Source organism: Scyliorhinus torazame, chromosome 9, assembly GCF_047496885.1.
Source record: "Scyliorhinus torazame isolate Kashiwa2021f chromosome 9, sScyTor2.1, whole genome shotgun sequence".
Taxonomy (NCBI): domain Eukaryota; kingdom Metazoa; phylum Chordata; class Chondrichthyes; order Carcharhiniformes; family Scyliorhinidae; genus Scyliorhinus; species Scyliorhinus torazame.
This window is the reverse complement of record NC_092715.1, coordinates 8,976,681-9,047,639: the sequence shown is the minus strand read 5'-3', so window position 1 is coordinate 9,047,639 and position 70,959 is coordinate 8,976,681.

The window sequence follows — 70,959 nt, the reverse complement described above, 5'->3', positions numbered from 1 at the left end:
ACACCACCCTCACCGTACACCACCCGCACCCCTCCCCTCACCCCCGTACCACTCAGCCTGTGCTCCTGTTACCCCCCCCTACCCCACACCTGGCAGGGCCCTTCCCCTCCGCCCCAGCCAGCCTGGCCAGTGTTGGGCCCAGCAGCCTACGGCCACGCCTCTCCGTGTCCCACCCACCCCTCCCTCTCTCAGCAGCCACGGCGTGTGTCCCCCGATGTTTGAAAGCACAAGTGAACCTTGCCGTCGGGAACGCGGCCCATTGGAGGCGGAGACTCGCGGAGGCCCTGGAGAATACCGGGTCAGGCCCGCTAACTGCACGTGCGTTCCGGAACGCATTGACGCTGCTGTCGAGGTGACAGAGAATCGCGAGTTGGCGTCAAATGGGCGCCCCGCGCGATTTTGCCGTTGGAACCCACTCTCTGCCCAATCGCGTTCCGCGATTTCGGCGCGGGGGGGCCTGCGGAGAATCCCAGCCCTTGTTTTTCCGTCTTTCCCAATGAATCAGCTGCAGTCTGAGCAGGCGAGTGTTCGTCAGACTGGAGAGCAAGCAGGGGGAGCCAGCGTGGGCTTGACATCATTTTAGAGTTTCTGAATCCTGGTCATTGGCCTAGTTTGGGAATAATAGGCGCCCCACGTGTGACGTGCGGCAGTCCCCGGTGGCTCTTACCTCGAGGCAATGATCATGTCCCAGCTCAATTGTTGATGCCTCGTCCTCAGTTTCATTTCTATTTCCAACTTTTGAAACAGGAAGCCTCAAAAAACAGTCAACGCCGGAAGCGGCTGGCCCGTCTGCGGCGGACTGCTGCTGTCGAAGCTGCCAGGCGGAACTCGTGCAACGAGAATTAACCGAGATATTTAAAGTGTGTCGATTTTCGAAAGGGTACGAGAGCAGGGGAGTGGGGTTTTCCCGGGGTGGGCTTTTCAAGGGGTGGGGGATGGGATTTGAGAACGGGGTATTAAAAAGGGGGGGAGGGTCCCAAAAACGGAAAATACTGTTGCGGTGTCGCAAATACACCAGCAGCCGGAAGTGTGAGTCGAGGCCCTGGCTGGGATCGGCTGGGCCCTCTGCAAGAACACTCACGTCAACACATGAACTCATTTACTGCTACACGGACGTGGTGATTACCACTCCCGTTTACACTAAAGAACAAGACCACGCTGTGAATATGTAACAAACTCCCAGACACAGGACGAAGGACAGACAAAAGAGGCAATCAGACTGCAGAATGAGCTGACGGCTGGCCAGACAAAGGGAATATCAGAGCACAATGGGCCTTGATTGAACCACCCTGGATAAACAGGGGTATACTGCCTTTCCCATTAACCAGTTGGGATCTGGCTGGGACAATGGCCAGTGGTGGGCGTATACCCATGTCTCAATGCTAGCACAGTAAGAGGTCTTACAACACCAGGTTAAAGTCCAACAGGTTTGTTTCGATGTCACTAGCTTTTGGAGCGCTGCTCCTTCCTCAGGTGAATGAAGAGGTAGGTTCCAGAAACATATATATAGACAGATTCAAAGATGCAATACGATACTTTGAATGTGAGCATTTGCAGATAATTAAGTCTACAGGTCCAGACAGAGCAACTGAAGAGATGGGGTAACCCCAGGTTAAAGAGGTGTGAATTGTCTCAAGCCAGGACAGTTGATAGGATTTCGCAGGCCAGATGGTGGGGGATGAATGTAATGCGACATGAATCCCAGGTCCCGGTTGAGGCCGCACTCATGTGTGCGGAACTTGGCTATAAGTATCGTCTTGCATCTTTGAATTTGTCTATATATGTGTTTCTGGAACATACCTCTTCATTCACCTGAGGAAGGAGCAGCGCTCCGAAAGCTAGCGATTCGAAACAGACCTGTTGAACTTTAACCTGGTGTTGTCAGACTTCTTACGGTATTTCTAAGCTTATTGCATATTTAACTAATTTACATATTTAACTAAGAGGGTGGTTGAAATCCAACACTCACTGCCTGAAAGGGTGGTTAAGGCAGGAACCCCCCCACAACCTTTCACAAGTATGTAAATCAACACTTGAAATGCCATTGCATGCAGGTGTCCGGGCCAGTGCTGGAAAATGGGATTAGAATAGGAAGGTGGGGCTCCACAGGTGGTCAAAAGTATCACTATCTGTCGCGCATCTCTGAATGTCACATTACATTCATCCCCCACCATCTGGCCTGCGAAATCCAACTGGCCTGGCTTGATACTATTCACACCTCTTTAACCTGGGGTTACCCCATCTCTGGATCTGTAAAGACTTAATTACCTGCAAATGCTCGCATTCTAAGCATTGTCTGGCATCTTTGACTTTGTCTATATATGTGTTTCTGGAACATACGTCTTCATTCACCCGAGGAAGGAGCAGCGCTCCGAAAGCTAGTGATTTGAATCAAACCTGTTGGACTTTAACCTGGTGTTGTCAGACTTCTTACTGTGCTCACCCCAGTCCAATGCCGGCATCTCCACATCACTGCTAGCAGAGCAGGGTAAAGAAAGGAACATCGGAACAGCTCCTTGGCGCTACCTGGGAGTCCCTCAGCCACAACCATCGCAGGAAGAAAGGAGCCTGGGTTTGGAACCCAGAGGAGACATCCCAGAGCGATCGCAGCCCGGCCAGCCTCCGTCACTGAGCGCGGTAATGCCCAGAGCCCAGCTGTGAGTCTGAGTCAAACCTTGTGGAGTGAGAGAATTGTGAATAAAATTGTATAAAACCGCGAACCTGTTTTGTCCTTTGTTCATCTCACCAATAAGGGCATCTGGGTAAAAGTGTGATTAATAGACTGGTCGAAGTATCTGAGAGTTTACAGATACAACATCGCTCAGACCAATATTCTTGGGCGAAATTCTCACCCAACGCCGCGGTTTCCGCCGACTGGCGCCAAAAACGGCGCCAATCAGACGGGCATCGCGCCGGCCCAAAGGTGCGGAATGCTCCGCATCTTTGGGGGCCGAGCCCCAACATTGAGGGGCTAGGCCGACGCTGGAGGGATTTCCGCCCCGCCAGCTGGCGGAAATGGCGTTTGTTGCCCCGCCAGCTGGCGTGGAAATGCGGCGCATGCGCGGGAGCGTCAGCGGCCGCCGACAGTTTCCCGCGCATGCGCAGTGGGGAGAGTCTCTTCCACCTCCGCTATGGTGGAGGCCGTGGCGGAGGCGGAAGGGAAAGAGTGCCCCCACGGCACAGGCCCGCCCGCGGATCGGTGGGCCCCGATCGCGGGCCAGGCCACCGTGGGGGCACCCCCCGGGGCCAGATCGCCCCGCGCCCCCCCACCCGGAGCCCGCCCGCGCCGCCTTGTCCCGCCGGTAAGAGTGGTGCTTTGCTTCGCGCTGGGGGGACAGACATTCCAGCAGCGGGACTTTGGCCCATCGCGGCCGGAGAATCGCCGGGGGGGGGGGGGCCCGCCAACCGGTGCGGCGCGATTCCCACCCCTGCCGAATATCCGGTGCCGGAGAATTCGCCAGCCCCGGCGGGGGGGGGGGGGTCGGAGAATCCCGCCCATGATCTCCATTGTCCCAGAATGCCTAGATCCACTGCAATTCACCTACCACCACAACCGGTCCAGAGCAGACACCATCTCCCTGGCCCTACATTCATCCCTGGAGCATCTCCACAACAAGGACACGTACATCAGACTCCTATTTATTGACTACAGCTCCGCCTTCAACACCACAATCCCAGTCAAGCAAATATCAAAATTCCAAAACCTAGGACTTGGCTCCTCCCTCTGCAACTCGATCCTCGACATCCTGACCCATGAACCACAATCAGTAAACAACAACCTCCTCCGCGATAGTTCTCAATACTGGGGCCCCGCAAGGCTGCGTACTTAGCCCCCTACTCTACTCCCTGTACACACACGACTGTGTGGCAAAACTTGGCTCCAGCTCCATCTACAAGTTTGCTGATGACCCGACCATAGTGGGTCGGATCTCAAACAGCGATGAGTCCGAATACAGGAGGGAGATAGAGAACCTAGTGGAGTGGTGTAGCGACAACAATCTCTCGCTCAATGCCAGCAAAACTAAGGTGCTGGTCATTGACTTAAGCGGTTCATTGGCACAGTGGTTAGCACTGCTGCCTCAGCTCCAGGTTAAATTCTGGCCTCAGGTAACTGTCTGTGTAGAGTTTGCTCGTTCTCCCCGTGTCTGCGTGGGTTTCCTCCGGGTGCTCCGGTTTCCTCCCACAATCCAAAAATGTGCAGGTAGGTGGATTGGCCGTGATAAATTACCCTCAGTTTCCAAAGGTTAGGTGGGGTTACTGGGTTATGGGGATAGGGTGGGGATGTGGGTTTAAGTAGGGTGCTCTTTCGAGGACTGGTGCAGACTTGATGGGCCGAATGGCCTCCTTCTGCACTGTAAATTCTATGATTCTACGATTCATTGACTTCATCCTCCCTGCATCTACCCTGTCCAGTCCTGTTAGAATTTTATAATCTCTATGAGATCCCCCCTCATTCTTCTGAACTCCAGCGAGAACAATCCCAACCGAGTCACTCTCTCCTCATATGACAGTCCCGCCATCCCTGGAATCAGTCTGGTAAACCTTCACTGCTCTCCCTCGAGAGCAAGAACATCCTTCCTCAGAGAAGGAGACCAAAACTGCCCACAATACTCCAGGTTGGCCTCACCAAGACCCTGTATAATTGCAGCAACACATCCCTGCTCCTGTTCTTGAAACCTCTCGCAATGAAGGCCAACATACCATTAGCCTTCTTTACCGCCTGCTGCACCTGCGTGCTTACCTTCAGCGAATGGTGCACAAGGACACCCAGGTCCCGCTGCACACTCCCCTCTCACAATTTACAACCATTCAGGTAGTAATCTGTCTCTCTGTTTTTGCTTCCAAAGTGAATAACCTCACACTTATCCAAATTATACTGCATCTGCCATTGGTTTGCCCACTCGCCCAACCTGTCCAGATCTTGCTGTAGGATCCCTGCATCCTCCTCACAATTCACCCTCCTACCTAACTTGGTATCATCTGCAAACTTTGAGATGGTAAATTTTGTTCCCTCATCCAAATCATTAATATATATTGTGAATAGCTGGGGTCCCAGCACCGATCCCTGCGGTACCCCACTGGTTACTGCCTGCCAATTTGAAAAGGACCCATTAATCCCTACTCTTTGTTTCCTCTCTGCCAACCAGTTTTCTATCCACTTCAACACAATTCCCCCAATCCCATACGCTTTAACTTTGCACAATAATCTCTTATGCGGGACTTTGTCAAACGCCTTCTGAAAGTCCAAATATACCACAAAAGAACAAAGAACAAAGAAAAGTACAGCACAGGAACAGGCCCTTCGACCCTCCAAGCCTGCGCCGACCATGCTGCCCGACTAAACTAAAATCTTCCACACTACCGGGATCCGTATCCTGAGACACGACCTCCCCTTCACAAAACCATGCTGCCTCTCGCTAATAAGTCCACTTGCTTCCAAATGGGAGTAGATCCTGTCTCGAAGAATTCTCTCCAGTAATTTCCCTACCACTGAAGTAAGGCTCACCGGCCTGTAGTTCCCTGGATTATCCTTGCTACCCTTCTTAAACAGAGGAACAACATTGGCTATTCTCCAGTCCTCCGGGACATCCCCTGAAGACAGTGAGGATCCAAAGATTTCTGTCAAGGCCTCAGCAATTTCCTCTCCAGCCGCCTTCAGTATTCTGGGGTAGATCCCATCAGGCCCTGGGGACTTATCTACCTTAATATTTTTCAAGACGCCCAACACCTCGTCTTTTTGGATCTCAATGTGACCCAGACTATCTACACACCCTTCTCCAGACTCAACATCCACCAATTCTTTCTCTTTGGTGAATACTGATGCAAAGTATTCATTTAGTACCTTGCCCATTTCCTCTGACTCCACACATAGATTCCCTTGCCTATCCATCAGTGGGCCAACCCTTTCCCTGGCTACCCTCTTGCTTTTTATGTACGTGTAAAAAGCCTTGGGATTTTCCTTAACCCTATTTGCCAATGACTTTTCGTGACCCCTTCTAGCCCTCCTGACTCCTTGCTTCAGTTCCTTCCAACTTTCCTTATATTCCACACAGGCTTTGTCTGTTCCCAGCCTTCTAGCCCTGACAAATGCCTCCTTTTTCTTTTTGACGAGGTGTACAATATCTCTCGTTATCCAAGGTTCCCGAAAATTGCCGTATTTATCCTTCTTCCTCACAGGAACATGCCGGTCCTGAATTCCTTTCAACTGACACTTGAAAGCCTCCCACATGTCAGATGTTGATTTGCCCTCAAACATCTGCCCTCAATCTAGGTTCTTCAGTTCCCATCTAATATTGTTATAATTAGCCTTCCCCCAATTTAGCACATTCACCCTAGGACCACTCTTATCCTTATCCACCAGCACTTTAAAACTTACTGAATTGTGGTCACTGTTCCTGAAATGCTCCCCTACTGAAACTTCTACCACCTGGCCGGGCTCATTCCCCAATACCAGGTCCAGTACCGCCCCTTCCCTAGTTGGACTGTCTACATATTGTTTTAAGAAGCCCTCCTGGATGCTCCTTCCAAACTCTGCCCCGTCCAAGCCCCAAGCACTAAGTGAGTCCCAGTCAATATTGGGGAAGTTAAAGTCTCCCATCACAACAACCCTATTGCTATTACTCCTTTCCAAAATCTGTCTACCTACCTGTTCCTCTATCTCCTGCTGGCTGTTGTGAGGCCTGTAGTAAACCCCCAACATTGTGACTGCACCCTTCTTATTCCTGATCTCTACCCATATATCCTCGCTGCCCTCTGAGGTGTCCTCTCGCAGTACAGCTGTGATATTCTCCCTAACCAGTAGCGCAACTCCACCACCCCTTTTACATCCCCCTCTATCCCGCCTGAAACATCTAAATCCTGGAACGTTTAGCTGCCAATCCTGCCCTTCCCTCAACCAGGTCTCTGTAATGGCAACAACATCATAGTTCCAAGTGCTAATCTAAGCTCTTAAATTCATCTACCTTACCCGTAATACTTCTTGCATTAAAACATATGCACTTCAGGCCACCAGTCTTCCTATTTTCAGCAACTTCTCCCTGTCTACTCTTCCTCAGAGCCATACTGGCCCTATTCCCTAATTCTCCCTCAATTTTTTCACCTTCTGACCTATTGCTCCCATGCCCACCCCCCTGCCATACTAGTTTAAACCCTCCCGTGTGACACTAGCAAACCTCGCGGCCAGGATATTTATGCCTCTCCAGTTTAGATGCAACCCGTCCTTCTTATATAGGTCACACCTGTCCCGGAAGAGCTCCCAGTGGTCCAGATAACTGAAACCCTCCCTCCTACACCAGCTGTTTAGCCACATGTTTAGCTGCTCTATCTTCCTATTTCTAGCCTCACTGGCACGTGGCACAGGGAGTAATCCCGAGATTACAACCCTTGAGGTCCTGTCTTTTAACTTCCTGCCTAGCTCCCTGAACTCCTGCTGCAGGACCTCATGCCCCTTCCTGCCTATGTCGTTAGTACCAATATGTACAATGACCTCTGCCTGTTTGCCCTTCCCCTTCAGGATGCCCGATACCCGTTCTGAGACATCCTGGACCCTGGCACCAGGAAGGCAACATACCATCCTGGAGTCTCTTTCACGTCCACAGAAGTGCCTATCTGTGCCCCTGACTATAGAGTCCCCTATTACTATTACTCTTCTGCGCTTTGACCCTCCCTTCTGAACATCAGAGCCAGCCGTGGTGCCACTGCTCTGGCTGCTGCTGTTTTCTCCTGATAGGCTATCCCCCCGACAGTATCCAAAGGGGTATATCTGTTCGAGAGGGGGACAACCACAGGGGATTCCTGCACTGACTGCCTGCCCTTTCTGGTGGTCACCCATTTCTCTGCCTGCACCTTGGGTGTGACCACATTTACATAACTGCGATCTATGATGCTTTCCGCCACCTGCATGCTCCTAAGTGCATCCAATTGCTGCTCCAACCGAACCATGCGGTCTGTGAGGAGCTGCAGTTGGGTGCACTTTCTGCAGATGAAGCCATCCGGGATGCTGGAAGCTTCCCAGACCTGCCACATCTCACAGTCAGAGCACTGCACCAACTGACATTGCGTTAACTAATTAGTAAATTAAATTTTTAAATAATTTTTTAAAAAGTTGCAGCTAACTATGGGCGAGATTCTCCGCTAACCGGCGGGGCGGGCGGTCCCGGCGCGAAGGAGCGGCGTGAATCACTCCGGCATCGGGCCGCACGGAAGGTGCGGAATCCTCCGCACTTCCGGGGGCTAGACCGGCGCTGGAGTGTTTGGTGTCGCGCCAACTGGTGCCAAAGGGTCTCCGCCGGCCGGCGCGAGTTGACGCATGCGCGGGAGCGCCAGCGTGTGGTGGCGTGATCCCTGCGCATGCGCGGGAGTGCCAGCGTGTGGTGGCGTGATCCCTGCGCATGCGCGGGAGGTTTCTGCTCCGCGCCGGCCATCGCAGAGTTTCACAGCGGCCGGGGCGGAGGGAAAGAGTGCCCCCCACGACACAGGCCCGCCCTCAGATCGGTAGGTCCCGATCGCGGGCCAGGCCACCGTGGGAGCCCCCCCCCCCGCCGGGGCCAGATCCCCCCGCGCGCCCCCGAGGACTCCACAGGCCGCCCGCAGAGCCAAATCCCGCCGGTAAGAACATTGCGTAATTTACGCCGGCGGGACTGGCCGAAAACGGGCGGCCACTCCATCTATCGCGGGGCGGAGAATCGCCGGGGGGTGGGGGGGGGCCGCTGCCAATGGCCCCCGACCGTCGCGATTCCCACCCCCGCCAAAAACCCAGCCCCGGAAAATTCGGCAGCCGGCGGCGGGGCGGCGGGACGGGATTCCCACTGCCCCCCGGCGATTCTCCGACCCGGCGGGGCGTCGGAGAATCACACCCATATTTTCCTAGCACTAGATTTCTACTATAAATGTAAATGCTAAATATAGTACTCTCCGGTCTCTGGCTTAGATACCCTTCTAAATTATGATTAAGTAATTAATTAATTATGTTTAATTAGTTGAACAATGTTTAGTTTTGAAATTTAGTGCAGATTCGCTACCTGCCAATCAGGTCACAGCTTCAGCTTTCCTGTGGCGTAACTTTTCAGTTTTTCCAACCACCCCCTGGTTTTCTCCCTGCTTCCCGGAATGCACTCTGGATCTCTCCCTGCTGATTACCAATTACCAAGTTCCAATTCCCACTCTGGCTGTGTCTCACTCAGGATGTGTCTCCTTCACGTGCGCAAGCTGACCACATCGACTGGCTCGCCCTTGTCGACTGTGCTGGGTACATCTTCAAAGAAGTCCAACAGATTTGTCTGATTTTAACAGCATGATTTTCCCTTCTCAAACCCACGCTGACTCTGACTGATCCTGCCACTGCTTTCGAAATGTTCCGCTACAAAGTCCTTGATAATGGATTCAAGCATTTTCCCACTGCCGATGTTCGGCTGACTGGCCTATAATTCCCTGCTTTCTCTCTACCTCCCCTTTTGAATATCGGAGTGACGTGAGCTCCCCTCCAATCTGCAGGGACAGTTCCAGAGTCTATAGGATGGGCCGAGCGGCCGCTACGACACGCCGGTGCCATCCACCCCTGGTCGCTGCCGGCGGGAACTCTGCGGGAGCGCTGAGGGGGCAGCCTGTGGGGGAGGAAGGGGGCTCCTTCACCGGGGTGGCCTCCGATGGGGTCTGGCCCGCGATCGGGGCCCACCGATCGGCGGGTCGGCCTCTCCCCCCCCCCCCCCGGGCCTACCTCCTTCTGCGCGTGGCCCCAGAACACCGCCGCCATGTTGGTGAGCGGCCGGCGTGCGTAAGACGTTCCCCGCGCAGGCGCAGGATGGCGCGGCCCAACTGCGCATGCACAGGAATGAGCTGCCCCAACTGCGCATGCGCGGGTTGGCACGGCGCCCATTTGGCGCTGCGTAAGGACGCTGGAGGGGCGTGAACCACTCCAGCACCGTGCTGGCCCCCTGTAGGGGACAGAATAGGTCGTGTCCGGGCCCTGTTCGCGCCGATGTGAAACGCGACGGTGTTCACGACGGCACGAACACTTGGCCTGAATATCGGAGAATCGCCCCCTTAGTAATGTCAGTCTTTATGTTCCCTGCAACTTCCTTTCGTACTGTACTTTCCCCTTAATCAATCCCGTCGTCCTTCTTTGCTGAATTCTAAACTGCTCCCAATCCTCAGACCTACTATTTTTCTTGGCCAATCTGTATGCTTCTTCCTTGGATCGAATACGGTTTCTAATTTCCTGTGTAATCCATGGATTGGCCGTCTTACCCCCTTTGCTTCTGTGCCAGACAATAATGAACAGTTGCTGTAGTTCCTCCATGCGTTCCTTGAATGTTTGCCATTGTCTACAGTATGAGAGGTTGAGTAGACTGGGACTGTACTCGTTGGAATTTAGAAGGATGAGGGGGGATCTTATAGAAACATATAAGATTATGAAGGGAATAGATAGGATAGATGCGGGCAGGTTGTTTCCACTGGCGGGTGAAAGCAGAACTAGGGGGCATAGCCTCACAATAAGGGGAAGTAGATTTAGGACTGAGTTTAGGAGGAACTTCTTCACCCAAAGGGTTGTGAGTCTATGGAATTCCTTGCCCAGTGTAGCAGTAGAGGCTCCTTCATTAAATGTCTTCAAGATAAAGATAGATAGTTCTTTGACGAATAAAGGGATTAAGGGTTATAGTGTTCGGGCCGGAAAGTGGAGCTGAGTCCACAAAAGATCAGCCATGATCTCATTGAATGGCGGAGCAGGCTCGAGGGGCCAGATGGCCTACTCCTGCTCCTAGTTCTTATGTTCTTATGCTCTTATGTCTATCCACTGTCATCCCTTTAAGTAACTCTCCCCAATCTATCAAGGCCAACTCACAGCTCATATCTTCATAGTTCCCTTTATTAAGATTCAGCATCCTAGTCTCCGAATCAACTACTTCACTCTCCACCTTGATAAAAAATTCCAACATGTTATGGTCGCTCATCCCCAAGGGGTCTCGTACAGCCAGATTGGCAATACTTCCCTTCTCGTTACACGGTACCCAGTCTAAGGTGGCCTGCTCTCTAGTTGGTTCCTCCACATATTGGTCAAGAAAACCATCCGGTATACACTCCAGGAATTCCTCCTCTACGGCATTGTGGCTAATTTGATTTGCCCAATCTATGTGAAGATTAAAATCACCCATGATCACCGATATTCCCTTATTACATGCATCACTAATTTTGTGTTTAATAATATTTGCAAACTTACCACTGTAGTTTGGGGGTCTATATATGACACATAATGTTTTTTGCCCCTTGGTATTTCTTAACTCTACCCATACAGGTTCCACATTGTCAGAGCTAATATCCTCCCTCACTATTTTGTTAATTTCCTCTAACCAGCAGTGCCACACCACCACCTTTTCTGTTATGCCTGTCCTTCCTAAATACTGAAAACCCTGGGACATTCAGTTCCCATCCCTGTTCACCCTGCAGCCATGTCTCCGTAATCCCAATTATATCAGACCCATATATATCTATCTGCGCGATTAGTTCATCCACTTTATTACAGATTCTCCGTGCATTAAGGCACAGAGCCTTCAAGGACCACTAAAGCGAGGTTGTAGTCCAACTGAAGGCTTTAATAAGCTCGATGTTTCCCCCAGCAGCTCAGGCACAGAAAGAAGGCTGCTGGGGCGGCACGGGCTCTTATACCCCGCCTTGTAGGGCGGAGCTACCATACAGCTTGACCAATAGGAAACATACAATATCTACCAATGGTGTTCCAGCATTACCAGGTACCATAATACCTCCACACAAACTACCACAACATTGTTTGTCTTGCTCCCAATATTTTTCTCCACTGCCCTGTTTGAATTATGCCCTTGGTTTCTCCACCTGTCACTTTTCTTATTCACTTTTCTACCTTTTGCTTTTGTCCTTGCTCCCTCTCTCTCTGACTCCTTGCGTAGGTTCCCACCCCCCTGGCATATTAGTTTAAACCCTCCCCAACTGCTCTAGCAAATAGTTCCCCGAGGACATTGGTTCCAGTCCTGCCCAGGTGTAACCTGTCCGATTTGTACAGGTCCCACCTCCCCCCGAACCGGTCCCAATGCCCCAGGAATCTGAAACCCTCCCCGACACCATCTCTTCAGCCACGTATTCATCCGATATATCCTGTCATTTCTACTCTGACTGGCACGTGGCACCGGTAGTAATCCTGAGATCACTACCTTCGAGGTCCGATTTTTTAACTTCCTTCCGAGCTCCCTGTATTCTGCTTTTAGGACCTCATCCCTTTTTTTAACCTGTGTCGTTTGTACCGATGTCGTTTGTACCGATGTGCACCACGACCACTGGCTGTTCATCATCCCCCTCCAGAATGCCCTGTGCCCGCTCCGAGACACCAGCACTGCATTGTCCTGTTGTAGACTCTCCTGGGCAGCTCTCACCAACACTGCTTTGTCCTGTTGTGGACTCTCCTGGGCAGCTCTCACCAGCACTGCTTTGTCCTGCTGTAGACTCTCCAGGGCAGCTCTCGCCATCAGATTCAGTTGTCAGATCTTGGCCCTCTTCCTCATGACAAAATGACTCATCTTCAGTTCTACAAAGCGTGCAATGAGGCAGTGGGGAAGGGAACACTGACAAAGGAGAGTACTTGCAGGCACGGAGATGGGTTGCAGTGTGTATACTTCAACGCAAGAAGCATCAGGAATAAGGTGGGTGAACTTAAGGCATAGATCGGTACTTGGGACTACAATGTGGTGGCCATCACGGAAACTTCAATAGAAGAGGGGCAGAAATGGTTGTTGGAGGTCCCTGGTTATAGATGTTTCAATAAGATTAGGGAGGGTGGTAAAAGAGATGGGGGGGAGGGGTGGCATTGTTAATTAGAGATAGTATAACAGCTGCAGACAGGCAGATTGAGGAGGATCTGCCTACTGAGGTAGTATGGGTTGAAGTCAGAAATAGGAAAGGAGCAGTCACCTTGTTAGGAGTTTTCTACAGGCCCCCCAATAGTAGCAGAGATGTGGAGGAACAGATTGGGAAACAGATTTTGGAAAGGTGCAGAAGTCACAGGGGAGTAGTCATGGGTGACTTCAACTTCCCAAATATTGAGTGAAAACTCTTTAGATCAAATAGTTTGGATGGGGTGGTGTTTGTGCAATGTGTCCAGGAAGCTTTTCTAACACAGTATGTAGATTGTCCGACCAGAGGAGGGGCAATATTGGATTTAGTACTTGGTAATGAACCAGGGCAAGTGATAGATTTGTTAGTGGGGGAGCATTTTGGAGAAAGTGACCACAATTCTGTGACTTTCACTTTAGTAATGGAGAGGGATAGGTGTGTGCAACAGGGCAAGGTTTACAATTGGGGGAAGGGTAAATACGATGTTGTCAGACAAGAATTGAAGTGCATAAGTTGGGAACATAGGCTGTCAGGGAAGGACACAAGTGAAATGTGGAACTTGTTCAAGGAACAGGTACTACGTGTCCTTGATATGTATGTCCCTGTCAGGCAGGGAAGAGATGGTCGAGTGAGGGAACCATGGTTGACAAGAGAGGTTGAATGCCTTGTCAAGAGGAAGAAGGAGACTTATGTAAGGCTGAGGAAACAAGGTTCAGACAGGGTGCTGGAGGGATACAAGATAGCCAGGAGGGAACTGAAGAAAGGGATTAGGAGAGCTAAGAGAGGGCATGAACAATCTTTGGCGGGTAGGATCAAGGAAAACCCCAAGGCCTTTTACACATATGTGAGAAATATGAGAATGACTAGAGCGAGGGTAGGTCCGATCAAAGACAGTAGCGGGAGATTGTGTATTGAGTCTGAAGAGATAGGACAGGTCTTGAACGAGTCCTTCTCTTCTGTATTTACAAATGAGAGGGGCGATATTGTTGGAGAGGACAGTGTGAAACAGATTGGTAAGCTCGATGAAATACTTGTTAGGAAGGAAGAAGTGTTGGGCATTTTGAAAAACTTGAGGATAGACAAGCCCCCCGGGCCTGACGGGATATATCCAAGGATTCTATGGGAAGCAAGAGATGAAATTGCAGAGCCGTTGGCAATGATCTTTTCGTCCTCACTGTCAACAGGGGTGGTACCAGGGGATTGGAGAGTGGCGAATGTCGTGCCCCTGTTCAAAAAAGGGACTAGGGATAACCCTGGGAATTACAGGCCAGATAGTCTTACTTCGGTGGTAGGCAAAGTAATGGAAAGGGTACTGAAGGATAGGATTTCTGAGCATCTGGAAAGACACTGCTTGATTAGGGGTAGTCAGCACGGATTTGTGAGGGGTAGGTCTTGCCTTACAAGTCTTATTGAATTCTTTGAGGAGGTGACCAAGCATGTGGATGAAGGTAAAGCAGTGGATGTAGTGTACATGGATTTTAGTAAGGCATTTGATAAGGTTCCCCATGGTAGGCTTCTGCAGAAAGTAAGGAGGCATGGGATAGTGGGAAATTTGGCCAGTTGGATAACGAACTGGCTAACCGATAGAAGTCAGAGAGTGGTGGTGGATGGCAAAAATTCAGCCTGGATCCCAGTTACCAGTGGCGTACCGCAGGGATCAGTTCTGGGTCCTCTGCTGTTTGTGATTTTCATTCATGACTTGGATGAGGGAGTTGAAGGGTGGGTCAGTAAATTTGCAGACGATATGAAGATTGGTGGAGTTGTGGATAGTAAGGAGGGCTGTTGTCGGCTGCAAAGAGACATAGATAGGATGCAGAGCTGGGCTGAGAAGTGGCAGATGGCGCTTAACCCTGAAAAGTGTGAGGTTGTCCACTTTGGAAGGACAAATATGAATGCGGAATACAGGGTTAACGGTAGAGTTCTTGGCAATGTGGAGGAGCAGAGAGATCTTGGGGTCTATGTTCATACATCTTTGAAAGTTGCCACTCAAGTGGATAGAGCTGTGAAGAAGGCCTATGGTGTGCTCGCGTTCATTAACAGAGGGATTGAATTTAAGAGCCATGAGGTGATGATGCAGCTGTACAAAACTTTGGTAAGGCCACATTTGGAGTACTGTGTACAGTTCTGGTCGCCTCATTTTAGGAAGGATGTGGAAGCTTTGGAAAAGGTGCAAAGAAGATTTACCAGGATGTTGCCTGGAATGGAGAGTAGGTCTTACGAGGAAAGGTTGAGGGTGCTAGGCCTTTTCTCATTAGAACGGAGAAGGATGAGGGGCGACTTGATAGAGGTTTATAAGATGATCAGGGGAATAGATAGAGTAGACAGTCAGAGACTTTTTCCCCGGGTGGAACAAACCATTACAAGGGGACATAAATTTAAGGTGAAAGGTGGAAGATATAGGAGGGATATCAGAGGTAGGTTCTTTACCCAGAGAGTAGTGGGGGCATGGAATGCACTGCCTGTGGAAGTAGTTGAGTCGGAAACATTAGGGACCTTCAAGCAGCTATTGGATAGGTACATGGATTACGGTAAAATGATATAGTGTAGATTTATTTGTTCTCAAGGGCGGCGGTAGCAGAGTGGTTAGCATTGTTGCTTCACAGCTCCAGGGTCCCAGGTTCGATTTCGGCTTGGGTCATTGTCTGTGCGGAGTCTGCACATCCTCCCCGTGTCTGCGTGGGTTTCCTCCGGGTGCTCCGGTTTCCTCCCACAGTCCAAAGATGTGCAGGTTAGGTGAATTGGCCAATGATAAATTGCCCTTAATGTCCAAATTGCCCTTGGTGTTGGTGGAGGTGTTGAGTTTGGGTAGGGTGCTCTTTCCAGGAGCCGGTGCAGACTCAAAGGGCCGAATGGCCTCCTTCTGCACTGTAAATTCAATGATAATCTATGATTAATCTAGGACAAAGGTTCGGCACAACATCGTGGGCCGAAGGGCCTGTTCTGTGCTGTATTTTCGATGTTCTATGTTATGTTCACACAGTCCTGTTGCTTGCTGGCAGCTGCAAAATGGAGGAATCACTCCTCCGCGCCCAAAGCATGAACGTACAGGGCGTGTGACGTCAGTGTGCTTGCCGGGCGCGTAACCTGCTCTCTGCTGCCGCAGCTTGCAGGAAGACTCCATCATTATTTTTTTTGATAAATTTAGAGGACCCAATTCATTTTTTTCCAATTAAGAGGCAATTTAGCGTGTGGCCAATCCACCCACCCCGCACATCTTTGGGTAGTCTGCCCCGCTCGGCTCTGGACCTGCACCGAGGGGGACGCATGCGCAGGGCGGCTGGCATTTTTGGAAGCTAGTCACGGCTCTGGGGCGTAGCTCCCACGATGGGGAATGCCGAGACCGATCATTCCGTGACACTCCCCACACACGGCTGTGACCAAGCCGCGGGACGCTTCTGTGAATCCCGCCCCCACCGGTTGCCGAATTTTCCGGCACCGGATATTCGGCGGGGGCGGGAATCGCGCCGCTCCGGTTGGCGGGCTCCCCACCCCCCCCGGCGATTCTCCGGCCCGCGATGGGCCGAAGTCCCGCCGCTGTCAACCCTCGCCAGCCGGCGTGGATTGAACCACCTTTGGGACGGCGGGACACAGCGGCGCGGGCGGGCTCCGGGGTCCTGGGGGGGGGGGCGCGGGGCGGTCTGGCCCCGGGGGGTGGCCCCACGGTGGCCTGGTCCGCGATCCTGGCCCACCGATCCGCGGGCGGGCCTGTGCCGTGGGGGCACTCTTTTCCTTCCGCCTTCGCCACGGTCTCCACCATGGCGGAGGCGGAAGAGACCCCCTCCACTGCGCATGCGCGAAGTCAGTTTCGCGCCAGCCGGCGGGGAGGAAATCAGTCCGGCGCGGGCCTAGCCCCTCAAGGTTAGGGCTCGGCCGCTCAAGATGCGGAAACTTCCGCACCTTTGGGGCGGCGCGATGCCGGACTGATTCGCGCCGTTTTTGGCGCCGGTCGGAGGACATCGCGCCGATTGTGGAGAATCCCGCGCCTCGTATTAAAGGGTGCGTGGATTGTATGTTACTGGGGGGTACTGAATGGGGGGTGAGAGTGGGATTTACTTGGGGGGGGGGTATTGAAGGGTGGATGAGAGTCAGATTCACTCGGGGGGGGTATTGAAGGGTGCAGGGGGTGGGATCTGACTAGGTGGGAATTAAAGATGTGGGACAATCGGCGGCCCAGCATCGGAACGCCATGGCGGGATCCCCCCCTCCCCCACAGAGTCTCCGACCCGGCGCGGGCTCGGAGAATCCCAGCTGGGGTTTTTACACTGAGACCTTCCCCCTTGTTAAAGGGAAACGCTGACCCGAGTACCAGAGAATTCAAACTCTGAGCTGAAAGGGGCAATCGTACAGAGCACAGGCCGTTGTCCCAGGGAACTATTTACATGGGATTGGATTGGGATATTAAAGGATGCTGGGAGTGAGGGCAGAGTGGGGTTAGACTGGGTGGGATATTAAAGGGTGCGGGGTGTGAGGGGGGAGTGGGATTAGACTGGGTGGGATATTAAAGCGTGTGGGGACTGCGGGGAGAGTGGGATTAGACTGGGTGGGATATGAAAGGGTGTGGGGAGTGCGGGGAGAGTGGGATTAGACTGGGTGGGATATAAAAGGGTGCGGGGAGTGAAGGAAGAGTGGGTTTAGACTGGTGGGATATTAAAGGGTGTGGGAGTGAGGGAGAGAGTGGGATTAGACTGGGTGGGATATTAAAGGGTGCGGGGAGTGAGGGAAGAGTGGGTTTAGACTGGTGGGATATTAAAGGGTGCGGGGAGTGAGGGGGAGAGTGGGATTAGACTGGTGGGATATTAAAGAGTGTGGGGAGTGAGGGGAGAGAGGGATTAGACTGGGTGGGATATTAAAGGGTGCGGGGAGTGAGGGGGAGAGTGGGATTAGACTGGTGGGATATTAAAGGGTGTGGGGAGTGAGGGGGGAATGGGATTAGACTGGGTGGGATATTAAAGTGTGTGGGGAGTGAGGGGGAGAGTGGGATTAGTCTGGGTGGGGTATTAAAGGGTGCGGGGAGTGAGGGGGAGAGTGGGATTAGACTGGTGGGATATTAAAGGGTGTGGGGAGTGAAGGGAGAGTGGGATTAGACTGGGTGGGATATTAAAGGATGCTGGGAGTGAGGGGGAGAGTGGGATTGGACTGGGTGGGATATTAAAGTGTGTGGGGAGTGAGGGGGAGAGTGGGATTAGTCTGGGTGGGATATTAAAGGGTGCGGGGAGTGAGGGGGAGAGAGGGATTAGACTGGTGGGATATTAAAGGGTGTGGGGAGTGAAGGGAGAGTGGGATTAGACTGGGTGGGTTATTAAAGGGTGCGGGGAGTGAGGGGAGAGTGGGATTAGACTGGGTGGGATATTAAAGTGTATGGGGAGTGAGGGGAGAGTGGGATTATACTGGGTGGGATATTAAAGGGTGTGGGGAGTGAGGGGAGAGTGGGATTAGACTGGGTGGGATATTTAAGGGTGTGGGGAGTGAGGGGAGAGTGGGATTAGACTGGGTGGGATATTAAAGGGGGTGGGGAGTGAGGGGAGAGTGGGTTTAGACTGGGTGGGATATTAAAGGGTGTGGGGAGTGAGGGGAGAGTGGGATTAGACTGCTGGGATATTAAAGGTGTGGGGAGTGAGGCGAGAGTGGGATTAGACTGGGTGGGATATTAAAGGGTGTGGGGAGTGAGGGGGGAGTGTGATTAGACTGGGTGGGATGTTAAAGGCTGCTGGGAGTGAGGGGGGAGTGGGATTAGACTGGGTGGGATATTAAAGGGTGCGGGGAGTGAGGGGGAGAGTGGGATTAGACTGGGTGGAATATTAAAGGGTGTAAGGAGTGAGGGGAGAGTGGGATTAGACTGGGTGGGATATTAAAGGGTGCAAGGAGTGAGGGGGAGAGTGGGATTAGACTGGGTGGGATGTTAAAGGGTGCTGGGAGTGAAGGGAGAGAGTGGGATTAGACTGGGTGGGATATTAAAGGGTGTGGGGAGTGAGTGGAGAGTGGGATTAGACTGGGTGGGATAGTAAAGGGTGCGGGGAGTGAGGGGGAGAGTGGGATTAGACTGGGTGGGAAATTAAAGTGTGTGGGGAGTGAGGGGGGAATGGGATTAGACTGAGTGGGATATTAAAGGGTGTGGGGAGTGAGGGGAAGTGGGATTAGACTGGGTGGGATATTAAAGGGTGCGTGGAGTGAGGGGGAGAGTGGGATTAGACTGTGTGGGATATTAAAGAGTGCGGGGAGTGAGGGGGGAGTGGGATTAGACTGGGTGGGATATTAAAGTGTGTGGCGGGTGAGGGGAGAGTAGGATTAGACTGGGTGGGATATTAAATGGTGTGGGGAGTGAGGGGAGAGTGGGATTAGACTGGGTGGGATATTAAAGGGTGTGGGGACTGAGGGGGAGAGTGGGATTAGACTGGGTGGGATATTAAAGGGTGTGGGGACTGAGGGGGAGAGTGGGATTAGACTGGGTGGGATATTAAAGGGTGTGTGGAGAGCAAGATTAGACTGGGTGGGATATTAAAGTGTGTGGGGAGTGAGGGGAGAGTGGGATTAGACTGGGTTGGATATTAAAGGGTGTGTGGAGAGCAAGATTAGACTGGGTGGGATATTAAAGTGTGTGGGGAGTGAGGGGAGAGAAGGATTAGACTGGGTGGGATATTAAAGGGTGTGGCAGGTGAGGGGAGAGTGGGATTAGACTGGGTGGGATATTAAAGGGTGTGGCGGGTGAGGGGAGAGTGGGATTAGACTGGGTGGGATATTAAAGGGTGTGGGGACTGAGGGGGAGAGTGGGATTAGACTGGGTGGGATATTAAATGGTCTGGGGAGTGAGGGGAGAGTGGGATTAGACTGGGTGGGATATTAAAGGGTGTGGGGAGTAAGGGGGAGTGGGATTTGACTGGGTGGGATATTAATGGGTATGGGGAGTGAGGGGGAGAGTGGAATTAGACTAGGTGGGATATTAAAGGGTGTTGGTAGTGAGGGGGAGAGTGGTATTAGACTGGGTGGGATATTAATGGGTATGGGGAGTGAGGGGAGAGTGGGATTAGATAGGGTGGGATATTAAAGTGTGCGGGGAGTGAGGGGAGAGTGGGATAGACTGGGTGGGATATTAAATGGTGTGGTGGGTGAGGGGAGAGTGGGATTAGACTGGGTGGGATATTGAATGGTGTTGGGAGTGAGGGGAGAGAGGGATTAGACTGGGTGGGATATTAAAGGGTGTGGGGAGTGAGGGGAGAGAGGGATTAGACTGGGTCGGATATTAAAGGGTGTGGGGAGTGAGGGGAGAGAGGGATTAGACTGGGTGGGTTAATAAAGGGTGTGGGGAGTGAGGGGAGAGAGGGATTAGACTGGGTGGGATATTAAAGGGTGTGGGGAGTGAGGGGAGAGAGGGATTAGACTGGGTGGGATATTAAAGGGTGTGGGGTGTGAGGGGAGAGAGGGATTAGACTGGGTGGGATATTAAAGGGTGTGGGGAGTGAGGGGAGAGTGGGATTAGACTGGGTGGGATATTAAAGGGTGTGGGGAGTGAGGGGAGAGAAGGATTAGACTGGGTGGGACATTAAAGTGTGTGGGGAGTGAGGGGGGAATGGGATTAGACTGGGTGGGATATTAAAGGGTGTGGGGAGTGATGGAGAGAGGGATTAGACTGGGTGGGATATTAAAGGGTGTGGGGAGTGAGGGGAGAGTAAGATTAGACTGGGTGGGATATTAAAGGGTGTGGGGAGTGAGGGGAGAGTAAGATTAGACTGGGTGGGTTATTAAAGTGTGTGGGGAGTGAGGGGGAGAGTGGGATTAGACTGGGTGGGATATTAAAGGGTGTGGGGAGTGATGGAGAGAGGGATTAGACTGGGTGGGATATTAAAGGGTGTGGGGAGTGAGGGGGGAATGGGATTAGACTGGGTGGGATATTAAAGGGTGTGGGGAGTGAGGGGAGAGTAAGATTAGACTGGGTGGGATATTAAAGTGTGTGGGGAGTGAGGGGGAGAGTGGGATTAGACTGGGTGGGATATTAAAGGGTGTGGGGAGTGAGGGGAGAGAGGGATTAGACTGGGTAGGATATTAAAGGGTGTGGGGAGTGAGGGGAGAGAAGGATTAGACTGGGTGGGACATTAAAGTGTGTGGGGAGTGAGGGGGGAATGGGATTAGACTGGGTGGGATATTAAAGGGTGTGGGGAGTGATGGAGAGAGGGATTAGACTGGGTGGGATATTAAAGGGTGTGGGGAGTGAGGGGAGTGTAAGATTAGACTGGGTGGGATATTAAAGTGTGTGGGGAGTGAGGGGGGATTGGGATTAGACTGGGTGGGATATTAAAGGGCGTGTGGAGTGAGGGGAGAGTGGGCTTGTACTTGGTGGGATAATAAAGGGTGCGGGGAGTGAGGGGAGAGTGGGATTAGACTGGGGGGATATTAAAGGGTGCGGGGAGTGAGGAGGAGAGTGGGAGTAGACTGGGTGGGATATTAAAAGGTGCGGTGAGTGAAGGGGAGAGTGGGATTACGCTGTGTGGGATAGTAAAGGGTGCGGGGAGTGAGGGGGGAGTGGGATTAGACTGGGTGGGATATTAAAGGGTGTGGGGAGTGAGGTGAGAGTGGGATTAGGCTGGGTGGGATATTAAAGGGTGTAAGGAGTGAGGGGAGAGTGGGATTAGACTGGGTGGGATATTAAAGGGTGCAAGGAGTGAGGGGGAGAGTGGGATTACGCTGTGTGCGATAGTAAAGGGTGCTGGGAGTGAGGGGGGCAGTGGGATTATACTGGGTGGGATATTAAAGGGTGTGGGGAGTGAGGGGAGACTGGGATTAGACTGGGTGGGATATTTAAGGGTGTGGGGAGTGAGGGGAGAGTGGGATTAGACTGCTGGGATATTAAAGGTGTGGGGAGTGAGGGGAGAGTGGGATTAGACTGGGTGGGATATTAAAGGGGGTGGGGAGTGAGGGGGAGAGTGGGATTAGACTGGGTGGGATATTAAAGGGTGCGGGGAGTGAGGGGAGAGTGGGATTAGACTGAGTGGGATATTAAAGGGTGTGTGGAGTGAGGGGGGAGTGTGATTAGACTGGGTGGGATGTTAAAGGCTGCTGGGAGTGAGGGGAGAGTGGGATTAGACTGGGTGGGATATTAAAGGGTGTGGGGAGAGAAGGGAGAGTGGGATTAGACTGGGGGGATATTGAAGGGGATGGGGAGTGAGGGGGAAAGTGGGATTAGACTGGGTGGGAAATTAAAGTGTGTGGGGAGTGAGGGGGGAATGGGATTAGACTGAGTGGGATATTAAAGGGTGTGGGGAGTGAGGGGAAGTGGGATTAGACTGGGTGGGATATTAAAGGGTGCGTGGAGTGAGGGGGAGAGTGGGATTAGACTGTGTGGGATATTAAAGGGTGCGGGGAGTCAGGGGGGAGTGGGATTAGACTGGGTGTGATATTAAAGGGTTTGGGGAGTGAGGGGGAAGTGAGGGGCGAGAGTGGGATTAGACTGGGTGGGATATTAAAGGGTGTGGGGAGTAAGGGGAGAGAGGGATTAGACTGGGTGGGATATTAAAGGGTGTGGCAGGTGAGGGGAGAGTGGGATTAGACTGGGTGGGATATTAAATGGTGCGGGGAGTGAGGGGAGAGAGGGATTAGACTGGGTGGGATATTAAAGGGTGTGGCAGGTGAGGGGAGAGTGGGATTAGACTGGGTGGGATATTAAAGGGTGTGGGGACTGAGGGGGAGAGTGGGATTAGACTGGGTGGGATATTAAATGGTCTGGGGAGTGAGTGGAGAGTGGGATTAGACTGGGTGGGATACTAAAGGGTGTGGGGAGTAAGGGGGAGTGGGATTTGACTGGGTGGGATATTAATGGGTATGGGGAGTGAGGGGGAGAGTGGAATTAGACTAGGTGGGATATTAAAGGGTGTTGGTAGTGAGGGGGAGAGTGGGATTAGACTGGGTAGGATATTAATGGGTATGGGGAGTGAGGGGAGAGTGGGATTAGATAGGGTGGGATATCAAAGTGTGCGGGGAGTGAGGGGAGAGTGGGATAGACTGGGTGGGGTATTAAATGGTGTGGTGGGTGAGGGGAGAGTGGGATTAGACTGGGTGGGATATTGAATGGTGTTGGGAGTGAGGGGAGAGAGGGATTAGACTGGGTGGGATATTAAAGGGTGTGGGGAGTGAGGGGAGAGTAAGATAAGACTGGGTGGGATATTAAAGTGCGTGGGGAGTGAGGGGAGAGAAGGATTAGACTGGGTGGGACATTAAAGTGTGTGGGGAGTGAGGGGGGATTGGGATTAGACTGGGTGGGATATTAAAGGGTGTGGGGAGTGATGGAGAGAGGGATTAGACTGGGTGGGATATTAAAGGGTGTGGGGAGTGAGGGGAGAGTAAGATTAGACTGGGTGGGATATTAAAGTGTGTGGGGAGTGAGGGGGGATTGGGATTAGACTGGGTGGGATATTAAAGGGTGTGGGGAGTGATGGAGAGAGGGATTAGACTGGGTGGGATATTAAAGGGTGTGGGGAGTGAGGGGAGAGTAAGATTAGACTGGGTGGGATATTAAAGTGTGTGGGGAGCGAGGGGAGAGTGGGATTAGACTGGGTGGGATATTAAAGGGTGTGGCGGGGGAGGGGAGAGTGGGATTAGACTGGGTGGGATATTAAAGGGTGTGGCGGGGGAGGGGAGAGTGGGATTAGACTGGGTGGGATATTAAAGGGTGTGGGGAGTGAGGGGAGAGTGGTATTAGACTGGCTGGGATATTAAAGGGTGCAGGGAGTGAGGGGAGAGTGGGCTTGTACTGGGTGGGATAATAAAGGGTGCGGGGAGTGAGGGGAGAGTGGGATTAGACTGGGGGGATATTAAAGGGTGCGGGGAGTGAGGAGGAGAGTGGGAGTAGACTGGGTGGGATATTAAAGGGTGCGGTGAGTGAAGGGGAGAGAGGGATTACGCTGTGTGGGATAGTAAAGGGTGCGGGGAGTGAGGGGGGAGTGGGATTAGACTGGGTGTGATATTGAAGGGTGTGGGGAGTGAGGGGGAAGTGAGGGGTGAGAGTGGGATTAGGCTGGGTGGGATATTAAAGGGTGTGGGGAGTGAGGGGAGAGAGGGATTAGACTGGGTGGGATATTAACTGGTGCGGGGAGTGAGGGGAGAGTGGGATTAGACTGGGTGGGATATTAAAGGGTGCGCGGAGTGAGGGGAGAGTGGGATTAGACTGGGTGGGATATTAAAGGGTGCGGGGAGTGAGGGGAGGGTGGGATTAGGCTGGGAGGGGGATATTAATGGGTGTGGGGAGTGAGGGGAGAGTGGGATTAGACTGGGTGGCATATTAAAGGGTGCGCGGAGTGAGGGGAGAGTGGGATTAGACTGGGTGGGATATTAAAGGGTGCGGGGAGTGAGGTGGAGAGTGGGATTAGACTGTGTGGGATATTAAAGGGTGTGGGGAGTGAGGGGAGGGTGGGATTAGGCTGGGAGGGGGATATTAATGGGTGTGGGGAGTGAGGGGAGAGTGGGATTTGACTGGGTGGGATATTAAAGGGTGCGGGGAGTGAGGGCGAGAGAGGGATTAGACTGGGTGGGATATTAAAGGGTGCGGGGAGTGAGGGGAGAGTGGGATTAGACTGGGTGGGATATTAAAGGGTGCAAGGAGTGAGGGGGAGAGTGGGATTAGACTGGGTGGGATGTTAAAGGGTGCTGGGAGTGAGGGGAGAGTGGGATTAGACTGGGTGGGATATTAAAGGGTGTGGGGAGAGAAGGGAGAGTGGGATTAGACTGGGGGGATATTGAAGGGGATGGGGAGTGAGGGGGAAAGTGGGATTAGACTGGGTGGGAAATTAAAGTGTGTGGGGAGTGAGGGGGGAATGGGATTAGACTGAGTGGGATATTAAAGGGTGTGGGGAGTGAGGGGAAGTGGGATTAGACTGGGTGGGATATTAAAGGGTGCGTGGAGTGAGGGGGAGAGTGGGATTAGACTGTGTGGGATATTAAAGGGTGTGGGGAGAGAAGGGAGAGTGGGATTAGACTGGGGGATATTGAAGGGGATGGGGAGTGAGGGGGAAAGTGGGATTAGACTGGGTGGGAAATTAAAGTGTGTGGGGAGTGAGGGGGGAATGGGATTAGACTGAGTGGGATATTAAAGGGTGTGGGGAGTGAGGGGAAGTGGGATTAGACTGGGTGGGATATTAAAGGGTGCGTGGAGTGAGGGGGAGAGTGGGATTAGACTGTGTGGGATATTAAAGGGTGCGGGGAGTGAGGGGGGAGTGGGATTAGACTGGGTGTGATATTAAAGGGTTTGGGGAGTGAGGGGGAAGTGAGGGGCGAGAGTGGGATTAGACTGGGTGGGATATTAAAGGGTGTGGGGAATGAGGGGAGAGTGGGATTAGACTGGGTGGGATATTAAATGGTGTGGGGAGTGAGGGGAGAGAGGGATTAGACTGGGTGGGATATTAAAGGGTGTGTGGAGAGCAAGATTAGACTGGGTGGGATATTAAAGTGTGTGGGGAGTGAGGGGAGAGAAGGATTAGACTGGGTGGGATATTAAAGGGTGTGGCAGGTGAGGGGAGAGTGGGATTAGACTGGGTGGGATATTAAAGGGTGTGGGGAGTAAGGGGGAGTGGGATTTGACTGGGTGGGATATTAATGGGTATGGGGAGTGAGGGGGAGAGTGGAATTAGACTAGGTGGGATATTAAAGGGTGTTGGTAGTGAGGGGGAGAGTGGAATTAGACTGGGTGGGATCTTAATGGGTATGGGGAGTGAGGGGAGAGTGGGATTAGATAGGGTGGGATATTAAAGTGTGCGGGGAGTGAGGGGAGATTGGGATTAGATAGGGTGGGATATTAAAGTGTGCGGGGAGTGAGGGGAGAGTGGGATAGACTGGGTGGGATATTAAATGGAGTGGTGGGTGAGGGGAGAGTGGGATTAGACTGGGTGGGATATTGAATGGTGTTGGGAGTGAGGGGAGAGAGGGATTAGACTGGGTGGGATATTAAAGGGTGTGGGGAGTGAGGGGAGAGTAAGATTAGACTGGGTGGGACATTAAAGTGTGTAGGTAGTGAGGGGGGAATGGGATTATACTGGGTGGGATATTAAAGGTTGTGGGGAGTGAGGGGAGAGTGGGATTAGACTGGATGGGATATTAAAGTGTGTAGGTAGTGAGGGGGGAATGGGATTATACTGGGTGGGATATTAAAGGTTGTGGGGAGTGAGGGGAGAGAGGGATTAGACTGGGTGGGATATTAAAGGGTGTGGGGAGTGAGGGGAGAGTAAGATTAGACTGGGTGGGACATTAAAGTGTGTAGGTAGTGAGGGGGGAATGGGATTATACTGGGTGGGATATTAAAGGTTGTGGGGAGTGAGGGGAGAGAGGGATTAGACTGGGTGGGATATTAAAGGGTGTGGGGAGTGATGGAGAGAGGGATTAGACTGGGTGGGATATTAAAGGGTGTGGGGAGTGAGGGGAGAGTAAGATTAGACTGGGTGGGATATTAAAGTGTGTGGGGAGTGAGGGGGGATTGGGATTAGACTGGGTGGGATATTAAAGTGTGTGGGGAGTGAGGGGGGATTGGGATTAGACTGGGTGGGATATTAAAGGGCGTGTGGAGTGAGGGGGAGAGTGGGATTAGACTGGGTGGGATATTAAAGGGTGTGGCGGGGGAGGGGAGAGTGGGATTAGACTGGGTGGGATATTAAAGGGTGTGGGGAGTGAGGGGAGAGTGGGCTTGTACTGGGTGGGATAATAAAGGGTGCGGGGAGTGAGGGGAGAGTGGGATTAGACTGGGGGGATATTAAAGGGTGCGGGGAGTGAGGGGAGAGTGGGATTAGACTGGGGGGATATTAAAGTGTGCGGGGAGTGAGGAGGAGAGTGGGATTACGCTGTGTGGGATATTAAAGGGTGCGGGGAGTGAGGGTGAGAGTGGGATTAGGCTGGGTGGGATATTAAAGGGTGTGGGGAGTGAGGGTGAGAGTGGGATTAGGCTGGGTGGGATATTAAAGGGTGTGGGGAGTGAGGCGAGAGTGGGATTAGGCTGGGTGGGATATTAAAGGGTGTGGGGAGTGAGGGGAGAGTGGGATTAGACTGGGTGGGATATTAATGGGTGTGGGGAGTGAGGGGAGAGTGGGATTAGACTGGGTGGGATATTAAAGGGTGTGGGGAGTGAGGCGAGAGTGGGATTAGACTGGGTGGGATATTAAATGGTGCGGGGAGTGAGGGGAGAGTGGGATTAGACTGGATGGGATATTAAAGGGTGTGGAGAGTGAGGGGGAGAGTGGGATTAGACTGGGTGGGATATTAAAGGGTGCGGGGAGTGAGGGGAGAGAGGGATTAGACTGGGTGGGATATTAAAGGGTGTGGGGAGTGAGGGGGAGAGTGGGATTAGACTGGGTGGGATATTAAATGGTGCGGGGAGTGAGGGGAGAGTGGGATTAGACTGGGTGGGATATTAAAGGGCGCGGGGAGTGAGGGGGAGAGTGTGATTTGACTGGGTGGCATATTAAAGGGTGCGCGGAGTGAGGGGAGAGTGGGATTAGACTGGGTGGGATATTAAAGGGTGTGGGGAGTGAGGGGAGAGTGGGATTAGACTGGGTGGGATATTAAAGGGTGTGGGGAGTGAGGGGAGTGTCAGATTAGTCTGGGTGGGATATTGAATGGTGTGGGGAGTGAGGGGAGAGAGGGATTAGACTGGGTGGGATATTAAAGGGTTTGGGGAGTGAGGGGAGAGTGGGATTAGACTGGGTGGGATATTAAAGTGTGTGGGGAGTGAGGGGGTAATGGGATTAGACTGGGTGGGATATTAAAGGGTGCGGGGAGTGAGGGGAGAGTGGGTTTAGACTGGCTGGGATATTAAATGGTGTGGGGAGTGAGGGGAGAGAGGGATTAGACTGGGTGGGATATTAAAGGGTGTGGGGAGTGAGGGGAGAGTAAGATTAGACTGGGTGGGATATTAAAGTGTGTGGGGAGTGAGGGGAGAGAAGGATTAGACTGGGTGGGACATTAAAGTGTGTGGGTAGTGAGGGGGGAATGGGATTAGACTGGGTGAAATATTAAGGGTTGTGGCGGGTGAGGGGAGATTGGGATTAGACTGGGTGGGATATTAAATGGTGTGGGGAGTGAGGGGAGAGAGGGATTAGACTGGGTGGGATATTAAAGGGTGTGGGGAGTGAGAGGAGAGTAAGATTAGACTGGGTGGGATATTAAAGGGTGCGGCGAGTAAGGGGAGAGTTGGATTAGACTGGGAGGGATATTAAAGGGTGTGGGGAGTGAGGGGAAGTGGATTTGACTGGGTGGGACATTAATGGGTATGGGGAGTGAGGGGGAGAGTGGAATTAGACTAGGTGGAATATTAAAGGGTGTTGGGAGTGAGGGGGAGAGTGGGATTAGACTGGGTGGGATATTAATGGGTATGGGGAGTGAGGGGGAGAGTGGAATTAGACTGGGTGGGATATTAAAGGGTGTGGGGAGTGAGGGGAGAGTGGGATTAGATTGGGTGGGATATTAATGGGTATGGGGAGTGAGGGGGAGAGTGGAATTAGACTGGGTGGGATATTAAAGGGTGTGGGGAGTGAGGTGGAGAGTGCGATTAGACTGGGTGGGATATTAAAGGGTGTGGGGAATGAGGGGGGTGGGATTAGACTGGGTGGGATATTAAAGGGTGCGGGGAGTGAGGGGAGAGTGGGATTTGACTGCGTGGGATATTATAGGGTGCGGGGAGTGAGGGGAGAGTGGGATTTGACTGCGTGGGATATTAAAGGGTGTCGGGAGTGAGGGCGAGAGTGGGATTAGACTGGGTGGGATATTAAAGGGTGTGGGGAGTGAGGGGGAGAGTGAGATTAGACGGGGTGGGATATTAAACGGTGTGGGGAGTGAGGGGAGAGTGGTATTAGACTGGGTGGGATATTAAAGGGTGCGGGGAGTTAGGGGGAGAGTGAGATTAGACGGGGTGGAATATTAAATGGTGTGGGGAGTGAGGGGAGAGTGTTATTAGACTGGGTGGTATATTAAAGGGTGCGGGGAGTGAGGGGAGAGTTGGATTAGATTGGGTGGGATATTAAAGGGTGTGGGGAGTGAGGGGAGAGTGGGGTTAGACTGGGTGGGATATTACAGGGTCTGGGCAGTGAGGGGGAGATTGGGATTAGACTGGGTGGGATATTAAAGGGTGTGGGGAGTGAGGTGGAGAGTGGGATTAGACTGGGTGGCTTATTAAAGGGTGCAGGGAATGAGGGGAGTGGGATTAGACTGGGTGGGTTATTAAAGGGTGCGGGGAGTGAGTGGAGAGTGGGATTAGACTGAGTGGGTTATTAAAGGGTGTGGGGAGTGAGTGTACAGTGGGATTAGACTGCGTGGGTTATTAAAGGGTGTGGGGAGTGAGGGGAGAGTGGGATTAGACTGGGTGTGATATTACAGGGTGTGGGGAGTGAGGGGAGAGTGGGATTAGACTGAGTGGGATATTAAAGGGTGTGGGGTGTGAGGGGAGAGTGGGATTAGACTGGGTGGGATATTACAGGGTCTGGGGAGTGAGGGGGAGAGTGGGATTAGACTGGGTGGGATATTAAATGGTGTGGGGAGTGAGGGGAGAGTGGTATTAGACTGGGTGGGATATTAAAGGGTGCGGGGAGTGAGGGGAGAGTGGGATTAGACTGCGTGGGATATTAAAGGGTGTGGGGAGTGAGGGGAGAGTGGGATTAGACTGGGTGGGATATTAATCGGTATGGGGAGTGAGGGGGAGAGTGGAATTAGACTGGGTGGGATTTTAAAGGGTGTGGGGAGTGAGGTGGAGAGTGGGATTAGACTGGGTGGGATATTAAAGGGTGTAGGGAATGAGGGGAGTGGGATTAGACTGGGTGGGATATTAAAGGGTGCGGGGAGTGAGGGGAGAGTGGGATTAGACTGGGTGGGATATTAAAGGGTGTGGGGAGTGAGGGGAGAGTGGGATTAGACTGGGTGGGATATTAATCGGTATGGGGAGTGAGGGGAGAGTGGGATTAGACTGGGTGGGATATTAAAGGGTGTAGGGAATGAGGGGAGTGGGATTAGACTGGGTGGGATATTAAAGGGTGCGGGGAGTGAGTGGAGAGTGGGATTAGACTGGGTGGGTTATTAAAGTGTGTGGGGAGTGAGGGGAGAGTGGGATTAGAGTGGGTGTGATATTACAGGGTCTGGGGAGAGAGGGGGAGTGGGATTAGACTGGGTGGGATATTAAAGGGTGTGGGGTGTGAGGGGAGAGTGGGATTAGACTGGGTGGGATATTAAAGGGTTTGGGGAGTGAGGGGGAGAGTGGGATTAGACTGGGTGGGATATTAAATGGTGTGGGGAGTGAGGGGAGAGTGGTATTAGACTGGGTGGGATATTAAAGTGTGCGGGGAGTGAGGGGAGAGTGGGATTAGACTGCGTGGGATATTAAAGGGCGTGGGGAGTGAGGGCGAGAGTGGGATTAGACTGGGTGGGATATTAAAGGGTGTGGGGAGTGGGGGGAGAGTGTGATTAGACTGCGTGGGATATTAAAGGGTGTGGGGAGTGAGGGGGAGAGTGAGATTAGACGGGGTGGGATATTAAATGGTGTGGGGAGTGAGGGGAGAGTGGTATTAGACTGGGTGGGATATTAAAGGGTGCGGGGAGTGAGGGGAGAGTGGGATTAGATTGGGTGGGATATTAAAGGGTGTGGGGAGTGAGGGGGAGTTGGATTAGACTGGGTGTGATATTAAAGGGTGTGGGGAGTGAGGGGGAGAGTGGGATTAGACTGCGTGGGATATTAAAGGGTGCGGCGAGTAAGGGGAGAGTTGGATTAGACTGGGAGGGATATTAAAGGGTGTGGGGAGTGAGGGGAAGTGGGATTTGACTGGGTGGGACATTAATGGGTATGGGGAGAGAGGGGGAGAGTGGAATTAGACTAGGTGGAATATTAAAGGGTGTTGGGAGTGAGGGGGAGAGTGGGATTAGACTGGGTGGGATATTAATGGGTATGGGGAGTGAGGGGGAGAGTGGAATTAGACTGGGTGGGATATTAATGGGTATGGGGAGTGAGGGGGAGAGTGGAATTAGACTGGGTGGGATATTAAAGGCTGTGGGGAGTGAGGTGGAGAGTGGGATTAGACTGGGTGGGATATTAAAGGGTGTGGGGAATGAGGGGAGTGGGATTAGACTGGGTGGGATATTAAAGGGTGCGGGGAGTGAGTGGAGAGTGGGATTAGACTGCGTGGGTTATTAAAGGGTGTGGGGAGTGAGGGGAGAGTGGCATTAGACTGGGTGGGATATTAATGGGTATGGGGAGTGAGGGGGAGAGTGGAATTAGACTGGGTGGGATTTTAAAGGGTGTGGGGAGTGAGGTGGAGAGTGGGATTAGACTGGGTGGGATATTAAAGGGTGTAGGGAATGAGGGGAGTGGGATTAGACTGGGTGGGATATTAAACGGCGCGGGGAGTGAGTGGAGAGTGGGATTAGACTGGGTGGGATATTAAATGGTGTGGGGAGTGAGGGGAGAGTGGTATTAGACTGGGTGGGATATTAAAGGGTGCAGGGAGTGAGGGGAGAGTGGGATTAGTCTGCGTGGGATATTAAAGGGTGTGGGGAGTGAGGGGGAGAGTGGAATTAGACTGGGTGGGATATTAAAGGGTGTGGGGAGTGAGGGGAGAGTGGGATTAGACTGGGTGGGATATTAATGGGTATGGGGAGTGAGGGGGAGAGTGGAATTAGACTGGGTGGGATTTTAAAGGGTGTGGGGAGTGAGGTGGAGAGTGGGATTAGACTGGGTGGGATATTAAAGGTTGTAGGGAATGAGGGGAGTGGGATTAGACTGGTTGGGATATTAAAGGGTGCGGGGAGTGAGTGGAGAGTGGGATTAGACTGGGTGGGTTATTAAAGGGTGTGGGGAGTGAGGGGAGAGTGGGATTAGAGTGGGTGTGATATTACAGGGTCTGGGGAGAGAGGGGGGAGTGGGATTAGACTGGGTGGGATATTAAAGCGTGTGGGGTGTGAGGGGAGAGTGGGATTAGACTGGGTGGGATATTAAAGGGTCTGGGGAGTGAGGGGGAGAGTGGGATTAGACTGGGTGGGATAATAAATGGTGTGGGGTGTGAGGGGGGAGTGGTATTAGACTGGGTGGGATATTAAAGGGTGCGGGGATTGAGGGGAGAGTGGGATTAGACTGCGTGGGATATTAAAGGGTGTGGGGAGTGAGGGTGAGAGTGGGATTAGACTGGGTGGGATATTAAAGGGTGTGGGGAGTGAGGGGAGAGTGGGGTTAGACTGGATGGGATATTAAAGGGTGTGGGGAGTGAGGTGGAGAGTGGGATTAGACTGGGTGGGATATTAAAGGGTGTGGGGAGTGAGGTGGAGAGTGGGATTAGACTGGGTGGGATATTAAAGGGTGCAGGGAATGAGGGGAGTGGGATTAGACTGGGTGGGATCTTAAAGGGTGCGGGGAGTGAGTGGAGAGTGGGATTAGACTGGGTGGGATATTAAAGGGTGTGGGGAGTGAGGGGAGAGTGGGATTAGACTGGGTGGGATATTAAAGGGTGTGGGGTGTGAGGGGAGAGTGGGATTAGACTGGGTGGGATATTACAGGGTCTGGGGAGTGAGGGGGAGAGTGGGATTAGACTGGGTGGGATATTAAATGGTGTGGGGATTGAGGGGAGAGTGGTATTAAACTGGGTGGGATATTAAAGGGTGCGGGGAGTGAGGGGAGAGTGGGATTTGACTGGGTGGGATATTAATGGGTATGGGGAGTGAGGGGGAGAGTGAAATTAGACTGGGTGGGATTTTAAAGGGTGTGGGGAGTGAGGTGGAGAGTGGGATTAGACTGGGTGGGATATTAAAGGGTGCAGGGAATGAGGGGAGTGGGATTAGACTGGGTCGGATATTAAAGGGTGCGGGGAGTGAGTGGAGATTGGGATTAGACTGGGTGGGTTATTAAAGGGTGCGGGGAGTGAGGGGAGAGTGGGATTAGAGTGGGTGTGATATTACAGGGTCTGGGGAGAGAGGGGGGAGTGGGATTTGACTGGGTGGGATATTAATGGGTATGGGGAGTGAGGGGGAGAGTGAAATTAGACTGGGTGGGATTTTAAAGGGTGTGGGGAGTGAGGGGAGAGTGGGGTTAGACTGGGTGGGATATTACAGGGTCTGGGCAGTGAGGGGGAGATTGGGATTAGACTGGGTGGGATATTAAAGGGTGTGGGGAGTGAGGTGGAGAGTGGGATTAGACTGGGTGGGATATTAAAGGGTGCAGGGAATGAGGGGAGTGGGATTAGACTGGGTGGGATATTAAAGGGTGCGGGGAGTGAGTGGAGAGTGGGATTAGACTGAGTGGGTTATTAAAGGGTGTGGGGAGTGAGTGGACAGTGGGATTAGACTGCGTGGGTTATTAAAGGGTGTGGGGAGTGAGGGGAGAGTGGGATTAGACTGGGTGTGATATTACAGGGTGTGGGGAGTGAGGGGAGAGTGGGATTAGACTGAGTGGGATATTAAAGGGTGTGGGGTGTGAGGGGAGAGTGGGATTAGACTGGGTGGGATATTACAGGGTCTGGGGAGTGAGGGGGAGAGTGGGATTAGACTGGGTGGGATATTAAATGGTGTGGGGAGTGAGGGGAGAGTGGTATTAGACTGGGTGGGATATTAAAGGGTGCGGGGAGTGAGGGGAGAGTGGGATTAGACTGCGTGGGATATTAAAGGGTGTCGGGAGTGAAGGGGAGAGTGGAATTAGACTGGGTGGGATATTAAAGGGTGTGGGGAGTGAGGGGAGAGTGGGATTAGACTGGGTGGGATATTAATCGGTATGGGGAGTGAGGGGGAGAGTGGAATTAGACTGGGTGGGATTTTAAAGGGTGCGGAGAGTGAGGTGGAGAGTGGGATTAGACTGGGTGGGATATTAAAGGGTGCGGGGAGTGAGGTGGAGAGTGGGATTAGACTGGGTGGGATATTAAAGGGTGTAGGGAATGAGGGGAGTGGGATTAGACTGGGTGGGATATTAAAGGGTGCGGGGAGTGAGTGGAGAGTGGGATTAGACTGGGTGGGTTATTAAAGTGTGTGGGGAGTGAGGGGAGAGTGGGATTAGAGTGGGTGTGATATTACAGGGTCTGGGGAGAGAGGGGGAGTGGGATTAGACTGGGTGGGATATTAAAGGGTGTGGGGTGTGAGGGGAGAGTGGGATTAGACTGGGTGGGATATTAAAGGGTTTGGGGAGTGAGGGGGAGAGTGGGATTAGACTGGGTGGGATATTAAATGGTGTGGGGAGTGAGGGGAGAGTGGTATTAGACTGGGTGGGATATTAAAGTGTGCGGGGAGTGAGGGGAGAGTGGGATTAGACTGCGTGGGATATTAAAGGGTGTGGGGAGTGAGGGCGAGAGTGGGATTAGACTGGGTGGGATATTAAAGGGTGTGGGGAGTGGGGGGAGAGTGTGATTAGACTGCGTGGGATATTAAAGGGTGTGGGGAGTGAGGGGGAGAGTGAGATTAGACGGGGTGGGATATTAAATGGTGTGGGGAGTGAGGGGAGAGTGGTATTAGACTGGGTGGGATATTAAAGGGTGCGGGGAGTGAGGGGAGAGTGGGATTAGATTGGGTGGGATATTAAAGGGTGTGGGGAGTGAGGGGGAGTTGGATTAGACTGGGTGGGATATTAAAGGCTGTGGGGAGTGAGGTGGAGAGTGGGATTAGACTGGGTGGGATATTAAAGGGTGTGGGGAATGAGGGGAGTGGGATTAGACTGGGTGGGATATTAAAGGGTGCGGGGAGTGAGTGGAGAGTGGGATTAGACTGCGTGGGTTATTAAAGGGTGTGGGGAGTGAGGGGAGAGTGGGATTAGACTGGGTGGGATATTAATGGGTATGGGGAGTGAGGGGGAGAGTGGAATTAGACTGGGTGGGATTTTAAAGGGTGTGGGGAGTGAGGTGGAGAGTGGGATTAGACTGGGTGGGATATTAAAGGGTGTAGGGAATGAGGGGACTGGGATTAGACTGGGTGGGATATTAAAGGGTGCGGGGAGTGAGGGGAGAATGGGATTAGACTGGGTGGGATATTAAAGGGTGCGGGGAGTGAGTGTAGAGTGGGATTAGACTGGGTGGGTTATTAAAGGGTGCGGGGAGTGAGGGGAGAGTGGGATTAGACTGGGTGGGATATTAAAGGGTGTGGGGTGTGAGGGGAGAGTGGGATTAGACTGGGTGGGATATTACAGGGTCAGGGGAGTGAGGGGGAGAGTGGGATTAGACTGGGTGGGATATTAAATGGTGTGGGGAGTGAGGGGAGAGTGGTATTAGACTGGGTGGGATATTAAAGGGTGCAGGGAGTGAGGGGAGAGTGGGATTAGACTGCGTGGGATATTAAAGGGTGTGGGGAGTGAGGGGAGAGTGGAATTAGACTGGGCGGGATATTAAAGGGTGTGGGGAGTGAGGGGAGAGTGGGATTAGACTGGGTGGGATATTAATGGGTATGGGGAGTGAGGGGGAGAGTGGAATTAGACTGGGTTGGATTTTAAAGGGTGTGGGGAGTGAGGTGGAGAGTGGGATTAGACTGGGTGGGATATTAAAGGTTGTAGGGAATGAGGGGAGTGGGATTAGACTGGTTGGGATATTAAAGGGTGCGGGGAGTGAGTGGAGAGTGGGATTAGACTGGGTGGGTTATTAAAGGGTGTGGGGAGTGAGGGGAGAGTGGGATTAGAGTGGGTGTGATATTACAGGGTCTGGGGAGAGAGGGGGGAGTGGGATTAGACTGGGTGGGATATTAAAGCGTGTGGGGTGTGAGGGGAGAGTGGGATTAGACTGGGTGGGATATTAAAGGGTCTGGGGAGTGAGGGGGAGAGTGGGATTAGACTGGGTGGGATAATAAATGGTGTGGGGTGTGAGGGGGGAGTGGTATTAGACTGGGTGGGATATTAAAGGGTGCGGGGAGTGAGGGGAGAGTGGGATTAGACTGCGTGGGATATTAAAGGGTGTGGGGAGTGAGGGTGAGAGTGGGATTAGACTGGGTGGGATATTAAAGGGTGTGGGGAGTGAGGGGAGAGTGTGATTAGACTGCGTGGGATATTAAAGGGTGTGGGGTGTGAGGGGAGAGTGGGATTAGACTGGGTGGGATATTAAAGGGTCTGGGGAGTGAGGGGGAGAGTGGGATTAGACTGGGTGGGATAATAAATGGTGTGGGGTGTGAGGGGGGAGTGGTATTAGACTGGGTGGGATATTAAAGGGTGCGGGGAGTGAGGGGAGAGTGGGATTAGACTGCGTGGGATATTAAAGGGTGTGGGGAGTGAGGGTGAGAGTGGGATTAGACTGGGTGGGATATTAAAGGGTGTGGGGAGTGAGGGGAGAGTGTGATTAGACTGCGTGGGATATTAAAGGGTGTGGGGAGTGAGGGGGAGAGTGAGATTAGACGGGGTGGGATATTAAATGGTGTGGGGAGTGAGGGGAGAGTGGTATTAGACTGGGTGGGATATTAAAGGGTGCGGGGAGTGAGGGGAGAGTGGGATTAGATTGGGTGGGTTATTAAAGTGTGTGGGGAGTGAGGGGAGAGTGGTATTAGACTGGGTGGGATATTAAAGGGTGCGGGGAGTGAGGGGAGAGTGGGATTAGATTGGGTGGGATATTAAAGGGTGTGGGGAGTGAGGGGGAGTTGGATTAGACTGGGTGGGATATTAAAGGGTGTGGGGAGTGAGGGGGAGAGTGGGATTAGACTGCGTGGGATATTAAAGGGTGCGGCGAGTAAGGGGAGAGTTGGATTAGACTGGGAGGGATATTAAAGGGTGTGGGGAGTGAGGGGAAGTGGGATTTGACTGGGTGGGACATTAATGGGTATGGGGAGAGAGGGGGAGAGTGGAATTAGACTAGGTGGAATATTAAAGGGTGTTGGGAGTGAGGGGGAGAGTGGGATTAGACTGGGTGGGATATTAATGGGTATGGGGAGTGAGGGGGAGAGTGGAATTAGACTGGGTGGGATATTAAAGGGTGTTGGGAGTGAGGGGGAGAGTGTGATTAGACTGGGTGGGATATTAAAGGCTGTGGGGAGTGAGGTGGAGAGTGGGATTAGACTGGGTGGGATATTAAAGGGTGTGGGGAATGAGGGGAGTGGGATTAGACTGGGTGGGATATTAAAGGGTGCGGGGAGTGAGTGGAGAGTGGGATTAGACTGCGTGGGTTATTAAAGGGTGTGGGGAGTGAGGGGAGAGTGGGATTAGACTGGGTGGGATATTAATGGGTATGGGGAGTGAGGGGGAGAGTGGAATTAGACTGGGTGGGATTTTAAAGGGTGTGGGGAGTGAGGTGGAGAGTGGGATTAGACTGGGTGGGATATTAAAGGGTGTAGGGAATGAGGGGACTGGGATTAGACTGGGTGGGATATTAAAGGGTGCGGGGAGTGAGGGGAGAATGGGATTAGACTGGGTGGGATATTAAACGGCGCGGGGAGTGAGTGGAGAGTGGGATTAGACTGGGTGGGTTATTAAAGGGTGTGGGGAGTGAGGGGAGAGTGGGATTAGACTGGGTGGGATATTAAAGGGTGTGGGGTGTGAGGGGAGAGTGGGATTAGACTGGGTGGGATATTACAGGGTCAGGGGAGTGAGGGGGAGAGTGGGATTAGACTGGGTGGGATATTAAATGGTGTGGGGAGTGAGGGGAGAGTGGTATTAGACTGGGTGGGATATTAAAGGGTGCAGGGAGTGAGGGGAGAGTGGGATTAGACTGCGTGGGATATTAAAGGGTGTGGGGAGTGAGGGGAGAGTGGAATTAGACTGGGCGGGATATTAAAGGGTGTGGGGAGTGAGGGGAGAGTGGGATTAGACTGGGTGGGATATTAATGGGTATGGGGAGTGAGGGGGAGAGTGGAATTAGACTGGGTTGGATTTTAAAGGGTGTGGGGAGTGAGGTGGAGAGTGGGATTAGACTGGGTGGGATATTAAAGGTTGTAGGGAATGAGGGGAGTGGGATTAGACTGTTTGGGATATTAAAGGGTGCGGGGAGTGAGTGGAGAGTGGGATTAGACTGGGTGGGTTATTAAAGGGTGTGGGGAGTGAGGGGAGAGTGGGATTAGAGTGGGTGTGATATTACAGGGTCTGGGGAGAGAGGGGGGAGTGGGATTAGACTGGGTGGGATATTAAAGCGTGTGGGGTGTGAGGGGAGAGTGGGATTTGACTGGGTGGGATATTAAAGGGTCTGGGGAGTGAGGGGGAGAGTGGGATTAGACTGGGTGGGATAATAAATGGTGTGGGGTGTGAGGGGGGAGTGGTATTAGACTGGGTGGGATATTAAAGGGTGCGGGGAGTGAGGGGAGAGTGGGATTAGACTGCGTGGGATATTAAAGGGTGTGGGGAGTGAGGGTGAGAGTGGGATTAGACTGGGTGGGATATTAAAGGGTGTGGGGAGTGAGGGGAGAGTGTGATTAGACTGCGTGGGATATTAAAGGGTGTGGGGAGTGAGGGGGAGAGTGAGATTAGACGGGGTGGGATATTAAATGGTGTGGGGAGTGAGGGGAGAGTGGTATTAGACTGGGTGGGATATTAAAGGGTGCGGGGAGTGAGGGGAGAGTGGGATTAGATTGGGTGGGTTATTAAAGTGTGTGGGGAGTGAGGGGAGAGTGGGATTAGACTGGGTGGGATATTAATGGGTATGGGGAGTGAGGGGGAGAGTGGAATTAGACTGGGTTGGATTTTAAAGGGTGTGGGGAGTGAGGTGGAGAGTGGGATTAGACTGGGTGGGATATTAAAGGTTGTAGGGAATGAGGGGAGTGGGATTAGACTGGTTGGGATATTAAAGGGTGCGGGGAGTGAGTGGAGAGTGGGATTAGACTGGGTGGGTTATTAAAGGGTGTGGGGAGTGAGGGGAGAGTGGGATTAGAGTGGGTGTGATATTAAAGGGTGCGGGGAGTGAGGGGGAGAGTGGGATTAGACTGCGTGGGATATTAAAGGGTGTGGGGAGTGAGGGTGAGAGTGGGATTAGACTGCGTGGGATATTAAAGGGTGTGGGGAGTGAGGGTGAGAGTGGGATTAGACTGGGTGGGATATTAAAGGGTGTGGGGAGTGAGGGGAGAGTGTGATTAGACTGCGTGGGATATTAAAGGGTGTGGGGAGTGAGGGGGAGAGTGAGATTAGACGGGGTGGGATATTAAATGGTGTGGGGAGTGAGGGGAGAGTGGTATTAGACTGGGTGGGATATTAAAGGGTGCGGGGAGTGAGGGGAGAGTGGGATTAGATTGGGTGGGTTATTAAAGTGTGTGGGGAGTGAGGGGAGAGTGGGATTAGAGTGGGTGTGATATTACAGGGTCTGGGGAGAGAGGGGGAGTGGGATTAGACTGGGTGGGATATTAAAGGGTGTGGGGTGTGAGGGGAGAGTGGGATTAGACTGGGTGGGATATTAAAGGGTTTGGGGAGTGAGGGGGAGAGTGGGATTAGACTGGGTGGGATATTAAATGGTGTGGGGAGTGAGGGGAGAGTGGTATTAGACTGGGTGGGATATTAAAGTGTGCGGGGAGTGAGGGGAGAGTGGGATTAGACTGCGTGGGATATTAAAGGGTGTGGGGAGTGAGGGCGAGAGTGGGATTAGACTGGGTGGGATATTAAAGGGTGTGGGGAGTGGGGGGAGAGTGTGATTAGACTGCGTGGGATATTAAAGGGTGTGGGGAGTGAGGGGGAGAGTGAGATTAGACGGGGTGGGACATTAAATGGTGTGGGGAGTGAGGGGAGAGTGGTATTAGACTGGGTGGGATATTAAAGGGTGCGGGGAGTGAGGGGAGAGTGGGATTAGATTGGGTGGGATATTAAAGGGTGTGGGGAGTGAGGGGGAGTTGGATTAGACTGGGTGGGATATTAAAGGGTGTGGGGCGTGAGGGGGAGAGTGGGATTAGACTGCGTGGGATATTAAAGGGTGCGGCGAGTAAGGGGAGAGTTGGATTAGACTGGGAGGGATATTAAAGGGTGTGGGGAGTGAGGGGAAGTGGGATTTGACTGGGTGGGACATTAATGGGTATGGGGAGAGAGGGGGAGAGTGGAATTAGACTAGGTGGAATATTAAAGGGTGTTGGGAGTGAGGGGGAGAGTGGGATTAGACTGGGTGGGATATTAATGGGTATGGGGAGTGAGGGGGAGAGTGGAATTAGACTGGGTGGGATATTAATGGGTATGGGGAGTGAGGGGGAGAGTGGAATTAGACTGGGTGGGATATTAAAGGCTGTGGGGAGTGAGGTGGAGAGTGGGATTAGACTGGGTGGGATATTAAAGGGTGTGGGGAATGAGGGGAGTGGGATTAGACTGGGTGGGATATTAAAGGGTGCGGGGAGTGAGTGGAGAGTGGGATTAGACTGCGTGGGTTATTAAAGGGTGTGGGGAGTGAGGGGAGAGTGGGATTAGACTGGGTGGGATATTAATGGGTATGGGGAGTGAGGGGGAGAGTGGAATTAGACTGGGTGGGATTTTAAAGGGTGTGGGGAGTGAGGTGGAGAGTGGGATTAGACTGGGTGGGATATTAAAGGGTGTAGGGAATGAGGGGAGTGGGATTAGACTGGGTGGGATATTAAACGGCGCGGGGAGTGAGTGGAGAGTGGGATTAGACTGGGTGGGATATTAAATGGTGTGGGGAGTGAGGGGAGAGTGGTATTAGTCTGGGTGGGATATTAAAGGGTGCAGGGAGTGAGGGGAGAGTGGGATTAGACTGCGTGGGATATTAAAGGGTGTGGGGAGTGAGGGGGAGAGTGGGATTAGACTGGGTGGGATATTAAAGGTTGTAGGGAATGAGGGGAGTGGGATTAGACTGGTTGGGATATTAATGGGTATGGGGAGTGAGGGGGAGAGTGGAATTAGACTGGGTGGGATTTTAAAGGGTGTGGGGAGTGAGGGGGAGAGTGGAATTAGACTGGGTGGGATATTAAAGGGTGTGGGGAGTGAGGGGAGAGTGGGATTAGACTGGGTGGGATATTAATGGGTATGGGGAGTGAGGGGGAGAGTGGAATTAGACTGGGTGGGATTTTAAAGGGTGCGGGGAGTGAGTGGAGAGTGGGATTAGACTGGGTGGGTTATTAAAGGGTGTGGGGAGTGAGGGGAGAGTGGGATTAGAGTGGGTGTGATATTACAGGGTCTGGGGAGAGAGGGGGGAGTGGGATTAGACTGGGTGGGATATTAAAGCGTGTGGGGTGTGAGGGGAGAGTGGGATTAGACTGGGTGGGATATTAAAGGGTCTGGGGAGTGAGGGGGAGAGTGGGATTAGACTGGGTGGGATAATAAATGGTGTGGGGTGTGAGGGGGGAGTGGTATTAGACTGGGTGGGATATTAAAGGGTGCGGGGAGTGAGGGGAGAGTGGGATTAGACTGCGTGGGATATTAAAGCGTGTGGGGAGTGAGGGTGAGAGTGGGATTAGACTGGGTGGGATATTAAAGGGTGTGGGGAGTGAGGGGAGAGTGTGATTAGACTGCGTGGGATATTAAAGGCTGTGGGGAGTGAGGGGAGAGTGGGGTTAGACTGGATGGGATATTACAGGATCTGGGCAGTGAGGGGGAGAATGGGATTAGACTGGGTTGGATATTAAAGGGTGTGGGGAGTGAGGTGGAGAGTGGGATTAGACTGGGTGGGATATTAAAGGGTGCAGGGAATGAGGGGAGTGGGATTAGACTGGGTGGGATCTTAAAGGGTGCGGGGAGTGAGTGGAGAGTGGGATTAGACTGGGTGGGATATTAAAGGGTGTGGGGAGTGAGGGGAGAGTGGGATTAGACTGGGTGGGATATTAAAGGGTGTGGGGTGTGAGGGGAGAGTGGGATTAGACTGGGTGGGATATTACAGGGTCTGGGGAGTGAGGGGGAGAGTGGGATTAGACTGGGTGGGATATTAAATGGTGTGGGGATTGAGGGGAGAGTGGTATTAGACTGGGTGGGATATTAAAGGGTGCGGGGAGTGAGGGGAGAGTGGGATTTGACTGGGTGGGATATTAATGGGTATGGGGAGTGAGGGGGAGAGTGAAATTAGACTGGGTGGGATTTTAAAGGGTGTGGGGAGTGAGGTGGAGAGTGGGATTAGACTGGGTGGGATATTAAAGGGTGCAGGGAATGAGGGGAGTGGGATTAGACTGGGTGGGATATTAAAGGGTGCGGGGAGTGAGTGGAGATTGGGATTAGACTGGGTGGGTTATTAAAGGGTGCGGGGAGTGAGGGGAGAGTGGGATTAGAGTGGGTGTGATATTACAGGGTCTGGGGAGAGAGGGGGGAGTGGGATTTGACTGGGTGGGATATTAATGGGTATGGGGAGTGAGGGGGAGAGTGAAATTAGACTGGGTGGGATTTTAAAGGGTGTGGGGAGTGAGGGGAGAGTGGGGTTAGACTGGGTGGGATATTACAGGGTCTGGGCAGTGAGGGGGAGATTGGGATTAGACTGGGTGGGATATTAAAGGGTGTGGGGAGTGAGGTGGAGAGTGGGATTAGACTGGGTGGGATATTAAAGGGTGCAGGGAATGAGGGGAGTGGGATTAGACTGGGTGGGATATTAAAGGGTGCGGGGAGTGAGTGGAGAGTGGGATTAGAGTGAGTGGGTTATTAACGTGTGTGGGGAGTGAGTGGACAGTGGGATTAGACTGCGTGGGTTATTAAAGGGTGTGGGGAGTGAGGGGAGAGTGGGATTAGACTGGGTGTGATATTACAGGGTGTGGGGAGTGAGGGGAGAGTGGGATTAGACTGGGTGGGATATTAATCGGTATGGGGAGTGAGGGGGAGAGTGGAATTAGACTGGGTGGGATTTTAAAGGGTGTGGGGAGTGAGGTGGAGAGTGGGATTAGACTGGGTGGGATATTAAAGGGTGTAGGGAATGAGGTGAGTGGGATTAGACTGGGTGGGATATTAAAGGGTGCAGGGAATGAGGGGAGTGGGATTAGACTGGGTGGGATATTAAAGGGTGCGGGGAGTGAGTGGAGATTGGGATTAGACTGGGTGGGTTATTAAAGGGTGCGGGGAGTGAGGGGAGAGTGGGATTAGAGTGGGTGTGATATTACAGGGTCTGGGGAGAGAGGGGGGAGTGGGATTTGACTGGGTGGGATATTAATGGGTATGGGGAGTGAGGGGGAGAGTGAAATTAGACTGGGTGGGATTTTAAAGGGTGTGGGGAGTGAGGGGAGAGTGGGGTTAGACTGGGTGGGATATTACAGGGTCTGGGCAGTGAGGGGGAGATTGGGATTAGACTGGGTGGGATATTAAAGGGTGTGGGGAGTGAGGTGGAGAGTGGGATTAGACTGGGTGGGATATTAAAGGGTGCAGGGAATGAGGGGAGTGGGATTAGACTGGGTGGGATATTAAAGGGTGCGGGGAGTGAGTGGAGAGTGGGATTAGACTGAGTGGGTTATTAAAGGGTGTGGGGAGTGAGTGGACAGTGGGATTAGACTGCGTGGGTTATTAAAGGGTGTGGGGAGTGAGGGGAGAGTGGGATTAGACTGGGTGTGATATTACAGGGTGTGGGGAGTGAGGGGAGAGTGGGATTAGACTGAGTGGGATATTAAAGGGTGTGGGGTGTGAGGGGAGAGTGGGATTAGACTGGGTGGGATATTACAGGGTCTGGGGAGTGAGGGGGAGAGTGGGATTAGACTGGGTGGGATATTAAATGGTGTGGGGAGTGAGGGGAGAGTGGTATTAGACTGGGTGGGATATTAAAGGGTGCGGGGAGTGAGGGGAGAGTGGGATTAGACTGCGTGGGATATTAAAGGGTGTCGGGAGTGAAGGGGAGAGTGGAATTAGACTGGGTGGGATATTAAAGGGTGTGGGGAGTGAGGGGAGAGTGGGATTAGACTGGGTGGGATATTAATCGGTATGGGGAGTGAGGGGGAGAGTGGAATTAGACTGGGTGGGATTTTAAAGGGTGTGGGGAGTGAGGTGGAGAGTGGGATTAGACTGGGTGGGATATTAAAGGGTGTAGGGAATGAGGGGAGTGGGATTAGACTGGGTGGGATATTAAAGGGTGCGGGGAGTGAGTGGAGAGTGGGATTAGACTGGGTGGGTTATTAAAGTGTTTGGGGAGTGAGGGGAGAGTGGGATTAGAGTGGGTGTGATATTACAGGGTCTGGGGAGAGAGGGGGAGTGGGATTAGACTGGGTGGGATATTAAAGGGTGTGGCGTGTGAGGGGAGAGTGGGATTAGACTGGGTGGGATATTAAAGGGTTTGGGGAGTGAGGGGGAGAGTGGGATTAGACTGGGTGGGATATTAAATGGTGTGGGGAGTGAGGGGAGAGTGGTATTAGACTGGGTGGGATATTAAAGTGTGCGGGGAGTGAGGGGAGAGTGGGATTAGACTGCGTGGGATATTAAAGGGTGTGGGGAGTGAGGGCGAGAGTGGGATTAGACTGGGTGGGATATTAAAGGGTGTGGGGAGTGGGGGGAGAGTGTGATTAGACTGCGTGGGATATTAAAGGGTGTGGGGAGTGAGGGGGAGAGTGAGATTAGACGGGGTGGGATATTAAATGGTGTGGGGAGTGAGGGGAGAGTGGTATTAGACTGGGTGGGATATTAAAGGGTGCGGGGAGTGAGGGGAGAGTGGGATTAGATTGGGTGGGATATTAAAGGGTGTGGGGAGTGAGGGGGAGTTGGATTAGACTGGGTGGGATATTAAAGGGTGTGGGGAGTGAGGGGGAGAGCGGGATTAGACTGCGTGGCATATTAAAGGGTGCGGCGAGTAAGGGGAGAGTTGGATTAGACTGGGAGGGATATTAAAGGGTGTGGGGAGTGAGGGGAAGTGGGATTTGACTGGGTGGGACATTAATGGGTATGGGGAGAGAGGGGGAGAGTGGAATTAGACTAGGTGGAATATTAAAGGGTGTTGGGAGTGAGGGGGAGAGTGGGATTAGACTGGGTGGGATATTAATGGGTATGGGGAGTGAGGGGGAGAGTGGAATTAGACTGGGTGGGATATTAATGGGTATGGGGAATGAGGGGAGTGGGATTAGACTGGGTGGGATATTAAAGGGTGCGGGGAGTGAGTGGAGAGTGGGATTAGACTGCGTGGGTTATTAAAGGGTGTGGGGAGTGAGGGGAGAGTGGGATTAGACTGGGTGGGATATTAATGGGTATGGGGAGTGAGGGGGAGAGTGGAATTAGACTGGGTGGGATTTTAAAGGGTGTGGGGAGTGAGGTGGAGAGTGGGATTAGACTGGGTGGGATATTAAAGGGTGTAGGGAATGAGGGGAGTGGGATTAGACTGGGTGGGATATTAAACGGCGCGGGGAGTGAGTGGAGAGTGGGATTAGACTGGGTGGGTTATTAAAGGGTGTGGGGAGTGAGGGGAGAGTGGGATTAGACTGGGTGTGATATTACAGGGTGTGGGGAGTGAGGGGAGAGTGGGATTAGACTGGGTGGGATATTAAAGGGTGTGGGGTGTGAGGGGAGAGTGGGATTAGACTGGGTGGGATATTACAGGGTCAGGGGAGTGAGGGGGAGAGTGGGATTAGACTGGGTGGGATATTAAATGGTGTGGGGAGTGAGGGGAGAGTGGTATTAGACTGGGTGGGATATTAAAGGGGGCGGGGAGTGAGGGGAGAGTGGGATTAGACTGCGTGGGATATTAAAGGGTGTGGGGAGTGAGGGGAGAGTGGAATTAGACTGGGCGGGATATTAAAGGGTGTGGGGAGTGAGGGGAGAGAGTGGAATTAGACTGGGTGGGATTTTAAAGGGTGTGGGGAGTGAGGTGGAGAGTGGGATTAGACTGGGTGGGATATTAAAGGTTGTAGGGAATGAGGGGAGTGGGATTAGACTGGTTGGGATATTAAAGGGTGCGGGGAGTGAGTGGAGAGTGGGATTAGACTGGGTGGGTTATTAAAGGGTGTGGGGAGTGAGGGGAGAGTGGGATTAGAGTGGGTGTGATATTACAGGGTCTGGGGAGAGAGGGGGGAGTGGGATTAGACTGGGTGGGATATTAAAGCGTGTGGGGTGTGAGGGGAGAGTGGGATTAGACTGGGTGGGATATTAAAGGGTCTGGGGAGTGAGGGGGAGAGTGGGATTAGACTGGGTGGGATAATAAATGGTGTGGGGTGTGAGGGGGGAGTGGTATTAGACTGGGTGGGATATTAAAGGGTGCGGGGAGTGAGGGGAGAGTGGGATTAGACTGCGTGGGATATTAAAGGGTGTGGGGAGTGAGGGTGAGAGTGGGATTAGACTGGGTGGGATATTAAAGGTTGTGGGGAGTGAGGGGAGAGTGGGATTAGACTGGGTGGGATATTAAAGGGTGTGGGGAGTGAGGTGGAGAGTGGGATTAGACTGGGTGGGATATTAAAGGGTGCAGGGAATGAGGGGAGTGGGATTAGACTGGGTGGGATCTTAAAGGGTGCGGGGAGTGAGTGGAGAGTGGGATTAGACTGGGTGGGATATTAAAGGGTGTGGGGAGTGAGGGGAGAGTGGGATTAGACTGGGTGGGATATTAAAGGGTGTGGGGTGTGAGGGGAGAGTGGGATTAGACTGGGTGGGATATTACAGGGTCTGGGGAGTGAGGGGGAGAGTGGGATTAGACTGGGTGGGATATTAAATGGTGTGGGGATTGAGGGGAGAGTGGGATTAGACTGCGTGGGATATTAAAGGGTGTGGGGAGTGTGGGGAGAGTGGAATTAGACTGGGTGGGATATTAAAGGGTGTGGGGAGTGAGGGGAGAGTGGGATTTGACTGGGTGGGATATTAAAGGGTGTGGGGAGTGAGCGGGAGAGTGGGATTAGACTGGGTGGGATATTAAAGGGTGCGGGGAGTGAGGGGAGAGTGGGATTAGACTGCGTGGGATATTAAAGGGTGTGGGGAGTGTGGGGAGAGTGGAATTAGACTGGGTGGGATATTAAAGGGTGTGGGGAGTGAGGGGAGAGTGGGATTTGACTGGGTGGGATATTAATGGGTATGGGGAGTGAGGGGGAGAGTGAAATTAGACTGGGTGGGATTTTAAAGGGTGTGGGGAGTGAGGTGGAGAGTGGGATTAGACTGGGTGGGATATTAAAGGGTGCAGGGAATGAGGGGAGTGGGATTAGACTGGGTGGGATATTAAAGGGTGCGGGGAGTGAGTGGAGATTGGGATTAGACTGGGTGGGTTATTAAAGGGTGCGGGGAGTGAGGGGAGAGTGGGATTAGAGTGGGTGTGATATTACAGGGTCTGGGGAGAGAGGGGGGAGTGGGATTAGACTGGGTGGGATATTAAAGGGTGTGGGGTGTGAGGGGAGAGTGGGATTAGACTGGGTGGGATATTAAAGGGTCTGAGGAGTGAGGGGGAGAGTGGGATTAGACTGGGTGGGATATTAAATGGTGTGGGGAGTGAGGGGAGAGTCGTATTAGACTGGGTGGGATATTAAAGGGTGCGGGGAGTGAGGGGAGAGTGGGATTGGACTGCGTGGGATATTATAGGGTGTGGGGAGTGAGGGCGAGAGTGGGATTAGACTGGGTGGGATATTAAAGGGTGTGGGCAGTGAGGGGAGAGTGGGATTAGACTGGGTGGGATATTAAAGGGTGTGGGGAGTGAGGGGAGAGTGGGATTAGACTGGGTGGGATATTAATGGGTATGGGGAGTGAGGGGGAGAGTGGAATTAGACTGGGTGGGATTTTAAAGGGTGTGGGGAGTGAGGTGGAGAGTGGGATTAGACTGGGTGGGATATTAAAGGTTGTAGGGAATGAGGGGAGTGGGATTAGACTGGTTGGGATATTAAAGGGTGCGGGGAGTGAGTGGAGAGTGGGATTAGACTGGGTGGGTTATTAAAGGGTGTGGGGAGTGAGGGGAGAGTGGGATTAGAGTGGGTGTGATATTACAGGGTCTGGGGAGAGAGGGGGGAGTGGGATTAGACTGGGTGGGATATTAAAGCGTGTGGGGTGTGAGGGGAGAGTGGGATTAGACTGGGTGGGATATTAAAGTGTGCGGGGAGTGAGGGGGAGAGTGGGATTAGACTGGGTGGGATATTAAAGGGTCTGGGGAGTGAGGGGGAGAGTGGGATTAGACTGGGTGGGATAATAAATGGTGTGGGGTGTGAGGGGGAGTGGTATTAGACTGGGTGGGATATTAAAGGGTGCGGGGAGTGAGGGGAGAGTGGGATTAGACTGCGTGGGATATTAAAGGGTGTGGGGAGTGAGGGTGAGAGTGGGATTAGACTGGGTGGGATATTAAAGGGTGTGGGGAGTGAGGGGAGAGTGGTATTAGACTGGGTGGGATATTAAAGGGTGTGGGGAGTGTGGGGGAGAGTGAGATTAGACGGGGTGGGATATTAAATGGTGTGGGGAGTGAGGGGAGAGTGGTATTAGACTGGGTGGGATATTAAAGGGTGTGGGGAGTGTGGGGGAGAGTGAGATTAGACGGGGTGGGATATTAAATGGTGTGGGGAGTGAGGGGAGAGTGGTATTAGACTGGGTGGGATATTAAAGGGTGCGGGGAGTGAGGGGAGAGTGGGATTAGATTGGGTGGGATATTAAAGGGTGTGGGGAGTGTGGGGGAGAGTGAGATTAGACGGGGTGGGATATTAAAGGGTGTGGGGAGTGTGGGGGAGAGTGAGATTAGACGGGGTGGGATATTAAATGGTGTGGGGAGTGAGGGGAGAGTGGTATTAGACTGGGTGGGATATTAAAGGGTGCGGGGAGTGAGGGGAGAGTGGGATTAGATTGGGTGGGATATTAAAGGCTGTGGGGAGTGAGGGGAGAGTGGGGTTAGACTGGGTGGGATATTACAGGATCTGGGCAGTGAGGGGGAGAATGGGATTAGACTGGGTGGGATATTAAAGGGTGTGGGGAGTGAGGTGGAGAGTGGGATTAGACTGGGTGGGATATTAAAGGGTGCAGGGAATGAGGGGAGTGGGATTAGACTGGGTGGGATCTTAAAGGGTGCGGGGAGTGAGTGGAGAGTGGGATTAGACTGGGTGGGTTATTAAAGGTTGTGGGGAGTGAGTGGAGAGTGGGATTAGACTGCGTGGGTTATTAAAGGGTGTGGGGAGTGAGGGGAGAGTGGGATTAGACTGGGTGTGATATTACATGGTGTGGGGAGTGAGGGGAGAGTGGGATTAGACTGGGTGGGATATTAAAGGGTGTGGGGTGTGAGGGGAGAGTGGGATTAGACTGGGTGGGATATTACAGGGTCTGGGGAGTGAGGGGGAGAGTGGGATTAGACTGGGTGGGATATTAAATGGTGTGGGGATTGAGGGGAGAGTGGTATTAGACTGGGTGGGATATTAAAGGGTGCGGGGAGTGAGGGGAGAGTGGGATTAGACTGCGTGGGATATTAAAGGGTGTGGGGAGTGTGGGGGAGAGTGGAATTAGACTGGGTGGGATATTAAAGGGTGTGGGGAGTGAGGGGAGAGTGGGATTTGACTGAGTGGGATATTAATGGGTATGGGGAGTGAGGGGGAGAGTGAAATTAGACTGGGTGGGATTTTAAAGGGTGTGGGGAGTGAGGTGGAGAGTGGGATTAGACTGGGTGGGATATTAAAGGGTGCAGGGAATGAGGGGAGTGGGATTAGACTGGGTGGGATATTAAAGGGTGCGGGGAGTGAGTGGAGATTGGGATTAGACTGGGTGGGTTATTAAAGGGTGTGGGGAGTGAGGGGAGAGTGGGATTAGAGTGGGTGTGATATTACAGGGTCTGGGGAGAGAGGGGGGAGTGGGATTAGACTGGGTGGGATATTAAAGGGTGTGGGGTGTGAGGGGAGAGTGGGATTAGACTGGGTGGGATATTAAAGGGTCTGAGGAGTGAGGGGGAGAGTGGGATTAGACTGGGTGGGATTTAAATGGTGTGGGGAGTGAGGGGAGAGTCGTATTAGACTGGGTGGGATATTAAAGGGTGCGGGGAGTGAGGGGAGAGTGGGATTAGACGGCGTGGGATATTATAGGGTGTGGGGAGTGAGGGCGAGAGTGGGATTAGACTGCTTGGGATATTAAAGGGTGTGGGGAGTGAGGGGGAGAGTGAGATTAGACGGGGCGGGATATTAAATGGTGTGGGGAGTGAGGGGAGAGTGGTATTAGACTGGGTGGGATATTAAAGGGTGCGGGGAGTGAGGGGGAGAGTGAGATTAGACGGGGTGGGATATTAAATGGTGTGGGGAGTGAGGGGAGAGTGGTATTAGACTGGGTGGTATATTAAAGGGTGCGGGGAGTGAGGGGAGAGTGGGATTAGATTGGGTGGGATATTAAAGGGTGTGGGGAGTGAGGGGAGAGTGGGGTTAGACTGGGTGGGATATTACAGGGTCTGGGCAGTGAGGGGGAGAATGGGATTAGACTGGGTGGGATATTAAAGGGTGTGGGGAGTGAGGTGGAGAGTGGGATTAGACTGGGTGGGATATTAAAGGATGCAGGGAATGAGGGGAGTGGGATTAGACTGGGTGGGATATTAAAGGGTGCGGGGAGTGAGTGGAGAGTGGGATTAGACTGAGTGGGTTATTAAAGGGTGTGGGGAGTGAGGGGAGAGTGGGATTAGACTGGGTGTGATATTACAGGGTGTGGGGAGTGAGGGGGAGAGTGGGATTAGACTGGGTGGGATATTAAATGGTGTGGGGAGTGAGGGGAGAGTGGTATTAGAATGGGTGGGATATTAAAGGGTGCGGGGAGTGAGTGGAGAGTGGGATTAGACTGGGTGGGTTATTAAAGGTTGTGGGGAGTGAGTGGAGAGTGGGATTAGACTGCGTGGGTTATTAAAGGGTGTGGGGAGTGAGGGGAGAGTGGGATTAGACTGGGTGTGATATTACATGGTGTGGGGAGTGAGGGGAGAGTGGGATTAGACTGGGTGGGATATTAAAGGGTGTGGGGTGTGAGGGGAGAGTGGGATTAGACTGGGTGGGATATTACAGGGTCTGGGGAGTGAGGGGGAGAGTGGGATTAGACTGGGTGGGATATTAAATGGTGTGGGGATTGAGGGGAGAGTGGTATTAGACTGGGTGGGATATTAAAGGGTGCGGGGAGTGAGGGGAGAGTGGGATTAGACTGCGTGGGATATTAAAGGGTGTGGGGAGTGTGGGGGAGAGTGGAATTAGACTGGGTGGGATATTAAAGGGTGTGGGGAGTGAGGGGAGAGTGGGATTTGACTGAGTGGGATATTAATGGGTATGGGGAGTGAGGGGGAGAGTGAAATTAGACTGGGTGGGATTTTAAAGGGTGTGGGGAGTGAGGTGGAGAGTGGTATTAGACTGGGTGGGATATTAAAGGGTGCAGGGAATGAGGGGAGTGGGATTAGACTGGGTGGGATATTAAAGGGTGCGGGGAGTGAGTGGAGATTGGGATTAGACTGGGTGGGTTATTAAAGGGTGTGGGGAGTGAGGGGAGAGTGGGATTAGAGTGGGTGTGATATTACAGGGTCTGGGGAGAGAGGGGGGAGTGGGATTAGACTGGGTGGGATATTAAAGGGTGTGGGGTGTGAGGGGAGAGTGGGATTAGACTGGGTGGGATATTAAAGGGTCTGAGGAGTGAGGGGGAGAGTGGGATTAGACTGGGTGGGATTTAAATGGTGTGGGGAGTGAGGGGAGAGTCGTATTAGACTGGGTGGGATATTAAAGGGTGCGGGGAGTGAGGGGAGAGTGGGATTAGACGGCGTGGGATATTATAGGGTGTGGGGAGTGAGGGCGAGAGTGGGATTAGACTGGGTGGGATATTAAAGGGTGTGGGGAGTGAGGGGGAGAGTGAGATTAGACGGGGCGGGATATTAAATGGTGTGGGGAGTGAGGGGAGAGTGGTATTAGACTGGGTGGGATATTAAAGGGTGCGGGGAGTGAGGGGAGAGTGGGATTAGATTGGGTGGGATATTAAAGGGTGTGGGGAGTGAGGGGAGAGTGGGGTTAGACTGGGTGGGATATTACAGGGTCTGGGCAGTGAGGGGGAGAATGGGATTAGACTGGGTGGGATATTAAAGGGTGTGGGGAGTGAGGTGGAGAGTGGGATTAGACTGGGTGGGATATTAAAGGATGCAGGGAATGAGGGGAGTGGGATTAGACTGGGTGGGATATTAAAGGGTGCGGGGAGTGAGTGGAGAGTGGGATTAGACTGAGTGGGTTATTAAAGGGTGTGGGGAGTGAGGGGAGAGTGGGATTAGACTGGGTGTGATATTACAGGGTGTGGGGAGTGAGGGGGAGAGTGGGATTAGACTGGGTGGGATATTAAATGGTGTGGGGAGTGAGGGGAGAGTGGTATTAGAATGGGTGGGATATTAAAGGGTGCGGGGAGTGAGGGGAGAGTGGGATTAGACTGCGTGGGATATTAAAGGGTGTGGGGAGTGAGGGGAGAGTGGGATTAGACTGGGTGGGATATTACAGGGTCTGGGGAGTGAGGGGGAGAGTGGGATTAGACTGGGTGGGATATTAAATGGTGTGGGGAGTGAGGGGAGAGTGGTATTAGAATGGGTGGGATATTAAAGGGTGCGGGGAGTGAGGGGAGAGTGGGATTAGACTGCGTGGGATATTAAAGGGTGTGGGGAGTGAGGGGGAGAGTGGAATTAGACTGGGTGGGATATTAAAGGGTGTGGGGAGTGAGGGGAGAGTGGGATTAGACTGGGTGGGATATTAATGGGTATGGGGAGTGAGGGGGAGAGTGGAATTAGACTGGGTGCGATTTTAAAGGGTGTGGGGAGTGAGGGGAGTGGGATTAGACTGGGTGGGATATTAAAGGGTGCGGGGAGTGAGTGGAGAGTGGGATTAGACTGGGTGGGTTATTAAAGGGTGTGGGGAGTGAGGGGAGAGTGGGATTAGAGTGGGTGTGATATTACAGGGTCTGGGGAGAGAGGGGGGAGTGGGATTAGACTGTGTGGGATATTAAAGGGTGTGGGGTGTGAGGGGAGAGTGGGATTAGACTGGGTGGGATATTAAAGGGTCTGGGGAGTGAGGGGGAGAGTGGGATTAGACTGGGTGGGATATTAAAGGGTGTGGGGAGTGAGGGCGAGAGTGGGATTAGACTGGGTGGGATATTAAAGGGTGTGGGGAGTGAGGGGAGAATGGGATTAGAGTGGGTGGGATATTAAAGGGTGTGGGGAGTGAGGGGAGAGTAGGATTAGACTGGGTGGGTTATTAAAGAGTGTGGGGAGTGACGGGGAGTGGGATTAGACTGGGTGGGATATTAAAGGGTGTGGGGAGTGAGGGGGAGTTGGATTAGACTGGGTGGGATATTAAAGGGTGTGGGGAGTGAGGGGGAGTTGGATTAGACTGGGTGGGATATTAAAGGGTGTGGGGAGTGAGGGGGAGAGTGGGATTAGACTGCGTGGGATATTAAAGGGTGCGGCGAGTAAGGGGAGAGTTGGATTAGACTGGGAGGGATATTAAAGGGTGTGGGGAGTGAGGGGAAGTGGGATTTGACTGGGTGGGACATTAATGGGTATGGGGAGAGAGGGGGAGAGTGGAATTAGACTAGGTGGAATATTAAAGGGTGTTGGGAGTGAGGGGGAGAGTGGGATAAGACTGGGTGGGATATTAATGGGTATGGGGAGTGAGGGGGAGAGTGGAATTAGACTGGGTGGGATATTAATGGGTATGGGGAGTGAGGGGGAGAGTGGAATTAGACTGGGTGGGATATTAAAGGCTGTGGGGAGTGAGGTGGAGAGTGGGATTAGACTGGGTGGGATATTAAAGGGTGTGGGGAATTAGGGGAGTGGGATTAGACTGGGAGGGATATTAAAGGGTGCGGGGAGTGAGTGGAGAGTGGGATTAGACTGCGTGGGTTATTAAAGGGTGTGGGGAGTGAGGGGAGAGTGGGATTAGACTGGGTGTGATATTACAGGGTCTGGGGAGTGAGGGGGGAGTGGGATTAGACTGGGTCGGATATTAAAGGGCGTGGGGTGTGAGGGGAGAGTGGGATTAGACTGGGTGGGATATTACAGGGTCTGGGGAGTGAGGGGCAGAGTGGGATTAGACTGGGTGGGATATTAAATGGTGTGGGGAGTGAGGGTAGAGTGGTATTAGACTGGGTGGGATATTAAAGGGTGCGGGGAGTGAGTGGAGAGTGGGATTAGACTGCGTGGGATATTAAAGGGTGTGGGGAGTGAGGGCGAGAGTGGGATTAGACTGGGTGGGATATTAAAGGGTGTGGGGAGTGAGGGGAGAGGGGGATTAGACTGCGTGGGATATTAAAGGGTGTGGGGAGAGAGGGGAGAGTGGGATTAGACTGGGTGTGATATTACAGGGTCTGGGGAGTGAGGGGGAGAGTGGGATTAGACTGGGTGGGATAGTAAATGGTGTGGGGAGTGAGGGGAGAGTGGTATTAGACTAGGTGGGATATTAAAGGGTGCGGGGAGTGAGGGGAGAGTGGGATTAGATTGGGTGGGATATTAAAGGGTGTGGGGAGTGAGGGGAGAGTGGTATTAGACTGGGTGGGATATTAAAGGGTGCGGGGAGTGAGGGGAGAGTGGGATTAGACTGCGTGGGATATTAAAGGGTGTGGGGAGTGAGGGCGAGGGTGGGATTAGACTGGGTGGGATATTAAAGGGTGTGGGGATTGAGGGGAGAGTGGGATTAGACTGCGTGGGATATTAAAGGGTGTGGGGAGTGAGGGGGAGAGTGAGATTAGACTGGGTGGGATATTACAGGGTCTGGGGAGTGAGGGGGAGAGTGGGATTAGACTGGGTGGGATATTAAAAGGTGTGGGGAGTGAGGGGAGAGTGGGATTAGATTGGGTGGGATATTAAAGGGTGCGGGGAGTGAGGGGAGAGTGGGATTAGATTGGGTGGGATATTAAAGGGTGTGGGGAGTGAGGGGAGAGTGGGGTTAGACTGGGTGGGATATTACAGGGTCTGGGCAGTGAGGGGGAGAGTGGGATTAGACTGGGTGGGATATTAAATGGTGTGGGGAGTGAGGGGAGAGTGGTATTAGAATGGGTGGGATATTAAAGGGTGCGGGGAGTGAGGGGAGAGTGGGATTAGACTGCGTGGGATATTAAAGGGTGTGGGGAGTGAGGGGGAGAGTGGAATTAGACTGGGTGGGATATTAAAGGGTGTGGGGAGTGAGGGGAGAGTGGGATTAGACTGGGTGGGATATTAATGGGTATGGGGAGTGAGGGGGAGAGTGGAATTAGACTGGGTGCGATTTTAAAGGGTGTGGGGAGTGAGGGGAGTGGGATTAGACTGGGTGGGATATTAAAGGGTGCGGGGAGTGAGTGGAGAGTGGGATTAGACTGGGTGGGTTATTAAAGGGTGTGGGGAGTGAGGGGAGAGTGGGATTAGAGTGGGTGTGATATTACAGGGTCTGGGGAGAGAGGGGGGAGTGGGATTAGACTGGGTGGGATATTAAAGGGTGTGGGGTGTGAGGGGAGAGTGGGATTAGACTGGGTGGGATATTAAAGGGTCTGGGGAGTGAGGGGGAGAGTGGGATTAGACTGGGTGGGATATTAAAGGGTGTGGGGAGTGAGGGCGAGAGTGGGATTAGACTGGGTGGGATATTAAAGGGTGTGGGGAGTGAGGGGAGAATGGGATTAGACTGGGTGGGATATTAAAGGGTGTGGGGAGTGAGGGGAGAGTAGGATTAGACTGGGTGGGTTATTAAAGAGTGTGGGGAGTGACGGGGAGTGGGATTAGACTGGGTGGGATATTAAAGGGTGTGGGGAGTGAGGGGGAGTTGGATTAGACTGGGTGGGATATTAAAGGGTGTGGGGAGTGAGGGGGAGTTGGATTAGACTGGGTGGGATATTAAAGGGTGTGGGGAGTGAGGGGGAGAGTGGGATTAGACTGCGTGGGATATTAAAGGGTGCGGCGAGTAAGGGGAGAGTTGGATTAGACTGGGAGGGATATTAAAGGGTGTGGGGAGTGAGGGGAAGTGGGATTTGACTGGGTGGGACATTAATGGGTATGGGGAGAGAGGGGGAGAGTGGAATTAGACTAGGTGGAATATTAAAGGGTGTTGGGAGTGAGGGGGAGAGTGGGATAAGACTGGGTGGGATATTAATGGGTATGGGGAGTGAGGGGGAGAGTGGAATTAGACTGGGTGGGATATTAATGGGTATGGGGAGTGAGGGGGAGAGTGGAATTAGACTGGGTGGGATATTAAAGGCTGTGGGGAGTGAGGTGGAGAGTGGGATTAGACTGGGTGGGATATTAAAGGGTGTGGGGAATTAGGGGAGTGGGATTAGACTGGGAGGGATATTAAAGGGTGCGGGGAGTGAGTGGAGAGTAGGATTAGGCTGCGTGGGTTATTAAAGGGTGTGGGGAGTGAGGGGAGAGTGGGATTAGACTGGGTGTGATATTACAGGGTCTGGGGAGTGAGGGGGGAGTGGGATTAGACTGGGTCGGATATTAAAGGGCGTGGGGTGTGAGGGGAGAGTGGGATTAGACTGGGTGGGATATTACAGGGTCTGGGGAGTGAGGGGCAGAGTGGGATTAGACTGGGTGGGATATTAAATGGTGTGGGGAGTGAGGGTAGAGTGATATTAGACTGGGTGGGATATTAAAGGGTGCGGGGAGTGAGGGGAGAGTGGGATTAGACTGCGTGGGATATTAAAGGGTGTGGGGAGTGAGGGTGAGAGTGGGATTAGACTGGGTGGGATATTAAAGGGTGTGGGGAGTGAGGGGAGAGGGGGATTAGACTGCGTGGGATATTAAAGGGTGTGGGGAGAGAGGGGAGAGTGGGATTAGACTGGGTGTGATATTACAGGGTCTGGGGAGTGAGGGGGAGAGTGGGATTAGACAGAGTGGGATAGTAAATGGTGTGGGGAGTGAGGGGAGAGTGGTATTAGACTAGGTGGGATATTAAAGGGTGCGGGGAGTGAGGGGAGAGTGGGATTAGATTGGGTGGGATATTAAAGGGTGTGGGGAGTGAGGGGAGAGTGGTATTAGACTGGGTGGGATATTAAAGGGTGCGGGGAGTGAGGGGAGAGTGGGATTAGACTGCGTGGGATATTAAAGGGTGTGGGGAGTGAGGGCGAGGGTGGGATTAGACTGGGTGGGATATTAAAGGGTGTGGGGAGTGAGGGGAGAGTGGGATTAGACTGCGTGGGATATTAAAGGGTGTGGGGAGTGAGGGGGAGAGTGAGATTAGACTGGGTGGGATATTACAGGGTCTGGGGAGTGAGGGGGAGAGTGGGATTAGACTGGGTGGGATATTAAATGGTGTGGGGAGTGAGGGGAGAGTGGGATTAGATTGGGTGGGATATTAAAGGGTGCGGGGAGTGAGGGGAGAGTGGGATTAGATTGGGTGGGATATTAAAGGGTGTGGGGAGTGAGGGGAGAGTGGGGTTAGACTGGGTGGGATATTACAGGGTCTGGGCAGTGAGCGGGAGAATGGGATTAGACTGGGTGGGATATTAAAGGGTGTGGGGAGTGAGGGGAGAGTAGGATTAGACTGGGTGGGTTATTAAAGGGTGTGGGGAGTGAGGGGAGAGAGTGATTAGACTGGGTGGGGTATTAAAGGGTACGGGGAGTGAGGGGGAGAGTGTGATTAGACTGGTTGAGATATTAAAGTGTGTGGGGAGTGAGGGGGAGAGTGGGATTAGACTGGGTGGGATATTAAAGGGTGTGGGGAGTGAGGGGAGAGTGGGATTAGATTGCGTGTGATATTAAAGGGTGCGGGGAGTGAGGGGAGAGTGGAATTAGACTGGGTGGGACATTAAAGGGTGCGGGGAGTGAGGGGAGAGTGGGATTCGAATGGATCGGATATTAAAGGGTGCGGCGAGTGAAGGGGAGAGTGGGATTAGACTGGGTGGAATATTAAAGGATGTGGGGAGTGAGGGGAGAGTGGGATTAGACTGGGTGGGATATTAAAGGGTGCGGGGAGTGAGGGGAGAGTGGGATTAGACTGGGTGGGATATTAAAGGGTGCGGGGAGTGAGGGGAGAGTGGGATTAGACTGGGTGGGATATTAAAGGGTGTGGGGAGTGAGTGGGAGAGTGGGATTAGACTTGGAGGCATATTAAAGGGTGTGGGTAGTGAGGGGGAGAGTGGGATTAGACTGGGTGGGATAGTTAAGGGTGAGGGGAGAGTGGGGTTAGACTGGGTGGGATATTACAGGGTCTGGGCAGTGAGGGGGAGAGTGAAATTAGACTGGGTTGGATATTAAAGGGTGCGGGGAGTGAGGGGAGAGAGGGATTAGACTGGGTGGGTTATTAAAGAGTGTGGGGAGTGACGGGGAGTGGGATTAGACTGGGTGGGATATTAAAGGGTGTGGGGAGTGAGGGGGAGTTGGATTAGACTGGGTGGGATATTAAAGGGTGTGGGGAGTGAGGGGGAGTTGGATTAGACTGGGTGGGATATTAAAGGGTGTGGGGAGTGAGGGGGAGAGTGGGATTAGACTGCGTGGGATATTAAAGGGTGCGGCGAGTAAGGGGAGAGTTGGATTAGACTGGGAGGGATATTAAAGGGTGTGGGGAGTGAGGGGAAGTGGGATTTGACTGGGTGGGACATTAATGGGTATGGGAAGAGAGGGGGAGAGTGGAATTAGACTAGGTGGAATATTAAAGGGTGTTGGGAGTGAGGGGGAGAGTGGGATTAGACTGGGTGGGATATTAATGGGTATGGGGAGTGAGGGGGAGAGTGGAATTAGATTGGGTGGGATATTAATGGGTATGGGGAGTGAGGGGGAGAGTGGAATTAGACTGGGTGGGATATTAAAGGCTGTGGGGAGTGAGGAGGAGAGTGGGATTAGACTGGGTGGGATATTAAAGGGTGTGGGGAATGAGGGGAGTGTGATTAGACTGGGTGGGATATTAAAGGGTGTGGGGAGTGAGGGGAGAGTGGGATTAGACTGGGTGTGATATTACAGGGTCTGGGGAGTGAGGGGGGAGTGGGATTAGACTGGGTCGGATATTAAAGGGTGTGGGGTGTGAGGGGAGAGTGGGATTAGACTGGGTGGGATATTAAAGGGTGTGGGGAGTGAGGGGAGAGAGTGATTAGACTGGGTGGGGTATTAAAGGGTACGGGGAGTGAGGGGGAGAGTGTGATTAGACTGGTTGAGATATTAAAGTGTGTGGGGAGTGAGGGGGAGAGTGGGATTAGACTGGGTGGGATATTAAAGGGTGTGGGGAGTGAGGGGAGAGTGGGATTAGATTGCGTGTGATATTAAAGGGTGCGGGGAGTGAGGGGAGAGTGGAATTAGACTGGGTGGGACATTAAAGGGTGCGGGGAGTGAGGGGAGAGTGGGATTCGAATGGATCGGATATTAAAGGGTGTGGGGAGTGAGTGGGAGAGTGGGATTAGACTTGGAGGCATATTAAAGGGTGTGGGTAGTGAGGGGGAGAGTGGGATTAGACTGGGTGGGATAGTTAAGGGTGAGGGGAGAGTGGGGTTAGACTGGGTGGGATATTACAGGGTCTGGGCAGTGAGGGGGAGAATGGGATTAGACTGGGTTGGATATTAAAGGGTGCGGGGAGTGAGGGGAGAGAGGGATTAGACTGGGTGGTTTATTAAAGAGTGTGGGGAGTGACGGGGAGTGGGATTAGACTGGGTGGGATATTAAAGGGTGTGGGGAGTGAGGGGGAGTTGGATTAGACTGGGTGGGATATTAAAGGGTGTGGGGAGTGAGGGGGAGTTGGATTAGACTGGGTGGGATATTAAAGGGTGTGGGGAGTGAGGGGGAGAGTGGGATTAGACTGCGTGGGATATTAAAGGGTGCGGCGAGTAAGGGGAGAGTTGGATTAGACTGGGTGGGATATTAAAGGGTGTGGGGAGTGAGGGGAGAGTGGGATTAGATTGCGTGTGATATTAAAGGGTGCGGGGAGTGAGGGGAGAGTGGAATTAGACTGGGTGGGACATTAAAGGGTGCGGGGAGTGAGGGGAGAGTGGGATTCGAATGGATCGGATATTAAAGGGTGCGGCGAGTGAGGGGGAGAGTGGGATTAGACTGGGTGGGATATTAAAGGATGTGGGGAGTGAGGGGAGAGTGGGATTAGACTGGGTGGGATATTAAAGGGTGCGGGGAGTGAGGGGAGAGTGGGATTAGACTGGGTGGGATATTAAAGGGTGCGGGGAGTGAGGGGAGAGTGGGATTAGACTGGGTGGGATATTAAAGGGTGTGGGGAGTGAGTGGGAGAGTGGGATTAGACTTGGAGGCATATTAAAGGGTGTGGGTAGTGAGGGGGAGAGTGGGATTAGACTGGGTGGGATAGTTAAGGGTGAGGGGAGAGTGGGGTTAGACTGGGTGGGATATTACAGGGTCTGGGCAGTGAGGGGGAGAATGGGATTAGACTGGGTTGGATATTAAAGGGTGCGGGGAGTGAGGGGAGAGAGGGATTAGACTGGGTGGGTTATTAAAGAGTGTGGGGTGTGACGGGGAGTGGGATTAGACTGGGTGGGATATTAAAGGGTGTGGGGAGTGAGGGGGAGTTGGATTAGACTGGGTGGGATATTAAAGGGTGTGGGGAGTGAGGGGGAGTTGGATTAGACTGGGTGGGATATTAAAGGGTGTGGGGAGTGAGGGGGAGAGTGGGATTAGACTGCGTGGGATATTAAAGGGTGCGGCGAGTAAGGGGAGAGTTGGATTAGACTGGGAGGGATATTAAAGGGTGTGGGGAGTGAGGGGAAGTGGGATTTGACTGGGTGGGACATTAATGGGTATGGGGAGAGAGGGGGAGAGTGGAATTAGACTAGGTGGAATATTAAAGGGTGTTGGGAGTGAGGGGGAGAGTGGGATTAGACTGGGTGGGATATTAATGGGTATGGGGAGTGAGGGGGAGAGTGGAATTAGACTGGGTGGGATATTAATGGGTATGGGGAGTGAGGGGGAGAGTGGAATTAGACTGGGTGGGATATTAAAGGCTGTGGGGAGTGAGGAGGAGAGTGGGATTAGACTGGGTGGGATATTAAAGGGTGTGGGGAATGAGGGGAGTGTGATTAGACTGGGTGGGATATTAAAGGGTGCGGGGAGTGAGTGGAGAGTGGGATTAGACTGGGTGGGTTATTAAAGGGTGTGGGGAGTGAGGGGAGAGTGGGATTAGACTGGGTGTGATATTACAGGGTCTGGGGAGTGAGGGGGGAGTGGGATTAGACTGGGTCGGATATTACAGGGTCTGGGGAGTGAGGGGAGAGTGGGATTAGACTGGGTCGGATATTAAAGGGTGTGGGGTGTGAGGGGAGAGTGGGATTAGACTGGGTGGGATATTACAGGGTCTGGGGAGTGAGGGGGAGAGTGGGATTAGACTGGGTGGGATATTAAATGGTGTGGGGAGTGAGGGAAGAGTGGTATTAGACTGGGTGGGATATTAAAGGGTGCGGGGAGTGATGGGAGAGTGGGATTAGACTGCGTGGGATATTAAAGGGTGTGGGGAGTGAGGGCGAGAGTGGGATTAGACTGGGTGGAATATTAAAGGGTGTGGGGAGTGAGGGGAGAGGGGGATTAGACTGCGTGGGATATTAAAGGGTGTGGGGAGAGAGAGGAGAGTGGGATTAGACTGGGTGTGATATTACAGGGTCTGGGGAGTGAGGGGGAGAGTGGGATTAGACTGGGTGGGATATTAAATGGTGTGGGGAGTGAGGGGAGAGTGGTATTAGACTAGGTGGGATATTAAAGGGTGCGGGGAGTGAGGGGAGAGTGGGATTAGATTGGGTGGGATATTAAAGGGTGTGGGGAGTCAGGGGAGATTGGTATTAGACTGGGTGGGATATTAAAGGGTACGGGGAGTGAGGGGAGAGTGGGATTAGACTGCGTGGGATATTAAAGGGTGTGGGGAGTGAGGGCGAGAGTGGGATTAGACTGGGTGGGATATTAAAGGGTGTGGGGAGTGAGGGGAGAGTGGGCTTAGACTGCGTGGGATATTAAAGCGTGTGGGAAGTGAGGGGGAGAGTGAGATTAGACTGGGTGGGATATTACAGGGTCTGGGGAGTGAGGGGGAGAGTGGGATTAGAGTGGGTGGGATATTAAATGGTGTGGGGAGTGAGGGGAGAGTGGGATTAGATTGGGTGGGATATTAAAGGGTGCGGGGAGTGAGGGGAGAGTGGGATTATATTGGGTGGGATATTAAAGGGTGTGGGGAGTGAGGGGAGAGTGGGGTTAGACTGGGTGGGATATTACAGGGTCTGGGCAGTGAGGGGGAGAATGGGATTAGACTGGGTGGGATATTAAAGGGTGTGGGGAGTGAGGGGAGAGTAGGATTAGACTGGGTGGGTTATTAAAGGGTGTGGGGAGTGAGGGGAGAGAGTGATTAGACTGGGTGGGGTATTAAAGGGTACGGGGAGTGAGGGGGAGAGTGTGATTAGACTGGGTGAGATATTAAAGGGTGTGGGGAGTGAGAGGGAGAGTGGGATTAGACTGGGTGGGATATTAAAGGGTGTGGGGAGTGAGGGGAGAGTGGGATTAGATTGCGTGTGATATTAAAGGGTGCGGGGAGTGAGGGGAGAGTGGAATTAGACTGGGTGGGACATTAAAGGGTGCGGGGAGTGAGGGGAGAGTGGGATTAGACTGGGTGGGATATTAAAGGATGTGGGGAGTGAGGGGAGAGTGGGATTAGACTGGGAGGGATATTAAAGGGTGCGGGGAGTGAGGGGAGAGTGGGATTAGACTGGGTGGGATATTAAAGGGTGCGGGGAGTGAGGGGAGAGTGGGATTAGACTGGGTGGGATATTAAAGGGTGTGGGGAGTGAGTGGGAGAGTGGGATTAGACTTGGAGGCATATTAAAGGGTGTGGGTAGTGAGGGGGTGAGTGGGATTAGACTGGGTGGGATAGTAAAGGGTGAGGGGAGAGTTGGATTATACTGGGTGGGATATTAAAGGGTGTGGGGAGTGAGGGGGAGAGTGGGATTAGACTGCGTGGGATATTAAAGGGTGCGGGGAGTAAGGGGAGAGTTGGATTAGACTGGGAGGGATATTAAAGGGTGTGGGGAGTGAGGGGAAGTGGGATTTGACTGGGTGGGACATTAATGGGTATGGGGAGTGAGGGGGAGAGTGGAATTAGACTAGGTGGAATATTAAAGGGTGTTGGGAGTGAGGGGGAGAGTGGGATTAGACTGGGAGGGATATAAATGGGTATGGGGAGTGAGGGGGAGAGTGGAATTAGACTGGGTGGGATATAAATGGGTGTGGGGAGTGAGGGGAGAGTGGGATTAGACAGGGTGGGATATTAATGGGTATGGGGAGTGAGGGGGAGAGTGGAATTAGACTGGGTGGGATATTAAAGGGTGTGGGGAGTGAGGTGGAGAGTGGGATTAGACTGGGTGGGATATTAAAGGGTGCGGGGAGTGAGGGGAGAGTGGGATTAGACTGGGTGGGATATTAAAGGGGGCGGGGAAGGGGAGAGTGGGATTAGACTGCGTGGGATATTAAAGGGTGTGGGGAGTGAGGTGGAGAGTGGGATTAGACTGGGTGGGATATTAAAGGGTGTGGGGAGTGAGGGGAGAGTGGGATTAGACTGGGTGGGATATTAATGGGTATGGGGAGTGAGGGGGAGAGTGGAATTAGACTGGGTGGGATATTAAAGGGTGTGGGGAGTGAGGGGAGAGTGGGATTAGACTGGGTGGGATATTAAAGGGTGTAGGGAATGAGGGGAGTGGGATTCGACTGGGTGGGATATCAAAGGGTGCGGGGAGTGAGTGGAGAGTGGGATTAGACTTGGAGGCATATTAAAGGGTGTGGGTAGTGAGGGGGAGAGTGGGATTAGACTGGGTGGGATAGTAAAGGTTGAGGGGAGAGTTGGATTAGACTGGGTGGGATATTAAAGGGTGTGGGGACTGAGGGGGAGAGTGGGATTAGACTGCGTGGGATATTAAAGGGTGCGGGGAGTAAGGGGAGAGTTGGATTAGACTGGGAGGGATATTAAAGGGTGCTGGGAGTGAGGGGAGAGTGGGATTAGACAGGGTGGAATATTAAAGGGTGCGGGGAGTGAGGGAAGAGTGGGATTAGACTGGGTGGGGTATTAAAGGGTGCGGGGAGTGAGGGAAGAGTGGGATTAGACTGGGTGGGATGTTAAAGGATGCTGGGAGTGAGGGGAGAGTGGGATTAGACAGGGTGGGATATTAAAGGGTGTGGGGAGTGCGGGGAGAGTGGGATTAGACTGGGTGGGATACTAAAGGGTGTGTGGAGTGAGGGGAGAGTGGGATTAGACTGGGTGGGATATTACAGGGTCTGGGGAGTGAGGGGAGAGTGGGATTAGACAGGGTGGGATATTAAAGGGTGTGGGGAGTGCGGGGAGAGTGGGATTAGACTGGGTGGGATACTAAAGGGTGTGTGGAGTGAGGGGAGAGTGGGATTAGACTGGGTGGGATATTAATGGGTGCGCGGAGTGAGGGGAGAGTGGAATTAGACTGAGTGGGATATTAAAGCGTGTGGGGAGTGAGGGGGAGACTGGGATTAGACTGGGTGGGATACTAAAGGGTGTGGGGAGTGCGGGGAGAGTGGGATTAGACTGGGTGGGATATTAAAGGGTGCGGGGAGTGAGAGGAGTGTGGGATTAGACTGGGTGGGACATTAAAGGGTGCGGGGAGTGAGGGGAGAGTGTGCTTAGAATGGATGGGGTATTAAAGGGTACGGGGAGTGAGGGGGAGAGTGTGATTAGACTGGGTGAGATATTAAAGGGTGTGGGGAGTGAGGGGTAGAGTGGGATTAGACTGGGTGGGATATTAAAAGGTGTGGGGGGTGAGTGGAGAGTGGGATTAGACTGGGTGGGATATTAAAGGGTGTGGGGAGTGAGGGGAGAGTGGGATTAGATTGGGTGGGATATTAAAGGGTGCGGGTAGTGAGGGGACAGTGGAATTAGACTGGGTGGGACATTAAAGGGTGCGGGGAGTGAGGGGCGAGTGGGATTCGAATGGATGGGATATTAAAGCGTGCGGCGAGTGAGGGGGAGAGTGGGATTAGACTGGGTGGGATATTAAAGGATGTGGGGAGTGAGGGGAGAGTGGGATTAGACTGGGTGGGATATTAAAGGGTGTGGGGAGTGAGGGGGAGAGTGGGATTAGACTGTGTGGGATATTAAAGGGTGCGGGGAGTAAGGGGAGAGTTGGATTAGACTGGGTGGGACATTAATGGGTTTGGGGAGTGAGGGGGAGAGTGGAATTAGACTAGGTGGAATATTAAAGGGTGTTGGGAGTGAGGGGGAGAGTGGGATTAGACTGGGTGGGATATTAATGGGTATGGGGAGTGAGGGGGAGAGTGGAATTAGACTGGGTGGGATATTAAAGGGTGTGGGGAGTGAGGGGAGAGTGGGATTAGACTGGGTGGGATATTAATGGCTATGGGGAGTGAGGGGGAGAGTGGAATTAGACTGGGTGGGATATTAAAGGGTGTGGGGAGTGAGGTGGAGAGTGGGATTAAACTGGGTGGGATATTAAAGGGTGTGGGGAATGAGGGGAGTGGGATTAGACTGGGTGGGATATTAAAGGGTGCGGGGAGTGAGTGGAGAGTGGGATTAGACTGGGTGGGTTATTAAAGGGTGTGGGGAGTGAGGGGAGAGTGGGATTAGACTGGGTGGGATATTACAGTGTCTGGGGAGTGAGGGGGGAGTGGGATTAGACTGGGTGGGATATTAAAGGGTGTGGGGTGTGAGGGGAGAGTGGGATTAGACTGGGTGGGATATTACAGGGTCTGGGGAGTGAGGGGGAGAGTGGGATTAAACTGGGTGGGATATTAAATGGTGTGGGGAGTGAGGGGAGAGTGGTATTAGACTGGGAGGGATATTAAAGGGTGCGGGGAGTGAGGGGAGAGTGGGATTAGACTGCGTGGGATATTAAAGGTTGTGGGGAGTGAGGATGAGAGTGGGATTAGACTGGGTGGGATATTAAAGGGTGCGGGGAGTGAGGGGAGAGTGGGATTAGATTGGGTGGGATATTAAAGGGTGTGGGGAGTGAGGGGAGAGTGGGGTTAGACTGGGTGGGATATTACAGGGTCTGGGCAGTGAGGGGGAGAATGCGATTAGACTGGGTGGGATATTAAAGGGTGTGGGGAGTGAGGGGAGAGTAGGATTAGACGGGGTGGGTTATTAAAGGGTGTGGGGAGTGACGGGGAGTTGGATTAGACTGGGTGGGATATTAAAGGGTGTGGGAAGTGAGGGGGAGTGGGATTAGACTGGGTGGGATATTAAAGGGTGTGTGGAGTAAGGGGAGAGTAGGATTTGACTGCGTGGGATATTAAAGGGTGCGCGGAGTGAGGGGAGAGTGGGATTAGACTGTGTGGGATATTGAAGGGTGCGGGGAGTGAAGGGGAGAGTGGGATTAGACTGGGTGTGGTTATTAAAGGGTGTGGGGAGTGAGGGGAGAGTGGGATTAGACTGGGTGGGATATTAAAGGGTGTGGGCAGTGAGCGGAGAGTGGGGTTAGACTGGGTGGGATATTAAAGGGTGTGTGGGGTGAGGGGGAGAGTGGGATTAGACTGGATGGGATATTGAAGGGTGCGGGGAGTGAGGGGGAGAGTGGTATTAGACTGGGCGGGATATTAAAGGGTGCGGGGAGTGAGGGGAGAGTGGGATTAGACTGCGTGGGATATTAAAGGTTGTGGGGAGTGAGGATGAGAGTGGGATTAGACTGGGTGGGATATTAAAGGGTGCGGGGAGTGAGGGGAGAGTGGGATTAGATTGGGTGGGATATTAAAGGTGTGGGGAGTGAGGGGAGAGTGGGGTTAGACTGGGTGGGATATTACAGGGTCTGGGCAGTGAGGGGGAGAATGGGATTAGACTGGGTGGGATATTAAAGGGTGCGGGGAGTGAGGGGAGAGTAGGATTAGACTGGGTGGGTTATTAAAGGGTGTGGGGAGTGACGGGGAGTGGGATTAGACTGGGTGGGATATTAAAGGGTGTGGGGAGTGAGGGGGAGTTGGATTAGACTGGGTGGGATATTAAAGGGTGTGGGAAGTGAGGGGGAGTGGGATTAGACTGGGTGGGATATTAAAGGGTGTGTGGAGTAAGGGGAGAGTAGGATTTGACTGCGTGGGATATTAAAGGGTGCGCGGAGTGAGGGGAGAGTGGGATTAGACTGTGTGGGATATTGAAGGGTGCGGGGAGTGAAGGGGAGAGTGGGATTAGACTGGGTGGGATATTAAAGGGTGTGGGGAGTGAGGGGAGAGTGGGATTAGACTGGGTGGGATATTAAAGGGTGTGGGCAGTGAGCGGAGAGTGGGGTTAGACTGGGTGGGATATTAAAGGGTGCGGTGAGTGAGGGGAGAGTGGTATTAGACTGGGAGGGATATTAAAGGGTGCGGGGAGTGAGGGGAGAGTGGGATTAGACTGGGTGGGATATTAAAGGGTGCGGGGAGTGAGGGGAGAGTGGGATTAGACTGGGTGGGATATTAAAGGGTGTGGGGAGTGAGGGGAGAGTGGGATTAGACTGGGTGGGTAATTAAAGGGTGTGGGCAGTGAGCGGAGAGTGGGGTTAGACTGGGTGGGATATTAAAGGGTGCGTGGGGTGAGGGGGAGAGTGGGATTAGACTGGGTGGGATATTAAAGGGTGCGGGGAGTGAGGGGGAGAGTGGGATTAGACTGGGTGGGATATTAAAGGGTGAGGGGGAGAGTGGGATTAGACTGGGTGGGATATTACAGGGTCTGGGGAGTGAGGGGAGAGTGGGATTAGACAGGGTGGGATATTAAAGGGTGTGGGGAGTGCGGGGAGAGTGGGATTAGACTGGGTGGGATACTAAAGGGTGTGTGGAGTGAGGGGAGAGTGGGATTAGACTGGGTGGGATATTAATGGGTGCGCGGAGTGAGGGGAGAGTGGAATTAGACTGAGTGGGATATTAAAGCGTGTGGGGAGTGAGGGGGAGACTGGGATTAGACTGGGTGGGATACTAAAGGGTGTGGGGAGTGCGGGGAGAGTGGGATTAGACTGGGTGGGATATTAAAGGGTGCGGGGAGTGAGAGGAGTGTGGGATTAGACTGGGTGGGACATTAAAGGGTGCGGGGAGTGAGGGGAGAGTGTGCTTAGAATGGATGGGGTATTAAAGGGTACGGGGAGTGAGGGGGAGAGTGTGATTAGACTGGGTGAGATATTAAAGGGTGTGGGGAGTGAGGGGTAGAGTGGGATTAGACTGGGTGGGATATTAAAAGGTGTGGGGGGTGAGTGGAGAGTGGGATTAGACTGGGTGGGATATTAAAGGGTGTGGGGAGTGAGGGGAGAGTGGGATTAGATTGGGTGGGATATTAAAGGGTGCGGGTAGTGAGGGGACAGTGGAATTAGACTGGGTGGGACATTAAAGGGTGCGGGGAGTGAGGGGCGAGTGGGATTCGAATGGGTGGGATATTAAAGCGTGCGGCGAGTGAGGGGGAGAGTGGGATTAGACTGGGTGGGATATTAAAGGATGTGGGGAGTGAGGGGAGAGTGGGATTAGACTGGGTGGGATATTAAAGGGTGTGGGGAGTGAGGGGGAGAGTGGGATTAGACTGTGTGGGATATTAAAGGGTGCGGGGAGTAAGGGGAGAGTTGGATTAGACTGGGTGGGACATTAATGGGTATGGGGAGTGAGGGGGAGAGTGGAATTAGACTAGGTGGAATATTAAAGGGTGTTGGGAGTGAGGGGGAGAGTGGGATTAGACTGGGTGGGATATTAATGGGTATGGGGAGTGAGGGGGAGAGTGGAATTAGACTGGGTGGGATATTAAAGGGTGTGGGGAGTGAGGGGAGAGTGGGATTAGACTGGGTGGGATATTAATGGCTATGGGGAGTGAGGGGGAGAGTGGAATTAGACTGGGTGGGATATTAAAGGGTGTGGGGAGTGAGGTGGAGAGTGGGATTAAACTGGGTGGGATATTAAAGGGTGTGGGGAATGAGGGGAGTGGGATTAGACTGGGTGGGATATTAAAGGGTGCGGGGAGTGAGTGGAGAGTGGGATTAGACTGGGTGGGTTATTAAAGGGTGTGGGGAGTGAGGGGAGAGTGGGATTAGACTGGGTGGGATATTACAGTGTCTGGGGAGTGAGGGGGGAGTGGGATTAGACTGGGTGGGATATTAAAGGGTGTGGGGTGTGAGGGGAGAGTGGGATTAGACTGGGTGGGATATTACAGGGTCTGGGGAGTGAGGGGGAGAGTGGGATTAAACTGGGTGGGATATTAAATGGTGTGGGGAGTGAGGGGAGAGTGGTATTAGACTGGGAGGGATATTAAAGGGTGCGGGGAGTGAGGGGAGAGTGGGATTAGACTGCGTGGGATATTAAAGGTTGTGGGGAGTGAGGATGAGAGTGGGATTAGACTGGGTGGGATATTAAAGGGTGCGGGGAGTGAGGGGAGAGTGGGATTAGATTGGGTGGGATATTAAAGGGTGTGGGGAGTGAGGGGAGAGTGGGGTTAGACTGGGTGGGATATTACAGGGTCTGGGCAGTGAGGGGGAGAATGCGATTAGACTGGGTGGGATATTAAAGGGTGTGGGGAGTGAGGGGAGAGTAGGATTAGACGGGGTGGGTTATTAAAGGGTGTGGGGAGTGACGGGGAGTTGGATTAGACTGGGTGGGATATTAAAGGGTGTGGGAAGTGAGGGGGAGTGGGATTAGACTGGGTGGGATATTAAAGGGTGTGTGGAGTAAGGGGAGAGTAGGATTTGACTGCGTGGGATATTAAAGGGTGCGCGGAGTGAGGGGAGAGTGGGATTAGACTGTGTGGGATATTGAAGGGTGCGGGGAGTGAAGGGGAGAGTGGGATTAGACTGGGTGTGGTTATTAAAGGGTGTGGGGAGTGAGGGGAGAGTGGGATTAGACTGGGTGGGATATTAAAGGGTGTGGGCAGTGAGCGGAGAGTGGGGTTAGACTGGGTGGGATATTAAAGGGTGTGTGGGGTGAGGGGGAGAGTGGGATTAGACTGGATGGGATATTGAAGGGTGCGGGGAGTGAGGGGGAGAGTGGTATTAGACTGGGCGGGATATTAAAGGGTGCGGGGAGTGAGGGGAGAGTGGGATTAGACTGCGTGGGATATTAAAGGTTGTGGGGAGTGAGGATGAGAGTGGGATTAGACTGGGTGGGATATTAAAGGGTGCGGGGAGTGAGGGGAGAGTGGGATTAGATTGGGTGGGATATTAAAGGTGTGGGGAGTGAGGGGAGAGTGGGGTTAGACTGGGTGGGATATTACAGGGTCTGGGCAGTGAGGGGGAGAATGGGATTAGACTGGGTGGGATATTAAAGGGTGCGGGGAGTGAGGGGAGAGTAGGATTAGACTGGGTGGGTTATTAAAGGGTGTGGGGAGTGACGGGGAGTGGGATTAGACTGGGTGGGATATTAAAGGGTGTGGGGAGTGAGGGGGAGTTGGATTAGACTGGGTGGGATATTAAAGGGTGTGGGAAGTGAGGGGGAGTGGGATTAGACTGGGTGGGATATTAAAGGGTGTGTGGAGTAAGGGGAGAGTAGGATTTGACTGCGTGGGATATTAAAGGGTGCGCGGAGTGAGGGGAGAGTGGGATTAGACTGTGTGGGATATTGAAGGGTGCGGGGAGTGAAGGGGAGAGTGGGATTAGACTGGGTGGGATATTAAAGGGTGTGGGGAGTGAGGGGAGAGTGGGATTAGACTGGGTGGGATATTAAAGGGTGTGGGCAGTGAGCGGAGAGTGGGGTTAGACTGGGTGGGATATTAAAGGGTGCGGTGAGTGAGGGGAGAGTGGTATTAGACTGGGAGGGATATTAAAGGGTGCGGGGAGTGAGGGGAGAGTGGGATTAGACTGGGTGGGATATTAAAGGGTGCGGGGAGTGAGGGGAGAGTGGGATTAGACTGGGTGGGATATTAAAGGGTGTGGGGAGTGAGGGGAGAGTGGGATTAGACTGGGTGGGTAATTAAAGGGTGTGGGCAGTGAGCGGAGAGTGGGGTTAGACTGGGTGGGATATTAAAGGGTGCGTGGGGTGAGGGGGAGAGTGGGATTAGACTGGGTGGGATATTAAAGGGTGCGGGGAGTGAGGGGGAGAGTGGGATTAGACTGGGTGGGATATTAAAGGGTGAGGGGGAGAGTGGGATTAGACTGGGTGGGATATTAAATGGTGCGGGGAGAGAGGGATTAGACTGGGAGGGGTATTAAAGGATGTGGGGAGTGAGGGGAGAGTAAGATTAGACTGGGTGGGATATTAAAGCGTGTGGGGAGTGAGGGGAGAGAAGGATTAGACTGGGTGGGGTATTAAAGGATGTGGGGAGTGAGGGGAGAGTAAGATTAGACTGGGTGGGACATTAAAGTGTGTGGGGAGTGAGGGGGGAATGGGATTAGATTGGGTGGGATATTAAAGGGTGCATGGAGTGAGGGGAGAGTGGGATTAGACTGGGTGGGATATTAAAGGGTGTGGCGGGTGAGGGGAGAGTGGGATTAGACTGGGTGGGATATTAAATGGTGTGGGGAGTGAGGGGAGAGAGGGATTAGACTGGGAGGGGTATTAAAGGATGTGGGGAGTGAGGGGAGAGTAAGATTAGACTGGGTGGGATATTAAAGCGTGTGGGGAGTGAGGGGAGAGAAGGATTAGACTGGGTGGGGTATTA